Below are 72,089 nucleotides of genomic sequence, written 5' to 3' on the forward strand. Positions count from 1 at the left end.
TACCTCTTCCTCTGGATCTCTGCCCCTGCTGCTGGTCTGTGAAGTCTTACTTACCAGCTACTTTTTCAATAAGCGGCTATTATTGTTATTAGTTCAATGTTCATAAAAATAACCATAATCCTTGTCTCACGTTGCCCTCTGCTATTACAACAACTACACAATAACATTTTGTCCTAACAACGCTTGTAAATGTAAGTACACTGACTTTGTTGTTGTGGTTGCCATATCAGTTCATACGATTGAATATGCAATTTGTTGAGTGGTGATGCTCTGGCAGTTTTGCGGTGCTCCGCACTTTGGTTTCAACTGAATAGAAGCTTATAAAAAGTACGCACAGAAATCGGGTGCTTTTTTAAGAGCTGCGGAAGTCAAAAACCGAAATATTGTTGGAATGATTTGTGTATTATAATCTGGTAGATAATTTAAGGGCATTTATTTTTTGAATATGATTTCCGGCATATGTCCGCTGCGGCTAAAAGTTACATAGCCCATTCAATCAATCCAATTCTTGACTACTTTATCCAATAAATCTGACCCCATGACGTCAATAGTGGCTTCAATATTGTAATTAATCGATTGTTAAGCGCACAGTGTTGCAAGTTGCGCCTCTTGTTGGAACCAAACGCCGTCGATGTTCAGCTGATTTACTTCTGAAAACAGAAAATTCAGACAGCATGGCTCGATAGCACTCGCCATTCATCGTAACGGCAGATTCTTCCTCATTTCGAAAGAAATAAGAGCCAATGAGGCCACCAGTGCTCTATGAATTTGGGGCACAGATTTATTTCTTCACAATAAATTTTCACAATTTGGAAACGTTGTTCTGACGCTAAACGATTCATAATGACTTACTACCAAACCTTATAGCCTAGACAAGTGGTGGTGTTAATCGGAACTAACGACTTCATTCGGAATTAAGTGCAACTAATGCGGATTGACAACTAACTTAATTCTTATATCTTAAGGGGGGAGCCTGGTTTATAAGGTAAAAAAAATCATTTTTTTTCATTTTAAGCGATTCCTAATATATTTCAGAATATTCCCACAAAGTTACAGAGCCTAATTCTCAATATTTCCGTAGATACAAAGCCAAAGGTAGGCGAGCGTTCGGTAGTTACGATGTGACCGGACAGCTATAGTACAAACTTTATCTTCTTTTCTCGACTTTTCATTTTTATGATTTCTTTGAATTGGCGTACATGAATGAAAAAAACTAATGAACCTTTTGAAATGAATCGTAGCTTGTTCCCTTCAGTATTAAATTCTCTTCTATTTGAACTAACAAAATAGATAAAAAAACATTTTTCAAGATTTTTATACCAAGTTGCAGGGGATTTTTTTTTATAGAAAGGCATTTTTTTCTTTAAAACCTCCAAAAATTTGAAATTTTTCAATTTCTCTCAGTTCTCTTAGTTCATCTAGAATAAAAAATCATGATAATTAGAAATCCATTTGAATTTTTTGCTTTAGATAATAATTACGAGCTGTATCTTGTACGCCAGTTGGAAACTCCAGCGTTGCAGCGCTCTACTAATTCCTATGTTAAACATTTTTTTTAACTTATTTTAACAAGTACAACAATTTTTTATACTTTTTAAATGTTCATTAAAAGATAGAAAAAACTTAGCAGTGCTAAATTAATTTTTTCCCTTAAAAAAAACCGCAAAGAGATGCAATTTTTAGACCTCATAAACCAGGCTCCCCCTTAAGCGAATTAGGGGAATTTTCAATGGCAGCATTGCCGAAAAATTACAGTTAATACCTATGTATTGTGAATAAAAAATAATTAAAATTCTTGGAGAGAAGAACAAGAAAGGCTGAGTGCAATGCACGTTAATTGGTTTAAGGTGGAACGCCACTGTAGAGGGTAAAAAAATTGTCGATTTTTGGGAATTTTTTTTGTAAGTAGGAATGAATATTATATTCGAGGATCGGACAGAAGGCAGCTTATTATATATGTATTAAACTATGTTGTTGTAAATTTTTATTAAAAAATATTGAAAATTGACAAATTTTTGTTAATAAATAAAAAAAAATGACGTCATCTGGTTGCACCGATACAGCATTGACTAATCATCTGAAATCAAAAAACCAAATATTTTATTAAACTACACAATAGTGGCTATCGTTGTACGTAACCGTTTTTTGTTTTTTTTTTTTACAAAATGGTGGTGATTAGAATTTTGATGTGTGTTTTTCTCCATTTTTCTGATTTTCAACAGGCCCAAAAGAATAGTTACTTTCAAAATTTTGAAAATCGACTACGTACAACGATAGCCAATGTGATAACAAAAATTTTGAAAAACAGAAAACTAAAATCGGTTCATTAATCTTCGAGAAATCGTTGCCACCGTATCAAAAAAAAATCCTTTCGAGAAAAACCCGTTTGAAATAAAGCATCGTATCGAAAACGGGGCCGAACCGATGGGCGCCCACTTAAGTGCACATAGAATCGGGAATAAAGCGAATTTCGCTTTAAAATTTTTACCACATTTTCTTGAGTAGTTATAGTAACAATTTATGCAAAAACAAAGAAAATTGATTTTTTGGAATTTTCACAGTGGCGTTCCCCTTAAGAAATTGCAATTTAGTTTTTTTTTAATTCATAATTACTTTTTAATATCAGTGCAGTTAAAATTCATATTTGTTGCCTGTGTTTAATCTTTTACTGGGAAAACTATCAAATAAACAAATCAACTGTTCACTAGTCCGCGTAATAACCGTCAGTCACTCTACAATTTTAATCCCAATTGACTACGCCGGTAATCTCGATTAATGCCGCCGCCTGTAGAGGCTATTACCGAATATTTGAATACAGTTCGCCATTCTCAGCTGTCAAACCATAGTTATCGATATCGATACTCCTCATGAAGCTAAAACAAAACACCCGATACATACACTGCGTTCAAAAGCTATAGCACAGGGACTTAGACACAATTTTTTATAATTGTTTTGTTTCTCCTTAAATCTTAATAATTTTGTTTATAAAAATAAAGCGATTTCTTATCAAAACCATATAAATTCAAGTTTCAAACCTTTTGCAAACTATAAATAAAAAAAAAATAAATAAATAATTGGCGCGTACACTTCTGTTAGGTGTTTGGCCGAGCTCCTCCTCCTATTTGTGGTGTGCGTCTTGATGTTGCTCTACAAATGAAGGGACATACAGTTTCAAGCCGACTCCGAAGGGCAGATATTTTTATGAGGAGCTTTTTCATGGCAGAAAAACTTTCGGAGGTTTGCCATTGCCTGCCGAGGGGCGACCGCTATTAGAAAAATGTTTTTATTAATTTTGCTTTCACCGAGATTCGAACCGATGACCTCTCTGTGAATTCCGAATGGTAATCACGCACAAACCCATTCGGCTATGGCGGCAAACTATAAGTAGAGCAAATTCTATACATTTTCATCAAAAACCATAAAAATCGAAGTGTGAAATCTTTGTACATAAAAAAAAAAAATACAGAAATTTCGTTCAAAATTTCACTCTTTTTCATGGGAAAAATTTCGGATATGCAGTTTTATGAACAATTTAATTTTTGGCATAACCAAGGACAAGTTTGAAGGGCATGAAAGTTTGTATCCAACTTTCAATTTTAATTCGTTTTGCAATTTAAAAAAAATCACAAATCATCATGAAAAGTTATAAAAATCCATGTTTAAAATTTTTGCAAATTAATTTTAAAATTTTTTTTATAAATTTGTTTGCTGTCTGCATTTGCTTCGTGCAACGAATGCTCGAAATACTTGCTATATGAAGAAAACACCCAACACCATCAGATTGATCAAAACTCAACGCGATTTTGGAGCTACTTCAAGGTCATTGTTTCAATCGTAAGAACACGAAACAAATAAATTGCATAAACCAGTTGCTCTAGTTATTTAACGCACTGTACCTATATACATACATATCCATATATATGCGCGTATCTGTATGCTCTTCGCCTCGATATCATGTTTATTTCCCTTGCTTTTCAAATAAATTGCATAAACCAGTTGCTCTAGTTATTTAACGCACTGTACCTATATACATACATATCCATATATATGCGCGTATCTGTATGCTCTTCGCCTCGATATCATGTTTATTTCCCTTGCTTTTCATGCTGCCGCTTGTTATTTTTACCGCACTCACAACACCGCTACCCATCAGTGCCTCTTGTTGTTATTGTTGCTTGCCAAGTGTTGTCTATAACATAATCATAACGTTAACGGCTGCAACAGCCACTCAACAGCAATCGCATAGCAACAACAACTACCCATCAACATGGACTAACTAACGCAAGGCAGCATTGTTGTCAAAAATGAGGGTCAAAGTGTCATCTGCTGCTCATCTTTGACATTTTGTGTGTACATATGTATGTGTGCACTCCTCAACAAACACTTATGTACAACAACAGCATAAACATTAATGACCAAGATTATCTGCAATGTTTTTTGTGCGAGACTTGGCAGCTTCGTATTATTCTCAGGGCATAGTTCGTTTTGCTTTGCTGCTCGGCCGGTTGTTGGTGGTTTGCTAGCTCTTGTAAAAAGTGCTCGTGGACATACACTCGTACTTGGAGAACTTTTCTGGCACGAGTTTTTGCAAACAGTCTGGGAAATTTAAAGCAAATGTGAATTTTAAAATGAAGAGAGGAGTCATGGGTACTCCATTGGTATGGTGTCGATTTACAAAATATGCGGAGAGCCGTTAATAGGGGGGAATCTGTTAATTTTTCATTGACTAAAAGTTGAAGAGTACAGCTTTGAAAATTCCAATATATTTACTTATAAATTGGCGAGCATAATTGTATGCTTGGCGTTGACGACGGCAGTGTGACGCGCAGTTAGAACCTTTTTCCGATGCTCGATTTCGTAACCCATAAATGAACACGTCAAGTAACATTATATAGCGTTAATATTGTGATTTGTGTGATTAAAACTAAATAAACGAATGCAAGCAAAGTGCCGCGTTTTAAATTGTTAACGCACAAATAAGTTTAAAGCCTCCAAATGCAGTTTGTTTGCGTTTTTATGGGGAAGACACCGTTGCAAGAAAGTGTGTGTATTTGCGTATAATTTCTTCTGTTTGGTTGTTTCTATTGCTTGCGACTACTTTTTCTCTTCACAAACAAGTATTCCTTCGCCTTCCTTTTGTTTATTTTTTGATGTACTCTTACGACACGGCGAATTCGGATGGCGCAATCTTCTTCTCTATCATTCTTGGAAAATAAGTAAATTTACTTCTATTTGGCAGGTGTTGATTGGCGAATGAGAGAGAAACAGAGAGCAGAGCAAATGCGAAATGGGTTGCCAAAGCGACCTTTCGCAACGCATGGTGATCGTTTTTGAAATATCTACAATGCTTTTTTCGGTAATAAATCCTCAAGCTTTATACAAAATTGAAAAAATTCAACAAATTTGTATCTATGTTTTAAACTTTTTAATCAGAGTGTTGGGAAGTTTCTGGGTTTATGGGGAGAGATTAATTGTCGCGTAATGATGAACGTTTTTTCCCCTTGTTCAGTCCTCTCGGGAGCATAGGTCCACGATAAGCCACTTCCATCGTATATGGTTCTGTGCTATTGTTTTTGCACCGTCCCATGAGATGTCGGCATCTGCTGGTTCGGGCAGCATCGACCTTCTCTAAGTGTTTTTTGGTCGACCGCGACCTGTGGTCCCGTTTGATTTGTCTAAGATTGGGTTCCTCGTTCATTAATCTTCACAGTGCGTCGTTTGTGAAGGTGTTTGGCCAGAATATTCTGCAGATGATGCGGAGGCCTTTGCTGATGAAGTATTGTATCCTCTGTGTGATGATGTTAGAGACCAGCCATGTTTCGCTTCCGTACAACAATACGAACTTCACGCATGAGCCGAATATTCTTAGTTTAGTGCGCCTGGGGGTTTGTGAACTCCCCCATACCTTCAGCTGACATCTTCATCTGCTCCACCATCTGCCGTGATGATGCAGCCGAGGTAGGAGAAGCTTTAGACGAATTCCACCGGGCATCCGTCAACCAATACCAACCTTGCCTTACGCCTGCTTTAGTAGTGAATGGATCGCTCATATCACCTTTGTGAAGCACTGCCAGTTCGGAGTTTTCGTAGAGGGCTTTGATGAGACAGATTATTTTGGCGTGAACTCCCTTTGTACTCCGTAATGAAAGTACTAATGTCATTTCAATAAGGCTTTGTTATGTAGGCACTGCCTTATTGAACGTAACTCAGTTTTTTCAAGACACAAAATACAGATCGCAACACAATCAGCAAACTCTTTGCTTTTAATTCCACGGGGGCCTGGTATCCACATCAATTTAATTTATTTGCTTGCTGGTTATTGATGAGATTTCGTACGGCATCGATGGTAGATTGACTGTTGGTACAAATGCAAAATTTATCTTTCCTTTGCAAGCTATTAGAGCGGCTTAATATAAACCAAAGATTTCACTACATACATTTTTTCAGCACATGTGGACCCTCAGATATAACCGCGAAAGAGGTTGAAAAGTTAGTTTTTGGGTCATTGGTAAATATGAATTTGAACGATTGTAGATTTAACACATGGGCTTAAAAGTCCTTGGTCCACCAAAGAAAACACGTTTGTTTCATTTTTTTTGTTCAACATTAGCTTTATTCACTAAAGTGATTTCCATCACGAACGCAATCATTCCACCACCGCTCTAAAATTTTAATTCTACATTTGTAGAAGATTCAACTTTTGCCTCAAAATAAGCCTCATTTTCAGCGACCAGCCACGGGTTCCACTGAGAACCTGTGGTGGATGTGGGATCAATTCGAAGTTCAATTCTGCTGTAATCACTGAGTATATCTTTAAATAATCAGCAAACAAAAGAAAATTTGTCCTGTTAAATCAACTGGAAATGTTATTAACAAAAATTATAAAAAGCAGAGGTCCCAGCTCCAGATAATTGGAGGCTAGTTAAGATCATCTTCATACCAATAGTAGGTAGGAGGGAACATAAAAAACTTTTTAAAAACTTTTGAAAGGCTTTTGGCTATACACTTCAGAAGCTCATTGGAGAGTTCTGATACATCAACTGCTCAGCATGCGTACCTTAAAGACAGATCTACGAAGACAGCCCTTCACGAGGTAATTCGAAGAATAGAGGGCTCTTTAGAAAATAAATAGGAGCATTCTTGGATATAAAAAGCGCCTTTAAAATCTTAGTGCTGATGACATCCAAAGGGCGTTGATATGATATTGAGGGATGGAAAACTGCATAAGTAGTTGGGTCATCTCTATGCTAATTTGCTAAACTTAATGGAGGTGGGGTAAAAATGGTGGAATGACAGTGAAATTTCTTTGTTACTAATAAAATAAATAAAAAAACAAGTGGACCCAGCTGTACAATATGTCTAAAACCACTTGAGAAATCATTTTACGAAGTATGGGGCTATTAGTTAAGCTCATTGCAACCATTACAGATCAAAAGTTATACGTGTGTGTTGTTGGAGGCCAACAGCACGCGGTATTGTATTCTCAAGCGGTCCCCCATCTAAGTACTAACCACGCCTGATGCTGCTTAATGTCGATGATCGGACGAGAGCCGCTGTTTGGTATGTGATGCAGAGCGATTGTCAGCTGTCAATCCTTCTCTTTCAAATTCGTTGATTCTGTAAAGAAATCACTTTTTGGTTTTGTATGTATTAAGTATAAAAATACAGTTTTGTTATATTTTTTGAAAGATGTTGAAGCAGAACTTAAGTCCCACAAAATTGAAAATGTTCCTGGTAGAATTCTAAAAAGAATAGCAAAAGATCGAGGGAAAATGACCTCACCTTGAGTTCTTGAATAATTTTGGCTTTCGCATTATAAATGATGCAAAACATGTGAGTGCTTGGGTACTTTTCTCTGCTTCTAATATAGGTGTGCGTTTTTATGTTATGCAGATAGTGGAGGGAGTGTCCGATGAGAGTTCAGAGCGAAAAAATAAACAAAGTTTCCTAACAAATTTTTTGGTTTAGCAAGCAACGTGTACAAGGTGGGGCAAAATTGATCAGCCTATCCGAAGACTTATAACTTTGGCAAAAGGCGTCGTATATCTAGACAGCTGTAGTATACAAGCAGACAAACAATAGAGTGCGTTAAAGTCAAACTAAATATTTCTATCAATTGAAATACTGATGGCGGTAATGGTGTCGGGACTGTGTCCCAATACGATCATTAGGACCATTCAAAGAGTGCTAGGCGAGCTCAACTCTTGGGCTACAGGCTGTGGCTGGCTTAAGTTTGAATCCACCTAAACCAGAACTCTTGCTTTTTACCAATCGAAGCAAGGTATCCAATTTTTCCTTATCATTTATTAATGGATAAACTCTTTCAATTTTACCCAGCGCAAAACACTTAGGGGTAATCTTGGACTCCAAACTTTTCCACCTAAGCATTGAAGAATGGGTAAGGAAAGTAGAAATTTCTCTATATTCCTGAAAACGTGAACTTGGAACAAGGATTCTTCCACGAAATTTCTTTCTCAAACGCTCCAACGACGCCTCATCGGATGTGGTCATCGTCCAAGCTTCTGCTTCCCCACCCTCCCTACAGCCCAGACCTGTCCCCTCCGGACTTCTTCTTGTTCCCGCGCCTGAAAAGAAAGCTGAATGGGAGGCGTTTCGATTTCATTTCCTGCAGTGGAAGGACCGCTACCAGCGGTGTATTAACGCTGAAGGGTCCTATTTTGAAGAATATTAGTTGTATAAGCCAAAAGATTTAATCAAACTGCTTAAAAAAATAAGGCTCATTACTTTTCAATCAAACCCTGTAAATAAACGACTTTGTGATTAACCATTATTTTATTATTATTATTGTTAAAAGCGCAAATCAGATGGGGTTCCATTTCTTCGTGTGCTATTTCGAAATCTCTTTGGTTCCATTACAATAGGCCCAGAAAGTTCTGGGGACTCAACGCCATTCAATTTCCGAATTCGTGGCTGTGTTTACCGGCCATTGGACGATCAGCACATGCGCAAAAAAAGCTAGGTTTACCATTTAATTCCCATTGCAGAAGCCGTTGCGGCAATTCAGAGAACTATTGAGTAGACTGTTGAACGCTTTCCCTATAAATGTCCGGACTTAGTAGTTAGACGATTAATCCTTTCGTCGACGGCATGAGGCTCTGGTTGGCTGTAGTCATCTGCCCATTGGAGGTATCAAAACGGCGCTTTAGTTCCACTTGGGGGGTGCTAGAGTGGTAATCCAATCACTTACCTAGGTGGGTAGGGTAAGTGATTGGATTGAAGATCAAAATTTGAAATTGAAATTGAAATAAAGATCAAAATATAGCACCATTTTATTCTGATTTTATACTAAAAGAGTGATTTTCCGTTGAATTCAAGCTTCATTGCGTCTATTTATGGCGGCGGTCTCTCTTCCCGCTATCCTTGTGCCTGTTCCACATGAAAACCGCAAATTTATTAATTTACGCTATTCCTGTTGCCGGCAACAAATCGAAATGTTGCAACCAATTTGTTGCATGCCTCATGTAGTTTAATAGTAATATTTACTTCCGCTTCGAGTACGACACGAAGTAGCAGCACCCCAAGGCGCCTACCATTACTATAAACTACGCTCATAGAGCTGCACACATACATACACACACCTAGGGCAGTCATCCACTGTGCAAGGCTATTTCTTAAATAAACAATAAGCAACTCACTTAAAGTGGCAGTTCCTAGGAGCGTTTCTGATATAGTTGCTTGTGGAAGAAACATGCGGTTGTGGTTTTTGTCACACTTCATTTTTCATATTTTTAACCTTTCACATCCGAACAGTCGCACGCCCATTGCACCACGCCGCTCGTACTCTATTTAACATTATGTCATTTGCTTCTTGTTTGTTGCACGCTGCTTAGGGGCATTTCATGCCAACCAATGCTACACAAACCGAAACTGTCAACGTCTCTACCAGTTTGCAAGTGCCTGCTGGTTTATCATTGCACTTGTTGTTGCAGTTGCCATTCATTTTAAAAGCGAGCATCTAAGTATTGTATAACGCTTCTCATTTGCAGTTTCGATGTGGCTATGGCTTGCCAAAGCCGCCGGCCGCACACTCTTGGCTGGCCTGCCAGCAGCAACCAACCTAAGTGCTAATTGCTTTCACTACACCAAAATGTTCTTACCGCAGCCAGACCCCAGCAACATAGACCTTTGCTGGCCGAATAGCAGTAGATTGGCGTGCCAGCAAATGCAACGCGCCTTTATGAGCAAGTGAGCGAGTGACTGCTTAGCATTTGTGGGCATCTCAGGACATAGCACGGAATTGTGGTATTTCTGCGTTGGCAGCCTGCCACACCAACTTCGCAATGGACAAACGTTTGCTTGTGTCATAGCCACACAAACTACAAACCATTGTTCAATGCGAGGAATAGAGTGGCGAGGACATCGTCAGTTACTCCTCTCTACTACTTGCGTTGCTGAGTAGCTCACTGTTATGATGTCCTTTCAGTTTTCGGTTGTGCCACTTCAAAGCCAACTTGGCGTCATTAAATATTTTGTTTCGTTCAATGTCAAGCTGGCTAAAGATATGCGAAGTACATACAGTGGCAATTGAGAGTACGGGTGTGAATACCAGTGTACAAAAACAAAAGTGAATGCCAAGCATTGCCAACTCTGCTATGATGTTTTGATGCTAAAGCTTATCATTTTACACGCCGACAAGCTGTGGCCGATTAGTGCAAGCATTGTGGCAGATAAGATGACTTACATTTATGAATAAGATGACTAAATTGCTTTCGAGAGTATTTCGGGCTGTAAAACTGCTTGCAATAATAGTATATTGTATTGCTACTCGCATACTCGCGGTCAGCCAACTAGAAAGGTGACATTTTGACCAGTTTGGACTACTCCTTTTTTATTTTCAATCATCTTTTATAAGAACACAGTTCATTTTACAACAAAGAAGCAAGACATATTCTATAAAATATCATAAAAATTTCAAACTTTTTAATCAGAGTTTTTAAGCAAATATTTGGGTACGCAGTTTTATAGCTCATTAAATTTTACAATAGTACAATAAGTTTCAAGTTTGAGGTCCGTCACAGAACGCGTTGATTTTGTATAATTTTTCCCCCCTACGATGGTTTGAGTATGGACAAAATGCACAACTTCCTTCAAATTGCTTATCCTTGATTGACCCTGCGGTGACCTGTTAACTCAATTTAGCAATAAGTTTCCGAAGTTCACAGCCTCAACATCAGCAATAGAGGAAAAATGGTTTTAAGTACCAAATTATAGATATCGATATTAGACGGCCGGCTTAGCAGAATGACTTAGTGCGCGAGAATCATTCGTGAGTGCGTAGGTTCGAGTATTCGTGCATGAAACAGCAAAATTATAGAATGCGTTTTTTTAATGGCGCTCGGTCCTCGGCAGGCAGGTTCAAACCTCGAGTGCATTTCTCTCCTCAAAAAACTCGTCCCCAAATCTGTAGAGCAGCATCAAGACGCACACCACAAATAAGAGGAGAAGTTCGGCCAAACACCTAACATAAGTGCACGCGCCAATTATTTTTTTATTTATTTATTTTATATTATCAGACACAAAAGACCTTATAGGTCGAATTGACGGCCATTGGGCGCACTACAGATATAGAATTATTAATATCGGTATAGTACTGATCTACATTTACACCCATTTTTATGAGCAACAAACCTAAGCACTCAAGCATTGCCTAACTCTTAAGCTAAGGTGGTTAGGTTGCAATGGTTGCCCAGAAAGTGGGCCCATTTTTTGCGAAAGAAGTTTGGCTCATCTTTTATGATACCAACCCATTCGGCTACGGCGGCCGCTACCATTGCAAGGGGGAAAAAGAGGTGAAGGAAAACGACGAAGGATGAAAAGGAGAGGGCTGGGGGGTTGAGTATTTATGGACTATGAACGGTGACTAATTTGCGGTTGTGTTAGCCGATTTATGCTGCTGATGAAGTTCATCAGATTTTGATATCAAGACCTGCTATGTCAGCAGGCGCAGAAAAGAAGTGAGAACCAAGATGCAGCTAAGGATCAGGTGCTGAGATGATTCCACCTCATCCTCCATACAGCTCACGCAAAAAGTACTCGAAGTAGTTCCGAGTCTTACGGCATGTATACCTCGCGGTTAGTGCCCCGTAAGAATGCCCACAAAATTTGAGAGCTGAGATTTTGTCATCCTCAGAATATTCCTCGAGAGATTTAGTGATAAGCTAAAGGAGAGACCTCAACCATTAGTTTAGTAAAATCGTGCTCACTTCCTGGCCAAGTGAAGTATTCCAGATAGTGGCCAAGAACGAGCCTGAGCCTGGACGACTGCTGATAGAATAGACTTCAGATTAGATTAGGTTAGGTTGACATGGCTGACTCAAAGCCATCACATAGACCTATTGGTCCTTATTGGTACCAGATGGAGCTTGACCCTTACGTTTCCTTGTAGTAGCCTTCTTGTAATACGTCTGCGTTTTTTGCGAATCTAACTAAGCTCTGAAGCTCTAACATCGAGAGGCATTCCAAACACTCTTATCGTAGGGCTTCTAAGCATTTCAGTCGGATTCTAGCTAATGCAGGACAGGAGCATAGAAGATGTCCTAGAGTTTCCCTCTCTTCTAGTTCATTGTAAAATCTGCAGCTGTGATTGTTTGTAATTCCCATCTTGTATGCGTGTGCCCCCTAACAAATTGTGGCCTGTCAGTATGCCTACATCAGTTCTGCTTTCCTTTTTGAACAGGGCTAGTACGAATTTGGCGTACTAATCTGTACTCTACAGAGTGCAAGTGGCTGGATTATTTGAACTGCTGTCTATCCGTGTTTTCATGTCCGCAGCGATGTCATTGGCGTTTTCTTGTTCGAATTGTATGTAAACAGCGCTTTTGGCAATTTCATCTACAATTTCGTTTCCTGCAATCTCCTCATGTCCGTGTATCCAATAGATGTGTAACCGTCTGTCCGCGGCTAGTCTCTCTATGGCTTCCCTGATCCTAAAAACGTTTGTAGATGAAATTTCGTATGAGTTTATTGCCTTAGTGCTATTTCTGCAGCCTTTCCTAACCCAAAGGCTACTGCATTGGTCAGGGAGCTTAATTGGCCGCCTGATGTCCCGCTCTGCGCAATAAATCCCTGTACCTACTCCATCCATCAGTTTCGAGTCGTCAGTAGATATATGAAGAGTATTGGGGCTAAATTTCATACCTCTTTTCCACCCCTCTTCTTCTATTGTTGTTCGGAAGCTCTTCACACAATTGACTCCAAAGTCATAAAATCCGTATTGGTCCACCAACTCATACCTATTGAGCTATATTCGACTGTTTTACAGGTAAATTCACCCGTTGGTTAAGTCTTGCAGCAGATCTAGCTGATAGACCTTCTGTCACAATGTCAATCAGTGGTAGGTTGAATATTCTTTCAAGTGCTGCCGTAGGCATAGTTTTTATTGCCCCCGTAGTGCAGAGTGCACCAAGACGTTGAATACTATCCTTAGGTGTTTGGTGTGCCATTTTTCTCAAGGCAGTCCACCACACTAGAGCACCATAGAGTAATACTGGCTTTACTACTGCTGAGTAGCTCTAATACACTGTTGAAAGAGATAGACCCCATGTAATATAACTCCCAGCTTTCTTTTACATGCATATGGTGCGTAACTGGTTTTTTCTTCCTCTCCAATATATTGCGCTTCCATGATAATTTGCTTTCCAAAATTACTCCAAGGTAATTTGCGGGTTCTTTAAGAGTCAGTTTCTAGAAAAAAACCTGTCTGAGTTGCCATTGATGCACTCTTGCGAGTGTAGCTATCCTACACAAATACAAGAAAGAACTCGATAATTAATACATACGTAGACAGTCAAGCAGCAATAAAAGCAATAAGCTCATATTGTATTATGTCCAAAAATGTTATACGGAGCAGGGAGGTCATGGAAAAGCTAGCCACAAACAGTAGGCTACATATCTATTGGGTAACTGGTCACAAAGGCATTATGGGGAACGAAATAGTAGATGAGATAGCAAAAAGTGCTGCTAGACTACCATTTGAACAAGAGAACGACATACCAAAACCGCTAAATACTATAGGTATACAACGAAATGAACCAGTACATGAAAAAGCGAGTGGAAGCCATGGCTCATGCAAAACAGCAAAAGTTATGTGTACAACTAACGACAAAAAACTGACTCAATTCGTACTTACGCTCTCACGAAAGGACTGCAGAGCTATTATAGGTATGCTAACAGGTCATAATACATATATTGGCCCCACATGCTCACAAAATAGGGATTGATAACTCGGACAAATGCAGAGAAGATATTGAGGAAACTTTAGAACACTCTCTGTTCGTCTGTCCGGCATTCTTAATAACGCGTTTAAAATGCCTGGGAGCCCCATTATTTGACGGTCTGGAGGACGTCTCAAAAGCGGATCTCCCAGCTCTGCTTAGATTGCCAAAATGTTGATATCCTACATGATGTCTACTTTCAGTATTCATAGTGCTCGGCCTCCATCTGGAATGTTCAAAAATGGGCGGTGTCATGCACACTTTGGGGAAATGCATGTATTTCGATAACGATTGCATAAAACTCGTACAAGCTGGGTACACATTTTGCTTCACACCTCATTTAGATCCGACATACAAAGTGTGTCAGAAAAAAGGAACCGCGGTTATTCATGAAGTATGAAAGATGTATATTTAAATATTTTTTAACAAAACTACGAGTCGCAATTACTCAATAAGCCTTTAAGTATCCATCATTGTCGAGTATAGCCTGACATCTTTTTCATGCTAAGAACCAGCTTTTCTGTGTAGCTCGACGACAAGCAGGGCCAGATTTTGCGACTTTGACGCTTGAGTTGCTTTGAATCATGGCCTGACCTTCCGGCAAGATGCGTTTTCATAGTTCCCCACACATTTTCAATGGGGTTGGCGTCTGGGGACTGGGAAAGCCAGTCCAATACTGTGACGCCATTTTCTTGTTTTGTTGTTTGTGTGTTTCTGAGAGCAGTGGTTTTGATGATGTGGGACGGAAGGATATGTTCGCCTCCTTCAGTCGACATTCGATGGTGTTCATACTCACATCTATTCCCTTTTTAGCAAGAATTGTGCCTGCTTGGCGTAGTAGCAAAGAAGGGTCCCACATAAAATGTTGGACGATCACTTTGTCCTGCTTTTTTGTCGTCACTCGCTTCAAGTCGCGCTCGGAAAAGTCATTCACATTTTTGTACACCTTAGACCTCTGATTTGAGAGCACAACAAACTTTTTTGATTTTTTAATCGCTTTTGCAGCCGCGGCGTAGGAAAATTTCGGCCCTTTCGAATGCGTGCATACAAATACCGCCTAGAAACACTTCGCGTACTTCTCACTCATTTTTGTTTGGTTGAGTTTACGGGAAAGTTTCGAATAACACTAACCTGAGTTAGCAGTGGCATCGTAGCCCTTGAATGGGAATATTCTTCTTCTTAATTGGCGCGATAAACGCTTACGCGATTTTGGCCGAGTTCAACAAAGCGCGCCAGTCGTTTCTTTCTTGTGCTAACCGGCGCAAATTGGACACACCTGATCTTTTCAACGCAGAGGAGGCCTTCCTCTTCCTCTGCTTCCACCAACTGGTACCGCATCGAATACTTTCAAAGCCGGAGCGTTTGTATCCATTCAGACGACATGACACAGCCAACGTAGCCGCTGGATCTTTATTCGCTGCGCTATGTCTATGTCGTCGTAAAGCTTATACAGCTCATCGTTCCATCGCCTGCGATATTCGCCGTGGCCAACGTGCAAAGGTCCAAAAATTTTCCGCAGAATCTTTATCTCTAACACTCCAAGTGTCGCTTCATCGGATGTTGTCATCGTCCACGCTTCTGCGCCATACATTACGCGGGCATGATGTGAGCCTTGTAGAGTGTTAGGTTTGTTCGTCGAGAGAGGACTTTACTACTCATTTACCTACTTAGTCCAAAGTAGCACTTATTGGCAAGAGAGATTCTACGTTGGATTTCAAGGCTGACATTGTTATCGGTGTTAATGTTGGTTCCTAAGTATACGAAGTCCTTTACAACCTCGAAATCATAACTGTCAACAGTGACCTGGGAGCCGATAGGCGATGGCGCCGACTGTTTGTTTTAAGACAGGAGGGACTTCGTTTTGTCCTCGTTCACAACCAGACCCATTCGCTTTGCCTCTTCATCCAGCTTGGAGAAGGTAGAACTATATAGAACAATATCATCGGCATACGCCAACAATTGTACGCTCTCATGGGGCTATTACGCAACAAAAAGCAGAACGAAATAAATCTTGAAGTTATGAGAAAAAACAGGTTCTTTTCTTCCGACACAGACGTAATTAGTTTTGAGACCGAATAAAACCCACGACCCCTTTTTTTCTTATTAAGACTAAATTTCACGCTTAAACTTCAAGTTTTTTCGGTAGTATCGACTTACTTATCGATTTACTTCTGAGGCTTACCTCTGGGAGCTGCCTCTGATTACTTCTGAGATTTATAAAAAATATTTTGTTTGTTACTGATACCTTAAATTTAGTGTCTGGTTCTCTGGTTGCGCTAATTTAATACTTTAAAATTAAATTTATTCTTAAAGCAATTTATTTAAATTTAAAATACTCAAGCGCTCATTAATCATGAATTCAATCCTTTGAGTGCATTAAAATTAAATTACGTCAATTTCTTGCGACAAACAATTCAATACAGCTTAATTTATGATTATTATATAGCAGCATACAAACAAAGCCGTTGCACACACACACACGCACACAAACATTTACTTTGCAATTAGAAGTACACTTCAATACAGAGAAAATCCATCAACACGCCACTCTATCGCAACGCCAATTACCTGGAGGGCGATTTTCAAATGTAATTCCCATGAAATCTGATATGTTTGTGGCGTAAATGTAATTGTCCATAACTTGAGCTGTGAACAATTACAGCTGAGGCGACATTAGCACTGGTGATGATTACGGCGCGCGTAAACGCCTACAGGATATGTTGTGTGGTGCCAGGCGAATCAATGCGCTTCATGTTTAAATTCATTATTGGGCGCTTTAATTTTATTGAAAAAAAAACGAAGCTGAAAACTAAAAAATACCTGTACAAAAAACAAACAGTTTAACTTTAAAAACAAAAGCACTTACCACTGAAAGTTAGGTTGTTGAATGAAGCGAAATTGTTTTGAAATATGATGTGCGACAATTACGTTATACTTGCAACATGCTAATTTGTGCCACAGAACGCAAACGCGCACTCACGGACACACGTAAACAGACAAAAACTGCCACCAAGTCTATAATCTGTTCAACTGCAAATAAATTGTAGCATACAGGTAGGCGCATGGTCTGGCTCACATGCCATTGCATGCAGTAAATGTTGCGGTAAGTTCATTTCACTCAAAAATTCCGCGAATTTTTCTATGTCATTTCAGTGAGTGGCATGTTGAGGACGATCGGCAGTGCTGTGGGACGGTCGGTCGGTCGGTTGGTCGAGCGTCCTATCCTTCAGTTCATTGTCGTATGGGGAAGAATGCGCGCGACAGCACCTCCCAAAGGTGGCAATGTGCACACAAACAGAAACATACACACACATGCATGCACGCACACAGAGCCATAAAAGTAAGTCGTACTGTAAATTGAAATGCACTGGCGCCTTCAGTAGAAATTTTTTCACTTCATTTTTGTTTTTTACACGCGGCTGAAGTAACTTATTAACGTGTTGCAACCTTACGAAACCACATACATTCACCTACATGCGTGCACCGTTACACAACTCAGTGCATCGTTGCTCTGCAACTGAAATACGAACAGATATAAAAGGAGTAGCAACAAAAAAGCTGCGACACTTAATGCCAAGCAACGTTATTGTGTGTTGCTGGTTGCCTGTTGTTGGCAGCAGCGCCGGAAACGGAAGCATCCGAATTGCAACCGTAAATGGCATTCGCACGACATGCCATTTGGTCATTGATACTCGTACACGGCAGATACTTACGCGATTCCTCATGCACTTTTTTTCAGCCTCACACAGACACATTCGTGTAACCGTACAGTTACAGTCATAAATATACTCGCAGGCATAATTTATTTCTTCCTCCAGCTCGCCAGTTTGGCTACTGTCTTCTGGCCGTAATTTTTTGTGACTAAAAACAGTAGGCCTTTTCAAGCATTTCAAGGAGGAAAAATAAAACGCAATATTGTCCTTGTTGTTATTAGGCTACTGCCTATTAACTGAAAGGGATCTGTTGTGTAAAGCCAGCTGAGACACCCTATATTTAAGTTTTCTTTTTAATTTTAGCGCATTCTGGGGCTTATTGTTCCATAATTTATATGAATGCACGGCAATACCACCACGCTGGTGTAGCCTTTTTTTGCCTAGTGCAGGAGATCCACAAAGAATGTGTTCTGAATTTTCAGTGTCCATTTCACAAAGTCAACAGGTTACGGGCTCAGGGAGTCCAATTTTGTGCAAGTGATATCTCAGGCTACAGTGGCCTGTAAAGTAGTCGGCTCAAAGTCTGAAGCCTACTCGGCTGAGCGAAAGTAGCTTATTCGAAATTCCTATGTCCGGCGTTAGGAGTTGTTTCGCTTGTCGCTGAACGATAGAATTTCGTCAGTATTGAAAGATTTTTTTCTTCTCCCACTTTCGGAGAAAATCATTAATGTGGCCTTTTGTAAGTCCACAGAAAGGTTCAAAACTAATTAGAGGCATGTTTACTCCTCCTACAGCTAGATGGTCAGCCATTTCATTTCCCTCATATCCCTCAAGTGCAAGAATCTAGCCTAATAATACTATGTGAAAGTTTCCTAACATGTTAAGGAGACAGTCATTTACTATTCTTGAGGTAAATGCAGTTGATAGAGGGCCTTTCAATGTAAATGTGGGTTCCTCTCCTTTTCCTACGGAAATATCCCTCACACGTACCTCAATGTCTTGTACTTATATTTCAGCTGGAAGAATGTTGGGTAAAAACTCATTGGAATATATTTTAATTTTATTTAATTTAATTTAGACTCATTAGCTTCCGCCCCTGTTCTGCCATCTTCTATTCGACCCATCAGTAAACCACATCTGGAAGCCAGGTTTCAAGGTGATAGAAAGTCTAAAGTCTTCTATATATACACAAGTATATATACAGGGCCCGCCATATAACTTTACGGAATTAAAAATGCTATTGTATAAAAAAGAAACTACTCAATATTTTTCCAAACTGTTTTTTTTTTATTTTGAAGTACAATCCTTCCGGTTAATGATGGAACACAACTTCATTCATATGGCTGCCTCGGCTAGGCATGTACCATCCCATACGATGGTCTAATTTTTCAACACATTTTCGATTGTATGCGTTGAGAACGACGGTGAACTGATGTTACTGGTGATTCACGAACACTCTCGGTGACACACGAACACTCACAACCCAGTTTCTCTTACTTTTTTCGCAAAGTAACGCACATACGCTTCATTCGGTGCTTTTCTTCTTCCCATTGCCGTACGTAATTTTCGTAGACATTCTGCAACATGACCATGATTTTCAAAGTAATGTCGCAATATTTCAAAGCGTTCTTTGAGCGTATACACAACCATTTTCGTTCAGCGGAAGAATAAAACTAATTTTCTGTCAAATCCTTCTCCTTTTTGTAGCGTGCATCTTGATGTTGTTCCACAAATAGAGGGATCTACAGTTTCAAGCCGACTCCAAACGGCAGATAACTTTCTCATAGCAGAAATACACTCGGAGGTTTGCCATTGGCTGTCGACGGGCGACCGCTATTAGAAAAAACTGTTTCTTAATTTTGGTCTTTCACCGAGATTTTAACCTAAGTTCTTCGGCTACGGCGGCCGCTACTAAGATCTTTAAATTTCCCTTGCCATCCCCACTTTTTAATATCCCGATATGTCAATAATGGCACAAAGTGCGAGACAAGAGAGATCCTCAATTGAACGATAATTATTCCATGAAGGAAACTTGTTTCGACCTCCGGCCTCTATATCATCCTCTTGAGCCAGCTATTGTCTGCTATCGAGAATTTTAGGTCATATATTACTAATAGTGCACTTCCTTATAGTTTGATAGGCTGTAAATCATCATCACCATCATCATCATCATCGTCTTCGTTTGGCACTACACCTTTTTCTGAGCTTTGGCCTGTTGAAGAGTAGGAATCCATGTTGCTCACTTCGGGTTTCTCCTTCCAATTTTTCAGCTTAAGTTGCCAAAATCTTTTTGCATAGATGAAATGGTCGATCTTCGTCTTCCTCTTGCTTCCTCTTGCATGCCTTCGCTTCTAGTACTTTTCCTTGGGCTCTTGAGCTTTACATTCCCCTAACTAGATGTCCGCCCTGGATTACTTCCTACAGTTCATCATTCCATAGTATGCATGATTCACCTTGCCAAATGTTTTCCTAAGAATTTTTCTTTCTAAAGTTTTAGTTATTTCCTGTCTTTTTCACTCAATGTCCATGTTTCAGTTCCGTAACACAAAACAAGCATCGAATTGCTGCCCTATCAGTACATCCCTTTCTAAGACGGTTGAGGAACTTTGATACGAAGAGTTTGATAAGTGACGCGTACCACATATTTTATAAGCTGCTGGAATTCGTTCGTCTATTGTGAGGTTCGTGGTGGTAAGAAAAAAAGTCTATAGAAAATTTACTTACTTGTATTCCATCAGATGATCTTATCATCTCATCTTATCATTTCGCGGGGCCAAGTAGAACACACCACTGGTCATAGCTCTAAACCTGTCTCTATTGACGGTAATAATTTATTTTTGCTTCCGGAAAGTATGACCTCATTGTGCCACCGACTTTCAGTTGATTGCCAGCAAATTCGATATTATACAAAGTAGACAATTGAGGAACAAAGTTCTCTCTTAACGAATAAAATCACACCACATATGGTATGTCCCTCGCTGTGCTCTTCCTATGATAAGACGCAAAAGCATTGACACTGACAGCGTCCGATCAGGCAGTACTTGGAGTAATCGCGAGAAAAACGTTGGGCAAGATGTATTAATCTGCACGCATTTTCGACGACGAATTTTGTAAATGTTGGAAAAAGAGCTGTTTGAGCTTTGCAGAGACATAGAAATAGTACAGCAAATAAAAATCTAGCGGGATATTAATTAGATCATTAAAGGTATATGCATCTAAGTATTCTTCTTCGATTTTTTAAAGTAAATTTATAAAGTAATTTTAATTAAGGAAGTCCACTAGCGCAAAAATCCCATCCGTACCCATTAAGTTGGAAGAAATAATATAAAACTCGGCCTAAGTGAGATGGGTTCATATGCACCTCTCTATTATTATTATTATGATCAGACAGTAGTGTACAAAGAAAAACAATTTTCACTTAATTTATACTTTTAAACGAGGAACATCCTTTTTCTGCTCTGAAAGCAACAGTGCACGCCTTCTACTCTCACACCGTTGCCTCACTCCCCCCTAATGCAGCGCACTATCTCGCGCACATAATCGTTCGTTTGTTCGACTGTTTGTTTGTATGTCTGTGCATCGGTTTCGTGTCTGACGGTAGCATGAATTTTCTTGGAAATTTTTAAAGAGATTACACCGCCCTTAACGGCGCCACTAGGACCATGCCGAATGCCGCACGTTATAAATGTGCAACACAAATGCCACAAAAGTGGCATAATTTTTTCGGTGAAATGCAGCGTAGATTTTTGCAAACAAAGACAAATAACCAAAAAGAAATAATTGAAATAAATAACAAATATGAGCATCAGCAGCACGAAAATTTCCATTTTCCCTTCAATTGTAAATAAAACTCAAATTTTGTGTTTTTTCGAGATTATCGGACATGATTTGGTTGCGATTGTAAGAAAACCACACAATAATTTTAAATCTTCATTTCGTAATACATATTATATTTTCTTAGAAATCCTTTACAAAAATGTAACTGAATAACAAATTTAAGTTTCACAGCATTTTCTTCGTATTCTTTATCCAATACCTTGCGGTGACATTTCGCGATGAGGTGGTGATTTGGTCTATGCGTCCTGTGAAATGAAATTAATATGAAGGGAAATGCAATGCTATGATATGAAATTCAAGTGGAATGAAAGGGAATCAAACTCAGTGAAACGAAATGGAGTGGTGGAGCAAATGGTGAATGATATGAAATGAACTGAAATGAGATAATTTGGATTGAGATGATACTAAATGAAGGGAAAAATGAAATGAAATGAAAAATGAAATGAAAAATGAAATGAAAAATGAAATGAAATGAAATGAAATGAAATGAAATGAAAAATGGAATATGAAATGAAATGAAAAATCAAATGAAATAAAATGAGACATGAAAAATGAAATGAAATGAAAAATGAAATTAAATGAGATATGAAAAGAAATGAAAAATGAAATTTGAAATGAAGTGAAATACAAAATAAAGCAAAACGAAAGAAAGTAATGTAAGGATTTCTATCTTCTTTAGGTTTTGTGGCAGTCGGTTTTATAAATATCCAACGGACCTTGTAGGTCCCTTGGGGTCCCACTGTGTAACATAAAAAACGGCAATAAGTATTAATCATGGAACCATTTAGATGCTCTTATGAAGCATAGGATAGGTTTTATCCCAAAACCGGATAGTTTCGCAGGAGAATCAAAAGAGTATTTTCCTAATAGGCCTTTACCTTACTAATATTGAAAGTGATTAATGAAGTGATATATATTAAAAAAGAATGAAATAAAGTGAAGTGAACCTAAAATCAATGAACTTCAAAGTTGTAGGTGAACGGAAATGGAATTTAACAAAATGAATTAAAGGGCTGGGCTGAAAATAAATGATACCAAATGAAATGAATTGAAATAGGGTGTGGAAGGTGAACGAAAATAATGAATAATGAATGATGTAAAATAAGATGAAGCTGGAGTGAAATGAAATGAAATTAAACGAAATGAAATGAAATGAAATGAAATGAAATGAAATGGAATGAAATAAAATGAAATGAAATGAAATGAAATAAGCTGAACTGGAGTGAAATGAAATAAAATTACTCGAAATGAAATAAACGAACCGAAATAAAAAAGGATGAAATGCGACGAAACATAAACGTTCCCTAAAAACTATCAACCATCTTGAAGGCGTTTGCGTCAGTTTACGTTTTGGTGTGACGGAAAGTTGTGGCCTATGTGCAATAAAGAAGATAGTAAGAGATATCTAGATAAATAACATATGAATAGCCATGCTCTATGATGATGAATAATATATGACCAATGATGAATGGTAAATGAAAATTGGTGATGAATCTTGTATGATTAACCATGAATGACGAAAGAAGAATGATGAAGGCTGAATGAAAAATAATAATTTATGATTAATGATGCATAATTATGAACGACAAAAGATGAGTGATGAGTTATGTATGACGAATGATGAATGATGAGTGATGAATAATGAATAATGAATGCAGAATGGTGAATGGTGATTGATGAATGATGAATGATAAATAATGAATGATGAGTGATGAATAATGAATGATGAATGATGAATGATGAACGATGAACGATGAATAATGAATGATGAATGATAAATGACAAATGATAAATGATAAATGATAAATGATATTTAAATGATAAATGATAAATAAAAAATAAAAAATGATAAATGATAAATTATAAATGATAAATGATAAATAAAAAATGATAAATGATAAATTATAAATTATAAATGATAATTGGCCATGAATGCTGTATGAATAATCAAATCAATTAATACCAAAAGAAAGACAAGTCATGTAGTATGAATATCTAATGACGAATGATCAATGATAATTCGTAATGAATGATGTATGATATACGGCAAGTAAAAAATCTTCCATGATGGGTGCTGTGTGATGAATTATAAATAATTTGTGATGAACGACAAATACTAAAATGTAAGTGAAAAACTTGAAAGATGATTGGTAAAATATTAGTGATAAATGATACATAATAAATTTGAGGTGATATTGGGCGATTGATGATTGTTAAGAAATGTAATCAATAATGATGAATGATGAATAATTATTGACGAATAATTAATAACAAGTGATATATGAAGAGTTATGAATATCGAATGATGAATTATGCACGTCAAATCATGAATGATAAATAATGAGTGATGAATGATGGATGATGAGTGATAAATGATGGCTGATGAACGATACATGAAAAGGGAGAAATGTTAAAGTAGGAATGATGAATAACGAATGATATGATATCAATTTCGGGTATCGAATGGAGCATGATAAAGTGGGAAATGTTGGGTGATGAATTCTGTGGGATGATTAATAAATGATTAGTGATGAAAGATAAAGCATAAAGTGTAAGTGAAAAATGTAAAATTTGAATCGTAAATTGTGAACGGTAAATGATGGGCAATGACTTCAAATCCGTAGTTGTAAATGATAAAGCATTTTTGAGAATGGTGAACGATATGTGATGAACAAATGATGACTGATGCAGATAATGACGAGTGAACGATGAATATCGAATGATGAACGATGAATGATGAACGATGAACGATGAATGATGAATGATGAATGATGAATGATGAATGATGAATGATGAATGATGAATGATGAATTATGAATGATGAATGATAAATGATAAAGTGATGAAAGATAAATCGTAAAGTGTAAGTGAGAAATGTAAAAAATGTAGGTATCGTAAATTGTAAACGGCAAATGATGGGCAATGAATTCATATCCGTAGTGGTAAATGATAAAGGATTTTTGAGAATGGTTAACGATATATGATGCACAAATGTTGACTGATGCATGCAAAATGATAAGTAATAGGTAATGAAGAGTGAACGATGAATGTCGCGATGTTGAAGGATGAAAGGCGAAAGATGATGTATGGATGATGATTGATGGGTGATGAATGTTGAGTGATAAAAGAGGGGTGATGTATAATGGATACTTGTTATAGTAAATGATAAATAATGCAAGAAAAATGGAAAGTGGGCAAAAATTAAATAAAGGTGATGAGGGATGAAAATGGTCGTTGATGAATTATGAATGCTGCATGGAAAAGAAAAAATGAAAAACATTAAAAAATAACTCGTAAATGATAAATTAGAAATAAAAAAATGAAAAACTTAAGTTCTAACTGTTTCGTGATTAGTGGAGAGGATGTAATGATGAATGATTTATGTTCAGGCAATAATAATATTGTAAAAGAAATGTCATTTCAATGGTAAATGCAAGAATTGCTAAATGACTTACTACTGATGAAATAAACCCGATGGATTATGATTGAGTGCTAATTCTGATGAAGCTTACTTACCGCACTATAATTTGTTACAATGGAAACTCATAATAGCAAAAGTGTAATAAATGATTTTATTGTAAAGTGACAAGATGGAAACACTTTCATTATAATGATAACAAAAATTTGTTATTCAAATGGCGATTTAATAGTGAGCTATGAATGCATGCATTTCAATGGTGAGGTAAATGTTGAGAAAGATCTGTCTTATAATGGAATAATGGTGTGTGGATGTGTATGTGCGTGTGTGTGTGTGTGTGTGTGTGTGTGTGTGTGTGCATCTGCGCTTGTAGTGGTTTAATGATTTCTGATGAAACAAGTTTGATGTATTAGTCACCATCACCACACAAGAATTAAGCTAAATAGTAAAAAAACAATGTAACTAAAATTAAAACAAATAATTACACTGCACCAACAACTCACCCCGCCAACAGTTGAAGATAGGGAAATTATTTCAAAAACAGCGTACTTTAATATATATACATATATACATTGGCGAGCGTGAATAGACCTTTTAGTCATCACATTCATTGAACACCCATTTGCATCAACGCATTGGCCGCAGCTGCACCCATTTCATACTCATTCGATCCCAACGGCTCCAATTGCAGAATATCTCGACTCTCTTGCAAACATTTGATAACTTCCTTAATATTGCGCTTGAAAGCCGCCTCACTTATTTCATTAGCGACCATCAGACGCTGTGAACGCATCATTATGGCACCATGCAGCTCATACAAAATGAGACCTTAAAGAGGATGAGTAGTAGCAATTTTTTGTTTGTTTATTAAGTGCGAATGCTTGAGTGTTTCTTCTTGGCATATATCAATACTTACCCCTCAATCGTGTTAGTCCCGGTTCTAAAATGTCGATTATACGCAAAAAATCGCGACAATAATTTTCCTTTTTCTCCAAATCTTTCAGTGGCATTATGTTCAGCAGATAGCCTTCGGTACGGCCATAGATTTGGCAGAGTGAATACTTGGCGGAGAGGAGTAAATAGTGATTGGGTCCAAGCACACGCTCGTACCTAAAGCAGAGTAGTGGTGAAAGGGTTGGGTATAATGGATTTCCATGATTTTAATTAATATTAATAAAATATATTTAATAATTGTGCTTCGAGCCAGATGTAAGTTATATTTGAGTGGGCGCAAATGAATGATTGTGGCACTTACTTCTTCAGGAAAGCTTCCAATCCGGGTATGTTATGGGCATCTATAGACTCCAAATTCATATTAATTACATCTAGTAATTTCACGATTTCCTTAGCCTGTAACTTATAGTCACACTGATCGCATCTAGAGTTAAAAAAAAAGTAATTAAATAATATTTCAACTCACATTAGGGGTGTCCTTTTTAAATTCAGGCATACTTTAGTTAGTTGATTACTATTTTTAATTATTACTTGAGACATATTTTAGTTAGCTTGGGAGAAAGTCTCATTAATTTAATAATATTTTTTTTTCATTACATCCCACTGTTGAGAGAATAGAGATGTACTTTTTTAAGTTCAGATATATTTCAGTTAGTTGATTACTATTTTTTATTTAGTACTTTTGACATATTTTAGCTGGCCTGTAATAAATTTTTTTAATTTAGTCAGCATTTTTTGAATTTTTATTTTTTTCATCACATCGCACAATGGAACATAAGGGATGTCCTTTTTAAGTTTGGACATATTTTAGTTAGTTGATTAAAATTTTCTAATTATTACTTGAGACATATTTTAGTTAGCCTGGGAGAAATTTTATTAATTGATTAAAATTTTTTTTCTGTTGTTTTCATCATATCACACAATTGTACAATAGGGATGTCCTGTTTAAGTTGAAACATATTTTATTAAGTTGTTTACTATTTTTGAATTCTTACCTTCTTTAATCATTACTTAAAAACCTTTTTAAAAAAAATTTTTTTTTGCAATAATATTTTTTTTTAATAATAATTTTTTTCAAAAAAAAATTTTTTTAATAATAATATTTTTTCTTCTTGGGATATATTTTAGTTAGCCTGTTTTTTTCTGTTTTTTTTCATCACATCACACAATTGTACAATAGGGATGTCCTTTTTAAGTTCAAATATATTTTATTTAGTTGTTTACTATTTTTGAATTCTTACCTTTTTTATTCATTACTTAAAAATCTTTTTTCACATATTAATTTTTTGGAAAAAAATTTTTTTTAAATAATTTTTTTTGAAAAAAAAAATTTTTTTTAATAATAGTTGTTTTCTTCCATTATTTAACAGTTCACCCTACTGTATGAATATTTTGACTTGAGATAGAATTTTCTACTAAGTGAAGTTCAACACCTAAAATTACTAATATTTTTTAATTCTTACTGACTTTAATCATTACTTAAAAACCCTTTTTTACACAATAATTTTTTGGAAACTATTTTTTTTAAATAATTTTTTTTATTAAAAAAAAAAGATTAATTAATAGTTTTTTCATCCATTATTTAATAGTTCACCCTACTGTATGAATATTTTGATTAGAGATAGAATTTTCTACTAAGTATTGTAAAGTTCAACACCTCAAATTCCTTATATTTTTGAATTCTTACCTGTTTTAATCATCACTTAAAAACCTTTTTTTACATAATAACTTTTTGGAAATTTTTTTTAATAATAATTTTTTTTGAAAAAAAAATTTTTTTTTAATAATAATTTTTTTGAAATAATAATTTTTAGTAATTAATAACAATTTTTTTTTTAATAATAATTTTTATTGAAAAAAACAACAGATTAATTAATAGTTTTTTTCATCCATTATTTAACAGTTCACCCTACTGTATGAATATTTTGATTAGAGATAGAATTTTCTACTAAGTAAAGTTCAACACCTCAAATTCCTTATATTTTTGAATTCTTGCCTGCTTTAATCATAACTTAAAAACCTTTTTTTAAATAATAACTTTTTGGATTTTTTTTTTTTGAATTATAATTAAAAAAAAAAACAATTTATAATAACAGTGTTTTTGAAAAAAAAAAATTTTTTTAACAATAGTTTTTTTCTTCCATTATTTAACAGTTCACCCTACTGTATGAATATTTTGACTAGAGATAAAGTTTTCTACTAAATGAAGTCGAACACCTCAAATTCCTTATATTTTTGAATTCTTGCCTGTTTTAATCATTACTTAAAAACCTTTTTTTAAATAATAATTTTTTTAATAATAACTTTTTTTCAAAAAAAAAAAATTTTTCTTTAATTAATTAATTAATTTTGAGAAAAAAAAATTTTTTAATAATAATTTTTTTTGAAAAAAAAAATTTTTTTTAATAATAGTTTTTTTCTTCCATTATTTAACAGTTCACCCTACTGTAGAAATATTTTGACTAGAGATAGAATTTTCTACTTGGTGAAGCTCAACACCTCAAATTCATTATATTTTTCATATATGTATGTGAACTATTATTACTGATGTTTTACATATGTATAGGTGGCATTTTGTTGTTTTTTTTTCTTTATTTCACTTAATTGTAAGCTACGTAGATATAAAAAAATAAAAAATTTAATATTTATAAAATCTAACTTTTAAGAAGGTATAAAAAAGAATGTACTTTACGCTAATTTATAACTAAGCGCTAGGCGACAAAAAAGTCTAAGTTATTTATATATCTTCTACCCTAAGTTTTTGTGAAATAATACTGGACTATTTGCACTTCTCTATTTTTTCGCACCTTTTATAGAAATTTTTTGGCAAAAAAATTAATTCGCGTCGTTCCCACGGAAAACCTTACACATATATTATATATTTTTTCATTTCTCATTTTCTCATTTTTCCTATTAATATATTTTTAATGTTTTACCTATATAATTATTTTTTAATTTTTTTATAAACTTTTCCATGTTTTCTCAAATATTGCTATAGCCAAATACTGAACTCAGTGCGAACCTCATCATTAGCTATTCGATTTCAAAGCACCTCTTCTCGAGTCCAAACGAAGTATCTATACTCATTACGTATAAAAAATATTTCCGAACTCATAAGGACACCCCTAACTGCATCACCTTAACTAGATACTTACTTCCATTCAGCTGCCTCATTCAGTGGTTCAACTGATCGCACTGATCCGCTTTTGCAATCCGGGCATACCAATGCACTGCAATCCGTGCCCAACTCCTTGGGGTCGGTGCAACGTTGACAGCAACACCAAAATAATTTCCCTGCATGCATGAACTCGCGCCGCTTTAAGGTACCCTGCGCAGAAAATCATAGTTAGATTATCATAAATTAATAAAGAAAAACCTTTTTAATTTATAATAAAAAGCAATTTCGCGCGGTGTCACCCCCTCACCTGCAGCGTGTACGCATAGCTCAATGTAATGCCTTCATCCTTTCGTATGGGCCGTGATGTACGCAAAATTATCGCATACGTTTGCGGATCGTCGGTATGTGCGGTGTTGGGGCAACAATCGTGCGCCAGCAAAAATGCGCTCTTGTACAGACTGCGCGCCTTTGCCGAATTCTGTCCGATTTCGAAACAATTCACATCCAAAATACCACAAATGGTATGTATATCAGCGGCGCTCACTGCGCTCATGCCCCAGTCGCGTTGCAACCGCTGCACCACATTTTCCTCATAGTGTTGCCACAATTCGCTATTACCTTTGCGTAGCTCGGTGTGAGATTCCATTTGTAATATGTCGGCATATTTGTCCGGTGCCGTTTGCTTGTAGAGCAAAATGCGCGCAATTAGTATGAGCTCATAGTAGTTCTTCACCATATCGACTTGGCCATAGGCGGCGCTAAGTGCTGTACCGATATTGTGTTTGCATAGTAACTCGCATTCCTGGACTGTATGGCCGGTGGGTTGATGTAGGCCACGGCATTGCGGTCCGCACATGGGCCATTTGCAACCCGCGCAACTAGTGAAAAGAAAAATCGGAAATTATTGGCATATTCCGTTGCTTTAAATGTCCACGGGCACATTTTCCAAAAGTTTCTGGTATTTTGAAATGCATTAAAAAATATAGAAACTAAAACAATGTAATTAATTTCAAATTTATTCCGATTGGCCCGCACTCTACGGTGTACACAAGGAGACTGCCGCTTGTTGTTTCGTAGCAGCCTTTTTAATGGCTTCTGGTGTGATTTCAAAATATGATTACTCATCCTCGCATAAAACTGTACTAATGTTCATAGATATCGTAAAATAGGCGTTTAAAAATAGCCCCGGTTTCCGAACTACGTGACAAACTGCAGCGCACTATTAATTTTGAGTCAATTTGTTTTAAAAATATTCGTCTTAAACTTACAACTGGCTGCTCAAAGGGAAATTCAATGCACAACTGAATGTTTTTGTACCAACAGATACTTTTAAAAATAAATGTAAATGTAATAAGCATCACGCCACAAATTGGAGAAGCAGTAGGGGCGATTTCTAATAGAGAATTTATGTGTCAATCATGTGGATATTTGTAAATATTTATACACTGCGTCAAGTAAATATAGAATTTTGGTTTTTTTGGGGATTTTTACGTTTTTATTTGTTTCTCTTTGAATTTTAGTAACTTTTTTATGAAAATATAGTTCTTTGTGCTATGAATACCACTCAAATGCAAACTTCCCACTTTGTGAAAATTAAAAAAAACATGAAGAATTTTTCATCATAATACATGTATATGTATATATAGTACATATGTAATACTTTATATAACTTCCTTTAACTCCAATTGTAGCGTAGGGCCAGAAAATCGAAATCTTACACCTTTGAGTCGAAATTATTAGAAAAATTTTCAGAGGTACAGTTTTGTAGCTGATTAAATTTTTTTATATAATAGGTAAAGTGCAATTTCCAAATGGCTCAAAAATTCCCTAGATTTTTTACTACTGACGATGTTGAGTACTTTCTTCCAGATATAAAAATATCAAGCATTCGTTGTATGGAGAAAATGCACAAGAAAGCCAGCAACAAAAATTTAAAAACTCAAAGGGATTTCTGAGACAAGTGAAATTTATTCTTTATTGTGTCAAAATTTAATGGGCTAGAAAACTACATACGGCAACTTTTGCTAAGGATTTTTATTAAAAAGTGTGAAATTATATAGGAATTTGTTTTTTTTTTTTTTTTTTTTAATTTGCTCAACTTTCAAGGATCTATAGGGTTTTGAAAAATTAGGGAGAATGAAAAATATTTTCACATATAAATTATTAAAATAATTCCCTACCCTCTACAGAAGAGTGGGAACGGGACGTGGTAAGACAGGGCGAATCCATCCATGTATACGCAGATGGCTCAAAGCTCGACGGCAGGGTAGGCAGATGTACCTATATATTCCGAACATCTGGGGATCTCCCTCAGTTTTCGACTTCCCGACTACTGTAGTGCCTTTCAGGCTGAACTGATGGCAATAATGAAAGCCGTAACACTGGTTCAGTGTGATACGATACCTGGAGATGAAATCTACATTATCACTGATAGCCAGGCGGCGATAAAATCCCTCACAAAACAGTCTTAACGAGATGGCTGAGTAATTTCACCTAATCATAGCATGAATTCCTGGCCATTGCGACATGGAGGGGAACTGCAGAGCCGATGAACTAGCGAAAATCGATACCACATTGACTGATGAGTACATAGACAATGATATATGTAGGTATACCCTTGCAAACATGTAAACTACGTATCCTTGAAGAAATTGTAAGAGTAGCGAATGAAATATGGCGTAATGAAGCCACTTGCAAAATCGCCCGACAGCTCTGGCCGACTCTCAATGCTAAACGCACGGAACTTCTATTAAGAAGAGATAAGCCCAGTCTTAACACACTGATTTTAGTTATTACGGGGCACTGCCTAATCGGTAGACAGGCCCAGAGAATGGGTGTGCAAACACATGACTTCTGGAGAAGTTGTCTAGACGAGGAAGGGGAAGAGACGATTACGCACCTTCTGTGTCACTGTCCTGCTCTATCCAGACGTCTTTTGGGCGGACATTTTTTCAACGAATTAGAAGACCTCGGCTCTGTCGAAATTAAGGATCTTGCACACATTGCTTTCAGGAGGGATATGACCTAGTTTCCCACGCGGCATGGACCATGAGCCTGAGTGTGTCCAACAATGGACAACCGCTTCAACCTAATCTAACCTAACCCAGTATATATGTATATTATTTAGTACTTATATATGTATAGAGTATATTTTTAAAGACTCAATCACCATCATCATCATGCATACCAATACAGCTCGGTGTGAGCCTCAGCTTCCTTCAAAATTTTTCTCCACACATCGTTAACGACTCAATATGTCATATAGATATAATGGTTGATCAATTTGGAAGTATAGAGGTATTTTTGTGTAGAACCATTGATGACATTTATTTTTTAAAGATTTTTTTTCCTTGTTCACTCCACTCGGGAGCATAAGGCCTCGACAAGTCTTAGTCTTGAGTTGGTTTCGTTAATCTATTTTGCTTTCGGGTAGGGTAGGTGATTAGCCTGCCGCTACCAGTCCTAAATAGTGGGAATACCCACTTGTCATTGCTTAGGTGCAACGCCTGCAAACTGTTTAGAGCGCCAACTGTGTTTCACATATTTCTGGCAGAAGGATCCCTCAGATGGTTGTGGACTTCGATAAATTTCGTGTGTCTGCGCGACTACCGTGATAGCCCGCTTTCTCTTGCTGGCGCCCCTGATGCAATGTGTAACTGTACCTTTTTCTTTGTTTTTGCTTGTTTTAGCAGCCACAATGCAAGTAATGCACTGACTTTTGTGCAGGAGTAAGGTTGAGGGTTGAGGAGCAATTTTTTTTTTGTTTTTAGAAACTAAGAAAGTAGGTAAGTTTGGAAAAGTGCCTCTATTCAAGTGAACCAATAAATTAAGCGCAATATTAAAACTAATGAGATATTTGTTGCATGTTTATTTTCTTCACTTGAATTATCAGAAAATCTTGGATTAATAAAAAATAGTTAGCGCGATGTTTTGCCGAGCTCCTCCTCCTATTTGTGGAGTGCGTCTTGATATTGTTCCACAAATGGAGGGGCCTACAGTTTCAAGCCGACTCCGAACAACAGATATTTTTAATGAGGAACTTTCTCGTAGTAGAAATAGAGGTTTACTATCGCTTACGGAGGGGCGGACGCTATTAGAAACAACTTCTTTCTTCATTTTGGTGTTTTATGTACGGCGATTCGAACCTGCGTACTCCGATTGGTAGTCACATGCCAACTCATTCTATTAATTTTAATTTTTCATTAATGAACAAGTAAATTTTCGCGAACAATTTATTTGAATAATTGAGTTTTTGATTAGTCATACTTTTGAATGAAAAAATTAATCGCTGTATTTACATATAGAAGGGGCATTGTAGGTTGAGCTATCATTTTTCTACCCTGGGAATATACTCCAATGAAACTTTGCAGCTTATGTAGGGTGGATAAATAAGCGAGACAAAGACCTGGGAAAATCTATTTTTCCAAAGGAGGAAAAGCCCAAATAAAATAAGCAAAATACTTTAGTGAGGAAGTTGTGCTCAGAGAATTATTCTGGGTCCATGAAGTAGGTACAATAGATATTTCAAGACACAGTGACACGTCCACACATAATAATAATAATAATTTACATATATCCTATTTCACCGTCAACTCTTCGTCCATTCCCGCACGGCCACCACATCAAATTTGTATTTCTGATTTTATAATTTTTGAGTCTTTCCTGATTTCTGCTTTATGAATAACCATTTTTAAAATTATTTAATTAATGCTCGCTTTGAGTAATAAAAATGTTGCTAAATAGAATAATCGAATGGATTCTCAATCCTAATATATTTATGTATGTATGTATGTGTATTTACACATATAGAAAAATATGAATTTGAAAACAAAATAACAAAATAAATACCGCAGCAATTCAAAATAGCGTTTCTATTTTTGAAAACGCCAAAGCAAATAAATATTTCTCTTTCCATTTGTTTAACCTTCACTGATGTCACCTCTTGGCCTATTATTTTGTTGTTTTGCTTTTTTATTCTAAACAACTTTTTAGCCGAAAATAAGCGATTTTTGAAAGTAAATATTGTGGCACTATTTTAGAATTCATGAACTGACCACACCCAACATTTTCCCTTTCAAAAATAAGTTCCCTTCGCTGAAGGCTAAATTATTCTCATAAAATATTTAAAAAAAAATTAAGAGAAAATAAAACTCAACTTGCTTTTTAGGCGCAATACTAGAGTATAATTTTTTTCATCATAGCGTCATGGTATTTTGTAAAAGGGCCAGCTGTTGACCTCGATCTCATGCTGTTATTTTGTAACTATTATTACTCCCACGCCTCTCTCCCTCCATACCGCGCGAGACGGGGTCCATTTTCACGGGGCACATCGGCAGTTTCGGACTGCAAGTCGTGTCGGCACGTTATAACATATTTATTTGTTAGTTTTGGTGTAAAAATTTTCGAGTTATCCGTGTCAATTGCGTGATTATCGCTCTTTGAATTGTATGGTGGATGTTTTGTTTTAGTTCTATTGTTTTTATGTGGCTTGCGAATGTTGTTGCGGTTAAGCCAGTTGCAGATATTATTATTGGTACTATATTAACTTTTCGTTACTTCCATAATTATTTTATTTCAATTGCGTTCGGATTTTATTTAGAAATGTTTTCTAGTTTTTTGTACTAGATTGTTTTCATTAGGGACTGCAACATCAATCAGATATGTTTGTTTTTGTTTTTTGTTCATAAGTGTGATGTCTGGTCTATTACTTGCAACTGTTATATCTGTAAGGATCTCTCTGTCCCAGTAAAGCTTTACTTTTTCGTTTTCCATTACGTTTTGTGGTATGTATTTCTAGTAAGATTCATTGGTGTTGTTTGTTCACTTATATTTATGGTCAGTTGTTGGTGTATTATTTGAGCTGCTATATTGTGTCTCTCAGTGTAATCGGTTCCTGCAAGTATTGAGCATCCACTTGTTGTATGTATGAGGCAATACTATGTAGAGGTTAGGTTAGATAGTGATGGTTGCCCAGAAAGTGGGCCCACTTGGACGAAATAAGTTTGGTTCATCCTTTGTGGTACCATTGCAAAAGGGGGAAAAAGATGAGGGAAAAAAGGACGAAAGGGAAAGGGATGGGGAGGGTTGAGTGTTTGTGGACTATGAACGGTGACTAGTCCGCGGTTGTGTTAACCTCTTTATGTTGCTGATGAAGTTCATCAGAATTTTGTTATCAAGACCTGCGCAGAAAAGAAGTGAGAACCAAGATGCTTGAATCTTAGTCCCGCGAGAGCTGGGCAGCTGAGTAGCAGGTACTGAGATGATTCCACCTCATCCTCCATACAGCTGACGCAAAAAGGACTCGAAGTAATTCCTAGTCTCACGACATGTATACCCCGCGGACAGTGCCCCGTGAGGATGCCCACGAAATTTGAGAAATGAGATTTTGTCATCCTCAGACTATCCCTCGAACGCCTCTTATCCAAACGTGGCAAGAAGGACTTCGCGACCTTACCCATTCGTGTACTTGCCCAGCGCTCGCTGAGTTGGTACAAAGCTCATCCTTCCAGGAGTAGAGCGCAGGATGTCAAGGGGATCCCGATCCTCTCCTTTCGCGGGCACACTACTTCACAGGTCCCTTGTCTGGCCAGCTCGTCGGCTTCGCAGTATCCAGTAATGACACTATGACCAGGTACCCAAATTATATTTATATAGAAGAATTTTGAAGCAATCGAGAGAGAGCCCAGGCATGCCCTGACCAGTTTCGAGTGCACCATAATAGAGCCTAGGGCCCTAATTGCCGCTTGGCTATCAAAGTAAATATTTACCTTCTTAAAAGTTATTTTGCAAGTAAGTAGCCACTCAGCTGCTTCTTTGATCGCGGCCACCTCTGCTTGGAACACACTACAGTGACCCGGTAACCTGAATTTGAGTTTGATGGGGAGCTCTTTGCAGAATACTCCTCCTCCAACCCTACCGTCCAACTTCGAGCCATCCGTAAACAGGTTAACCAGACCCTGTCTCCAAGGGTTGCCCTCGGTCCACTCCTCCCTTGGTTGAATATGGGTGGAGAAAGTTTCGCTTGGACTAAGCGAGGGCACACACTGATCCGTCGACAAGGGGATGAACTCAAAGTTTCTGAAGATGCTTGAGTGCCCAAATGTGAGATTGAGCTTATAGCCCAATCCGCTCAGCCTGATTGCGGTACGTGCAGCAGCAATTCTGCCTGCGATGTCTATAGGTAGCACATTTAACATTACATTAAGCGCCAGAGTAGGAGTAGTTCGAAGCGCCCCACTGATTCCAATGAGTGCAGACCTTTGAACTCTTTCTAGCTTTTTAACTGATGTCGTCCTCTCCAGTGAGTTCCACCAGACAACAACTTCATATAACAAGATTGGCTTTGTTATGGTATTATTGAGCCAAAATACAACTCTAGGCGAGAGGCCCCATTGTCTTTTGCCAATTGTGCCCATCCATGCAAGGCGATTATTGCCTTCCTTACTCTCTCCTCAATATTGGACTTTCACGTTAGCTTACTGTCAAGGATTAGACCTAGGTACTTCACCTTGGCAGAAAACACCAACGGAGCGCCCCCCATCGCGGGGAGTTGAGCTCTGGGTATTTTATATTTCTTCGTGAAAAGGACGAGCTCCGTCTTAAGAGGATTCACCGATAAGCCGCAGTCTGCTGCCCATCTAACAACTACGTTCAGATATCCCTGCATTAAATCGTACAGGGTATCTATAAACTTTCCTCTAACAATTAATGTCACTTCATCCGCGTTGGCAATAACCCTACAGCCCCTTCTCACCAGCTCCTCCAGCAAGCCAGAGAAATGGTGAGAGAACACCGCCTTGCGGCGTGCCCCTGCTCACTGCCGGCGGAGAGAGGCAATACTCTTTGCTGATGACACTTTCTGCAAAGATTGTAGTCTAAGATCTCTCAGGATATTTTCTGTATTTCTTCGTTGCAATTATCCCGTCTTGAATTGCTAGTAAAAAGCCTTCAGTTTCTGGAAACGGGCGGCCTTGCGCCACATTGTATATCAATAAACCGATACATAATGAATTCTCGGTAAAATCTGCCGGTATTACTATTGGAGTGTCCCCTCAATAGAAATTCCACATACCTAAATATTGAACAACATTCATACAGCATTTACACCCTACGACAGAATGCTATCAGCGCTTTTCTATTTGGACTATCTTTTAGCGCGTTCGGACTATCTTTCTTTTGTTTAATGATCATTACTTTTATACAAATATGTTAAATAGTTCATTGCTAAACAAAACCCATATAATAAACCCCATTTTTAAATTTTATACAAAAGCTGAAAAATTTCCAAAAACTTTTCATCCCAAGTCCGCGGTTTTGAATTAGAATTTGGTATAAAATTTTATAGTCTATTAAATTTGAATGCAATAAAGTGCAAGTTTTCCACATATAACAAAAATATGAACTTTTGCACAATTTTGGAAAAATACCCAATACCGTCTGGAAAAAACATGGAAAATATCAACTGCAAGTAGCAGCTTCAAAATTGCATACCCACTTTTTTATTGTGATTAAAAAGCTTGGAATTTTGAGGATAATTTTTACAATTCTTCCCATTTTTACACAAGTTTTGAAATTTGCATTTATATGTTTTTTTCTTAGACTAGCTCTCTGGTGTAGCTCAAATCATAAACATTAAAGTGAACCAAAGCAAAAATCATTTAAGCTGGGTGAATCGTTGATGCGCTATCGTTTGTCGTGAGCTGCACGTAAGTGCCTGCTGCCCATCTTAACCCTCTTAATAGACTCACCGGTATTGGGATGATTGCAGCTCCACGGGCATATAGCAACCCAAGCACACTGCATCGGCTGAAACACAAGGACCTATTGCCAAAGGCGCCTCTGTAATGAGCAATTCACCGGCATTTAAGTCGCGATTCGCCACCAAGTAGCGACCCAATATCGATGATTTTTCAATTCTATAAGGAATCTGCTTGGTTGGCAAATCGCGGCACTCAAATTGGTTATCCACAATTGCTGGAGAATCTGCAACGCTGGATTGTTCTTTTGGTTTCTGTTGTTGTTGTTGTTGCTGCTGATGATTATGTTTCTTTTTGTTTTTCTGAAAGATAAAAAAATATTCTCTTGAAAAAATAGCGAAAATTGATTAAAAACAAGAGGCAAAGCAATTCACCTTGAGTGGCCGTAAATCTTAATTCATTCATAAATTACCAAGTGAGGCTATTTATTCGGCTAAGTGTGCCAAAATAAACAGGTGTTCGATTAGGCGGCAACCGGTAAATGCCACTAAATTGTTTGCTCATAATTTTGGCCATCATCAGATTTATTTCATGAGATGTAAACAACATTTTTGGCACGCGTATTACGGTAAGAACGGGAAGCCAAGGCAAAACAAACAAAATGTACCACAACTTAGTGTGCAAGAGAGCAGCATTATATTATAGCGAGAGCCACTTGCTCTCCTAAATGAAATACTTCGAAATTTAAAAGACAGGCGCCGATTTGAGTTCGCAAAAGGCAATGCTAGAGCTGAAGAAATTGGGAAGACTGTTGGAGCGGTGTCAGTGTAATATTCCAGCTACAAATTTAACTTAAGTATTGAAGCTTGGTGAAGAGATAGTGAGATGCAAGGAAAATGAAAGCAAAATTATTATTTTGTATTCACAAAAATAGCAGCACAAAAAATGGCAAGGTTTTGACTATTCATTTATTTTTTATTTAATAGGACTATGAATAAGTTCGTGCGGTTTTACAACAGATGGCGTAACTTGATTATTATTCCATCGATCCACATTTCCAAACATTCATTGGAGAGCTACTGTCGTAAGGCACAAACGTCAGTATAAGTTTTTTATTTGAAGCGTAAACAACAATATTTTTACCACACTTGAAAATGTCGAATTTCGTGCCAAATAATGTGTTTTTGCGGGGAATTCTTCTTCATTATTTTAATATGAAGAAAAAAGCAGCCGAAAGTCATCGTATCTTGGTGGAAGTTTATGGTGAGCATGCTCTATCTGAGCGAACGTGCCAGAAGTGGTTTGCACGCTTTAAAAGTGGTGATTTTGGCTTGGAAGACGAAGAACGCGAGGGTGCGCCGCCAAAGTTCATGGATACCGAATTGGAGGAATTGCTCGATCAAGATCCGGCTCAAACGCAAGAAGAGGTTGCAAAAACTTTGGGAGTTGATCAATCAACCATTTCCAAACGTTTAAAAGCCATGGGAATGATCCGAAAGGTAGGCCATTGGGTGCCGTATGAATTGAAGTAAAGAGACGTTGAACGCCGTTTTATGGCATGCGAACAACTGCTTCAACGGCACAAAAGAAAGGGTTTTTTGCATCGAATTGTGACTGGCGATGAAAAGTGGGTCCATTACGACAATCCAAAACGTCGGGCAACGTATGGATACCCTGGCCATGCTTCAACATCGACGTCGGCGCAGAATATTCATGGCCTGAAGGTTATGCTGTGTATCTGGTGGGACCAGCTGGGTGTTGTGTATTATGAGCTACTGAAACCGAATGAAACGATTACGGGGGATGTCTACCGACGACAATTGATGCGTTTGAGCCGAGCACTGCGAGAAAAATGGCCGCAATACGCCGATAGACACGACAAAGTTATTTTGCAACATGACAATGCTCGGCCACATGTTGCACAAGTGGTCAAAACATACTTAGAAACGCTCAAATGGGATGTCCTACCCCACCCGCCGTATAGTCCAGACCTTGCGCCATCCGATTACTATCTCTTCCGATCGATGCAACATGGCCTGGCTGACCAGCACTTCCGTAATTACGATGAAGTCAAAAAATGGATCGATTCGTGGATTGCGGCAAAACCGACCGAATTTTTCACAAAGGGAATCCGTGAATTGCCAGAAAGATGGGAAAAAGTAGTAGTAAGCGATGGACAATATTTTGAATATTAAATTTGTAACCATTTTACGTCAATAAAGTTTCAAATTTCGAAAAAAACCGCACGAACTTATTCATAGTCCATTAATATTTAAAATTTTTTTTATAGAAATATTATTTATACTGCCACAAAAACCATACAATTTAAAGCTTCAAACTTTGTACAAAAGAAAAAAATACTAAAAAAATTTTAATCAAAATTTGGAGGAAACTTTAGAACACCTTCTGTGCATTTGTCAGGCATTATTAAAAACGTGACTAAAATGCCTGGGAGTCCCACTGTTTGAGGGTCTGGAAGACGTCTCAAAAGCGGAGCTCCCAGCGCTGTTTAGATTCGCCAAAAGCGCTGACATCCCACATGATACTTTTGGTATTCATAGAGGTCGGTCTCCATCTGGTATCGCTAGGGACCAAAAGGTCTATGCGTGGCTTATTGCCAACCAGGCTAACCTAACCTAACCTAATCAAAATTTTTACAATCTTTGGGAAAACTTCAAGTATGCAGCCTTATAGTCCAATGAATAAATAAAAAAATCGAACGTTTGAAGCGGACAAAAAATCGTTTTTTTTTTTTAATTCCTTTTTTCCTCTGGGCTCAGGCATCTTCTCCATACATATATGTGAACAAAATCTCGAGCATTCATTATATGGACAAAAATACATCAATAAAAAAATTAACAAAAATCAACGATAGCTTGGAACGACTTTAAACTTACACTTAAACAAAATTATATTAAATGTGCCACAGAACGGCATACCCACAATTTTTGAAAAAACATGACTAAAATTTTTAAATTTTAATGAGCATTTCTTTATTTTTCTTTGTGTTTTTTTTTGTAATTTTTTACACAGTTTTTAAGTTTTGTTGAAAATTTTTTAATTTTTTACAACGTTTGAAACTTGAATTTGTATGGTTTTGTTTGTATGAAATAAAAATAAAAAAATTTTTACACAGTTTTAAGTGTAAATGGGCCACGGAACGGCATACCCAGAAACTTCAAAAAGTATGACTCAAATTTTTAAATTTGACGAACATTTTTTTATTTTTCTTTTGCTTTTTCGTAATTTTTTACACATCTTTTAAGTTGTGTTGAAATTTTTTTAATTTTTTACAAATTTTCATACTTTTATTTATGCAGTTTTTATTGCACTACGAAATATATTTTTATAAAAAAATTAACAAAAATACAAAAAAAAAAACAAATTCTCAAAACTTTGCAATGTGACTCGCTGCTACTATTCTAAATACAGATGTGCATATACGTCTCTTGACTCCCATACAATTGTACGCCATACAACAAAAACCTATCAGCGCCGGCGATTAGCGATTTGTCAAACATTGCACCACCTCATCTCAGCAATGCCAACGAAAATGTGAGCATAACTTGTTGCTTGTTTTTTCTCATTTATTTTTAGCGTCAAATGAAAAATCACTGCTCTTGTTTTTACTGTCGTTTTTGTTCGCTACTGAGTGATACGCGGCTGCCATATGTTTCGTATGTCCACTCACTCTCGTGGCGTTGCTAAAGCAAAGCACTTGTTTATGCGTTTGTGCGCCTCTAGCTGGATACGAGAGCCACCGCTGCGTATACGTAATAGCTATTAGTGGAAATGCATAAATTTCGTTATTTGATTTTTGAATAATTACGAGATGAAAGTATTTATTAGATTTTATCGATTTTGTGCGCATATAGAAGATACAAAAGATGCATTAATTGGGTGTATTGAAAAGCATCAATGGCTATCTTTATATATATTTCATGTACTCAATCATTGACCTGCATATGGAATACTTAGAAATGGCAACTTTAGGTTTAGGTGCTTGTTCGAGTTACTCTTTTAATTTGATTGTGAATGTGTCTTGAGCTACAAATGGAGATACCAATACCAATTTTAAGTGACCTCCAAGAGACGGATGGGTTTTAAAAATTTGTGCATAGCAGTCTAAATGTGATCGATATAGGAGAAACGTTTGTCCATGTATTTCTATTCCAGATATTAGGTAGGGTGCGATTTAACGATCGAATAATGGCAAACAGCAGTCAATTCAGTGTTATCAACAGAAAAGTAAACAACAACAATGATTTTGGTAAATATCACCATTCTCGAAAATACTCAGTTTCCTTGCTTTAAAATACAGCCCACGAAAATGTCATAAAATTGGTTGCTTTATATAGCTAAGTAGGTAGGTAGGGTGGCTGTCGCGATGACACACTTAGACCTTTCGCAGGTACATTGTGATACCAGTGGAACTTATCTTTACGCTATGGGTTACTTTTGAAAACATCCGGTAGCTTTAATAAACGAGCAGAGCTACGTTCGTTTTAGATGCGCTATGCCCGCTACATCAGTTTAAAACGCCATGTCAAGAGTGCGGAGCCTCCTTGTCGCTAAGCTTTCAGACTCACATAAAAGGTGTTTGACTATTTCCTCTTCTTCTGTATTAAGACAGCTTCTACAGAAATCGAAGTACGGGAATCCTAACCTTCTAGCGTGGCTGCCTATTAAACAATGACCAGTTAATACACCTATCATTTTTCTTATAGCTTCTCTGTTAAATCTTGGCAAGATCTTCGATCGACCGCTGTTCCAGTTCGGACATGCCTGTCAGCTTAGTTCGCATGTTGAGAGGTTTTGCCAACTTGCTTTATATATGAAATAAATAAAAGTGTTTATAATACAATTTTCTTGAATTTGTCTCTCCATTACTTATAAAAATTACAGCCCATATTTTTTGAAACTATCCTTCTGTATATACAATAACAAATATGTCCTCTGTTTATACTATGAAAAATTTTAAGATTATAGCATACAGGGTAAATGCTTGTGTTTCAATGCTTCATGCGTGACATAAATGTCGACATCTAAACACTTTAATGACATAAATAATGGTACTATATAATTTCTTCAGCGATATTAATGATGGCGGATGATTTCATCCATATCATTAATGATGGCCTATGGTTCCTTCAGCGCTATATTTTAGTCTTGATGATTATTTCCGTGATCTATAACTCCTTCTGGGTTAGGAATAATGGTGTACCTTTATTTGCATGACATTAGTGATGGTAAATGATTTATTCTATATTATATTTGGCGACCTATACTATCTTGAATTAGATTTGTTACGTTTTCATATTTTGTCTAACGCACAGAACTGGTGTAAAATATGACGCATTATTGCTTTTATGGCATTCATGAAAGTTCATGATTGCTTCAGCGACGCTAATGAAGGTGAATGTTGATAAATGCTGGTGTATTTTTTCTTACAAGACATAAATTGTGGTATTTTCTTTGTGTTTTGACATAAATATAGTGTATAATTGCTTTCATTACATTAATGATGGCATATAATTTCTTGGTCTATCATATCTTGCATGGTATTTATTGAGTTATAATATTTTTCCTATGACACAAAAATGGTGCTTAATGATACATATGACATTGATGATAATATATGTTGATAAATAATGATGTAGAGTTTCTTAAAAGGCATAAGTTATGATAGTTGATTTAGTTTATGGCATAAAATATGGTATAATTTCTTTCAAGACATAAATAATGGCCTGTCATTCACATTAATTGTGTTATACCATCATCAATAACATAATATGGAGACATATAATTTTTCTATTGGCACTAATTGCGGTAAATGGTATATGATATCTGTCATAACATAAACGATAGCCTGCCATTGACATTAATTGTGGTATACCATTTCTTTAATAATATAAATGGTAGCATATGATTTCTCTACTGGAAGTAATTGCGGTAAATGGTATATGATTTCTGTGAAGACATGAACGATAGCCTGTCATTGATATTAATTGTGGTATACCATTTCTTTCATAATATAAATGGTAGCATATAATTTCTCCATTGGCACTAATTGCAGTAAATGGTATATAATTTATGTCATAACATTATCGATAGCCTGTCATTGACATTAGTTATGGTATACCATTTCTTTTATAACATAAATGCTCGCGTATGATTTCTCCATTGGCACTAATTGTGGTAAATGGTATAAGATTTCTGCTATAACATGAACATTGTCATTATTTATGGTATACCATTTATTTTATAATATAAATGGTAGCACATGAATTCTCTATTGGCACTTATTGCGGTAAATCGTATATGATTTCTGCCATAACATGGATGATGGCCTGTCATTAACATTAATTGTGATATACCATTTCTTTCATAATATTAGGATATTATTTCTTCCTTGACACTAATCGCGGTAGATGATTTCTGCCATAACATAGACAATGGCCTATCATTGACATTAATTGTGGTATTGTAAAAATTGTGCATAATGTAAATAGTAGCATATGATTTCTCCATTGGCACTATTGGCACTAATTGCAGTAAATGTTATATTATTTCTGTCATAACATGATTGATGGCCTGTCAATGACATTAATTGTGTTATACCATTTCTTTCAGGACATAAATGGCTTCATATGATTTATACTGATATTTATGACAATCGATGATTTTTTCCATGGCCTATTATGTCTTTTAGGACGTGAATGGTGATGGGTCATTATTTTCATGACATTCATTCACGATTCATTTCTTAGCATTTGTTCATTTATTTTGTTATAATATGTCACAAAATATGGTGTACGATACCACTATAATACTATTTTAAAACTTTTTTTTTTTCCTTGTTCACTCCTCTCGTGAGCATAGTGCTTCGACACGACTCGTCTTGCGCTGGTTTTGCTAACCCACCCGTGATAAAGAGTGGCAATGCCCTTGCTTAGGAACAACGCCATCTTACTGCTTGGAGCGCCATCTGTGTTTCACATTTTTCTGCCAGAAGTATCGCACAGATAGTTGACGACTTCGCTAAATGTGGTATGTCTGCGTTTAAAACTATCATTCCATTATTGGTAACCAGCTAACTCGCTGATCACAATTGAGATATACTGAATATCAAAGAACTATTGATTTCAGGCATTTTTTTCAGGGCAACCAATTTCAATAGGACTGTGACAATACCTTCTAAAATGCAAACCTTAATAATGTACCCACATTTTATAAAGCAGAAATGTATGATATTTAATTCTTTGAAGTTTTGTTGGAATTAAACTACAATGCAATAGGAAGTCTCTACGTGTATTTTTGCTATGAAAAATGGTGCTCATCTGAATAATTTGCCTTTCAAAGGCGGCATAAAATTATATTTAGTCTTTTGAAAAAAAACAACAAGACGCGCGCCACAATTGATAGAGAATAGCAAATACATATTTATTTAAATATATTTAAGAAAATATGTGTGTATACCCTATGATCAGAAAGTACTGAGAATGCTTAAATAAAACAAAACATAGTTAAATTTCAGGCAAATTTATTTTATCTCCTTCAAAATATGAATCGTCTGACGCAACACACATGTGCTAACGTTTAACCCAGTCATCCATGCACCCCTGGTAGGCCGACGAAGGGATGGCCTTCAGCTCCTTCATCGCATTGTCTTTGATCTCCTCTATCGACTGAAATCCGCTTCCACGAATCGGTAACTTCAAGTTGAGAAACAAAGAGAAGTCGCACGGGGCCGTATCAGGTGAATGCGGTGCTTGCACGATGATATTTACTAGGTGTTTGGTCAAATAATCCAGCACAATTAGGGCTCGGTGCGATGGCGCTTTATCATCATGTAAAATCTAAGAATTGTTTGCCCACATTTCCGGCCGGCCGGGCAGACACTAATGTTCCGATGGCGCTAAGTGATAGATGTGTATCTTACAATCTTACCAACATAAGAAAAAAATATGGACCGGTTCCCACGCGGTTCGTTTAAATTAAACATTCCCGGTACTTTTTGATCATAGGGTATAGCGGTATATTCAGTTTCTTTTCAGATTGTTGTTAAGTTCTTGCCCCAGCCCTGTATTGGACGTTGAAATAAATGAATTTATTATTAGTTGTAGCTGTTTCATGATGCCTTGATTTTGAGTCAGTGAAATTATTTCATTAAAATTAAGAATAATTATTTGATATATGTAATAGGATTGCTTGCTTTTGACTCGATATTTTTGTGCTACACTCATTTTTTCCGCAAAAAACAAAATAAAAAATATCGAATTGACGCGTACTCTTTTGTGAGGTTTTTGGACGAGCTCCTCCTCCTATTTGTGGAGGGACCTCCTGCTTGTCAGCTAGTAGTAAGTAGTATTACATATTATTCCCTACTTCTTGGTGAATTCAGTGCGTTTAAGAAAAGGTGTTTTTAATGAAAAAATTTAATTTTTTTCCCAGCGGCATTTTCCCTTCGTCTTATATATATTTACAGTTTTTAGTGTTGCTTTATTTCGGTATATTTTATTTGCATTAGAAGAAATGTATTCGACATGTATTAGATGCTATTAATGATATACGAGCAATACTATATGATCCATAATTCACACTTTCGCTTTTTATATGCATAAATAAATGCATTTTTTACAAATATATTATCCAAATATACTTATATACATATAATCTTTTCATATATCATTCAAAACTTTGTTTCTTTTTTTCATTCAAACAGTTCCTAAGCACATTTCGGAGATTTTATATTATTTTTCACTACTTCACACGTACTTGCTTTCTTGCCGGCATTTTGCACTTGAAAATTCCTAAAATTCCTCAAATTCGAATTGAAATTTCACTTCGATTACGGCCACAACGTTTCACTCTTAAAATCGCACAAATCTCATTTCGTAGACAAATGCCATGTCTCGCACAGCCTTTCCGCATGCAACTGGTCACCGCATATTTCGTGATTGTCCCCAACAGCCACCCGATTTCAACGCAACTCAAACGAATTATTCATTTTCGTCATTTTTCTTCATTTTCACAAATTTCCACTTTGCTTTGTACAATTTCGCCTTTAAACATACTCAACGCATATGTGTGGGAATGCCATAGATTTTGATTTTCCGCCATTTCAGTCGGTGTCAAAAACAGAAAACAAATCATCTTACTTTGCCAGCCGCCGCCGTGCAACTGAGCATTTTCAAAGACGGTTCACTTTTTTTTTCAATAACAGCAATCTCAGCTGCCAACGCGCGTTGTTTTTTTTCTATTTCGGCATAGACCTACATACATACATACGCGTTCGTGGGAATTCATGTGTGCAGACGAGTATATTTCTAAAATTAGCTTCAAATTAGAATTTTATCGGCTCGCCGCCTTCTGCATAGCGCGACAGTTGATTTGGAAAATTCGATTTTCGTAGACGCTTTCATTTTTTTAGCTGCCAATTGTCTGTTTGAAAAAGTCCTAAGTTGAGATAAGTGGAAAAATACAGAAGCGACTTTCGTTTGCAAGCCAAAGGCCTTTTTGGGTGACTCGTTTTTAATTTGGCTGAAATGCAGATATCCTGTGGCTTAAGGGGGGAGCCTGGTTTATAAGGTAAAAAAAATCAATTTTTTTTCGTTTTAAGCGATTCCTAATAGATATATTTCAGAATATTCACACAAATTTACAGAGCCTAATTCTTAATATTTCCGTAGATACAAAGCCAAAGGTAGGCGAGCGTTCGGTAGTTACGATGTAACCGGACAGCTATAGTACAAACTTTATCTTCTTTTCTCGACTTTTCATTTTTATGATTTCTTTGAATTGGCGTACATGAATGAAAAAAAAATAATGAACCTTTTGAAATGAATCATAGCTTGTTCCCTTCAGTATTAATATAAATTCTCTTCTATTTGAACTAACAAAATAGATAAAAAAACATTTTTCAAGATTTTTATACCAAGTTGGAGGGGATTTTTTTTTTATAGAAAGGCATTTTTTTCTTTAAAACCTCCAAAAATTTGAAATTTTTCAATTTCTCTCAGTTCTCTTAGTTCATCTAGAATAAAAAATCATGATAATTAGAAATCCATTTGAATTTTTTGCTTTAGATAATAATTACGAGCTGTTTCTTGTACGCCAGTTGGAGACTCCAGCGTTGCAGCGCTCTACTAATTTCTATGTTAAACATTTTTTTCAACTTATTTTAACCAGTACAAAAATTTTTTATACTTTTTAAATGTTCATTCAAAGATAGAAAAAACTTTACAGTGCTAAATCAATTTTTTCCTTAAAAAAAAAATCGCAAAGAGATGCAATTTTTAGACCTCATAAACCAGGCTCCCCCCTTAATGCCACGTGCCGCGCTAGTTTTATTACTAGTTTTTGTAGAGTGTTTTGAAGCGTACATCTCTGTTAGGTGTTCGGCTGAGCCCCTCCTCCTATTTGTGGCGTGCATCTTGATGTTGTTCCGCAAATGTCTCCATTGATTACATTTGATAAGCGGACTTAAAGTCGTTACGAAGAAGAGCAATTGATCCGAAAATTTCATTGTCATTTCACAATGCGCGCCAACACTGTGAGAGTGCAAAATTTGAACCAAGGCTTCGGTAGATTATCCTACTTAATTAAGACCTTGTTAATTTAATGACGTCCTCTGTTTTGTCAGATTCGCTGCCAAATTCAAGATAATGGTCGCTGAGTGCGCAACAACAGGAACAGCCTTAAAACATAATTTTTGAAATACAAAACTAAAAGGTTTTCCAATAAGAGGTATTATTTTGATAAAAGATCAATGGTTTCGTTGCTTGTGTGTCACGTAGCACTATCTTGTTGAAAATGAACGTTGTCCAGATCAACACTATCCAATTTCGGCCATAAAAAATCGTTATTCATCTCTCGATAGCGGAATTCATTCACCGAAACTGTTGCTCCACCTTCATTTTCGAAAAGGTAAGGTCCAATGACTCCGCCGTACCATAAACCGCACCAAACAGTCACATCTTGAGGATATAAAGGCTTTTCAACAATAATTCTTAGATTTTCTGAGCCCCAGATCCGACAATTTTGCTTGTTGACGAAGCCATCGAGGTGGAAATGGGTCTCATCACTCAAGATGATTTTTCGATGGAATTCTGGATCATATTTATGCATTTTAACGACCTAATCAGCAAAGATACGACATTGTTGATGATCGGCCGGCTTGGGTTCTTGTGTTGACTGGACTTTATAAGCTTTAAGACCCAAATTTTATGCAAAGTACGCTGAAATGACGTTTGTGGAATGCCTAATTCCAAAGAACGGCGAGGAATGGACAAACCTGGGTTTTCTTCAACAATTTCGGCTACAACAGCAATATTTTCGGCTGTTCTTGAGCGACGTGCACGGGTTTTATTCTTCACATCACTAACTTGTCCCATCAGCTCGAATTTTTTCACCGATTTCCATAATGCGGTCTGACAAGGTGCTTCACAATGACCCAAAAATGCTCGAGTTTTACGAACCGTTTCTGCCAAATTTTTACCATTTTTGTAGTGAATTTTAATCATTTCAATGCGTTATTTAAGCGTGTATGGTTCTATTTTCATTAATGGCGTAGTTTATACTTGTCAAACATCAAAAAATTACAGGTTCAAAAGTTGCATCTATCGAAATAGCGGGCTATTCAAAATAAAACCTGTTATTGGCAAACCCTTTATTTATTAAAATAATTTAGACTAAAACTATTATTTTTAACAAATTTTTTAGCTTCACAATTTCACAAACTGCAAATTCAGAAAAATATTGTTTTCAAGTTCAATATGACTAGAGCTGTGATATTTTTTAAATGGGCCTCTAAGCCAAAGACTATGAAATTCTCCAAATTTATGCCAAATAGTTTGCTTTATAAGCCTCGGAATAGAAAGATGCCTATTTTTTTGTATAGAGTCCGTTAAATTACAACCAATGGATGAATATTTTAGGCAACTTGTGCCCGAAAACGTCTGATTTTCTTGACTTGTGTTCAAAATAGAAGACCAGATATCCGGGTATCAAGCAGTGCGAATAGTTCGATACTCGTTCATTGCTCAATTCAAGGCAAATCCATTAAAGGTAGTATCCAACGATGCTAGAGTACACGGTTACGCCTTCCTAATTCGCTGTGTCGTCAGAGCACATGAATAAACAAACAAAAGAAAGGCGAATTACTTGTTGAAGAAGAAGAGTAGAAAAAAGCAATGGAAACAACCAAATACAAGAAATTATACGCACACGCACACACTTTCTTGTCACATTGTCTTCCGCATAAAAACGAAAAAAAAACTGCATTTAGAGGCTTCATATTAGTTGACATTTTCACAATTTAACACGAGGCACCTCGTTTTGATTAGTTTGTTTAGTTCAACTGTCACAAATTACAACATTATCAAGCCATTCACTGTTTGTTTTGCATTGGAAAGATAACTGACGTCAGACTTGTCAAAATCGCGAAAAATATTGATTCATTCTTTGTTTTCTACTTTACCAATACTTTGCCATGACAATCATAGGTACATACAAAACATTGCTGTTGGCCTAGTGTCAACACCTTTAGTGAATACACCTTGGCTCAACTGCGCAAATATTTGCTTGAAATTATCGAGCTTTAGGACAATTCATTCGAGCAGCTAAGAAAAAATTTTCAATTTGGTTTATCGACAATTCTTTTGTTTTTGAACGATTTTCGCACTGACATTTAACTAATTTGCAAAACTTAGAAAAAAGAGTTAAAAAAAACCAAATTTTCAAACATTTTTAATAAGTAGAGCAGCTGATTTTTTTTTTCTTCTTCTTCCGCTGCGCACATTCGGACCCCAGCTCAAAATGAAATGACGAAAAGCCGTTCCATTCGCACTATCGTCGTATGCTTCTAGCTTTAAATGCATGTCAGCTGTTCAATGCAGTTCGTCCTTGTGTTTCTTTTCTGTTTTCTCCTGTAACGATATTTCGATGCACAAAATGTTTTGTTGGTATTGTGCCATCGCTTTTAATGAATGCTCCTTAAAAATATTGCTCGAATTATTCAAAAAGCGCCGTATTCTCGGTAAAATTTTCGAGGGGCACGAAACAGTTGTGCGAGTACTAGTTGCTCATTGGTCCGGGCTGTTCGAAAATTTTGGAACAAAATTCAGAGGTCTTAATCCAACTGGATATGAAAACACCTTTTTTTTAATTTCATTCATTCCTTCATTTAAAGCAAAATTTCATTCAGCAAATCATCTTTTTTTAATTTTTTTATTTAAAGCAAAATTTCGCTCGGCAAACCGTTGAGTTCTTATTAATAAAGTTAAAAATGTAAATTAAATATTTCGACTTAACACATTTTTCCAGCACAACAAAACTATGCAACACCTACACATTAAAGTGCCACTCACAAAATGCCACACCCCCACTAAAAAAAAACAAAATTCAAACAAACAAAAGAGGACAGCTTTGATAATTAAAAATTAAAATTGTTTAGAGAAACAACTGCTTATTTGTAAACAAAAACATAAATTCCGAAAATCCTAAAAATAGTTTTTATTATTGAAATTTAAAAGTTTGAAATTCGTCAATAAGCCAAACATAAATTTTTCAGCGATATTTATTTATTATATTCAAAGTAATTTCCATGGCAACAAATCCATACATTCGTAACCTTTTTCTAATTTACAAAATGGCAAAGGGGGATTTTCTTGGTTTTTCTATCGGTGGTCTCGTTTGTAAGTCATGCAGGCAGCAAGATGAGTTCATTGTTCACAGACGAGTTTGTATGTCCCGCTCTTAAGAGAGAAGAAATACTAAGACGTATTTCAGCTGGGACTCCCAATAATGTATACTGGGCAATTTTTGGCAAACTATAATGTCTGTATTAATGAAACTTGGTGGAGATGTTAAGGAGGTGTTAAGGAACAATCTTTATAATTCCAAATTATTCGGGAAATAATAATTTCGTAGTTATTTGCCTTCAAAGTGCCGTCGGGAACTTCACTATAGTTTGCCACATTACACTATACAGTTTTTAACACACGCAATGTGTGTTCTACGCAAAAATACTGTGGATTGCGTACCCGGAGTTGGACTGATGAGGGTTATTTTTTTCAAAGGAAACCAGTTGTTTAATAAAGACAACTAAAAAAAAAATAAATAATTGGCGCGTACACTTCTGTTAGGTGTTTGGCCGAGCTCCTCCTCCTATATGTGGTGTGCGTCTTGATGTTGTTCCACAAATGGAACAACTACAACCACCTTATTTGTTTTGCAGACATAATAATCGAATTTTTGTGGAGAAAATCTGTTGAGAAAAAGCATGAGGACCCGTTTGTAAAACTGATCGAAGCAATACAATACATTTATAAACCGTAATTTTTGGCTTTCAGTTACTTTATTATTTTTTGTGATACGCTTAATATCATTGTTTTTAAGTTTCTAATTTCTTAATTTTAAATTACAGCAAAAAATACTGCAGTTTCACAATCAACCCTCCACTGAACATCTCTGCATACGAACTTCGTTTTTATTTCAGGTGTATGGCAACACCAACTTTTCGCTAAATTACAGAACTTTAACATTAAATTACTTAAGAACTATAAGCCTCCGGAGGGTGCGGTTTTCAGTTTTAAGAAGGGGATACACCCCTCTACCCCCATCTTTTAACCTTTTTTTTCAAATCAATAGACATTATACTAAATATTTCCCCGAAATTCATTAGCCCGCTGAATGGTACAACCACCTGCGCTGAGCTAACGAATAAGTAATACAGGCCGAGTAGGAGAAGTTTTCAAATTTGCGAAATATTCCTGGTCAAAAGTGCAAAAAATACGAAAATTTGGAATATTTTTAAAAGTCTTCGTTGTGAATTTCTAATCTGTCTTACAATTCGCACTGAATGCACTCAATTCACTTGAGCATATTTCACTTAACTTTAGTTGAATAATACTAAAAAATATTAAATTTGCAATTGTAATAAAGCAAAGAACTAAAATAAAACAAACGTACTAAAACATAAATTTTAAAAATAAAAAATAAATTAAAATAAGCCTAATCTCTCTTAAAATTCGAAATATTCGACCCAATATTTTGGATAGATGAAGCAAAAATGCTCTGAATTTACTTCAGCAAATTCTACTTAATTTTCCATTATAATAAAACAAAGACTAAAAATAAAATAAAAAAAACTAAATAAAAAATTTTAAAAATTAAAAAAGTGCGTGTAGCGTAAAACACAAAACAGAAGTGAAACTTTCAAGGCAGACAAAGAAAGAGGGAGACCCGAGAGAGACTGAGAGAGAGAGTGAGAGAGAGAAAGAATATATATTTAAATAAATTCACAACATTTGTAGAGAATACGAATAGACAAAATTTACAAAAAACGGAGAAGGGTCGAGCGGTGTAGGTAAACGCCGGACACAAGCCATGGCAACAACGCCCACTACTCCGAGCGTTTATCACCCGCACAAACGCAGCGTTTCTAGGAACGTAGCAACGGCACAAATAACCGCAAGGCAATATCAATAAATCCGACGCCGGAATGGATAACACTTTAAAGTACGCACAAACACTGGCCAGGAAACGGAAATAAGCACCAAAAAGTTGGCACCAAAAAAATTGGGACCAAAAAAAGCCCCAAAAAGTAGGCACCAAGGAAATATAACACCAAAAAGTAGGCACCAAAAATATATCTCCTACAAGCTTGCACCAACAAACAAGCGCCAAAAAGTAGGCAGTTTTATTTCTCACTAGAAATTAGCAACCTCAAGGAAAAACTCAGAAAAAATAGCCTAAAGTGTATCTAAGATATATATAAGGTATAGTTCTCTCTTTTTTTCCTCTACGTGATATCTTTTTTCTCTCTCGCGGAACGAAAATGCCGAAAACGTTGCATGGCTTGACATTTCACTCTCCATTCTCGCTCGTCCATCGACGCCTAAGAAGTTTCACTTCAAAAACAATTTTCAATAAGCCAGCAGCACTACGTCCTCTTTTCGTTACTCTTGGTCTACTTGAGTACTTCGAAAGACAACTAAGTTGGGTGCCTGGGTCACTTATCAACCAAACCTAGAAATTTGAAAAACTTTCAAAAAATGTCCCATGTAGGACATAAAGCAGTATGAAAGAGCCACAAACAATCATAGTAATAATTCTCAACCGATTTCGGCGAAGTCCACTTTAATGGAACAGCCATTTTGAATTTCTGGATTTCCAAATTGTAAACAGCGACAACGAAAATCGATATGTATGCTAGTTATTTAGATATATGTAATTATATTACTTTCTATTGAATGGGCCTCATCTGATTCCACTGAGTTTCCGATTTCGTCAAACACTGTAAATTCAACCATCGATACCCTTGGGGCAAATAAAATGTTTTATAGTAAAAAATGTTAAAAAGACGAATAATTGGACTTTGAGATAATATTTCTATATTCTGCAATAAAATGTTAAGCTCTCTCGAGAAAAGTATCGGGGCCTTCAAAGTAGGATCTTAAATATCGGTTCCTGCCACTGACTAGAGCCGGGCATGTGCAAAAAAGGTGTTGAATTGTTTCGAACTCCTCCTCATTTCTGCAGCTATGACAGAAATCATGCGTGTAAACGCCTTATCTCCTTACATGATTTCCTATGAGACAATGCCCTGTGAGGGGCCTACTAAGGTCCTAATTTGAAACCTACTCAATTTTATAATACTCTTGGATAGACGTAGAATTAGCCTTGGTCATGCTTGTTTAGCAATTTCACAGGTATTGAGGCTAATACATCTATGATTTACAGAACTGATTAGTGCATTCTTAATAAGAAGCGTACAAGTTGCGAGAGGTACCCCCATAAAATTACTTATGTTTGGCACACAGGTACCTTCTCTTGCAATAAATAAATAGTACAAATTTTACATTGCTTTCTGTAAGTTAGGCTATCGAATATGCAAATTATATAAATATAATTTTATTCAGAAATAAAAGTTGCTGCAAATTTGCATTCCTCCGTTAAATAAAACTGTATTGTTTTTTTTTTTTTTTTGTAATTTTGAATTATTGCCTTATTTCAATTTATTTGTCACACTAAGTATGTTAAGTGCACATTACAGCAATTTCCTCTTAATTTCCTCACGAGCATTAAAATAATTAGCGGAAGTCTGAACTACTTTTCTCTTTGCCTCAACCTTTAATATGCGATTTGTCTACCTTTTCAACACGAAAAAGATGGCAGGCATGAGCAAAACAAAGTCGGATGCCACAAATATACCGCAAGACTAATGAGTTTAATTGCCAGATATTGTACTACAAATTCTTGCCTGCAAATGCAATGCAGCAAAATACGAAAAAAGGCAAAAAGCGGGGAGAACAAATAGAATGCCACACGCAACTGCAGTTGTTCTCATTGCTAACGATTTCTTGGAACTCCATGCCCTGCAGGTAGGCCTACAATTACACAGAAGTAACAATTCGCGCAGTTATTTTTTTTTTGTATTTTTTTTTTTTTTGTATTTTTGTATTTTTGGTGTGTGCAATTCGTCTGCATTTCCGTTTGTATGCACTGCATTTGCGTGCAACTTTGTATCGCATGCGAGCGCAATTATAGAAAAATTACAAAAATGCAATGGCAAACAACTCAACTCTGTCCAAATTCTATTCGAATAGGACTGGACTCGTTTCTGGTGGCGCTTCAGGGCAATTTTCTGTTTTTTTGTTTTCTCTACGTGTATATAGATTTTTTTTTTGTATGAGCGCCGTGTGCTCGAACTCGTTCATGAGTTTAACGTCAAATGAAATAATTGCGCCACGTGGCAGCGTCAATGAAGCCTTCAATTATCGGCATGAATTTGTCAGCCGACTGACCAGGAGTGCCGTGTACATTTCGTTAGCTGCGTTGACCAATCCACCAAACCCTTTATAGGCACCATTAGCATGAATACAATTTTTATTAGCCCTGTGATTGCACGAAAAAAAAGTTTACCTTGTACTTTAGCGTTATTCCTAATACTCGCATTGCCATCGAGCATTCACGCTGACATTTGCCAGTTCCATGGCTCATTTTTTATTTCAAATTCACAGTTGGCTTTTGTGTTGATATTATTTTTCACCTTTCGATTCGCTTGCATTCGGCCAATTTTATTATATTTCTTTATTAAATACTTTATTTTTGTTATTATTTTGCATTCACTTTACCCGAATTGGGTTTTTTTATCTTTTTTAGGTTTTATTTGATTTTATTTTTGCTGCTGCTTATTCGTAAAAGTTATTGCCTGTAATCATTTCGATTTCGCCAATTCTCCCCCACGAAAGCAACCACCGTACACTTCGAAACGGTGAATGTCCTTTTGTATGAAGCGTGAAATTGGTGCTTGTTTAGTTTCGATTAGCTGGCAAATAAATAGTAAATGACGACTTTATTTTCACTCTTAAAATACTCGGGCAATGCGATAAGCAAAATGCATATCCATAAAATAAATGGCATTATTACTGCACCGCTTGCATGTTTGGAATGGAACGATATGGGTAGTTTGGATAAAAATTAACTGCCCAAACATACGAACACACCTTGAGTGGCGTTTCATGCTCGGGGTACTATTGTGTCTGTATATTTTCTAAATTTTTTAAATATTTTGATTGGCAGCCCATTGCGTATGAGTAACATTTGAATTGAGAAGCATTACGGAGACTGCGGGAGAGAGAATAACTTTGTGTTTTTCATTATTCATCGAAAGAAATTTTTCTAAATATTTATGAAACTATTTTGTCAATGTTTTGGGCCTTTGTTTGCAAAACGTCACTTGCTAATTTGCGCCCACGACCCGACGGAAGAGAAGGACGATGCGACCAAAGATTCCTTCTCTGAGGGCTGCCCCCGCGACGACATAAAACTCGTGCTTGGCGACTTCAACGCCAGGGTGGGCAAGGAGGGAATTTTTGGTCCTACAGTCGGAAAATTCAGCCTGCACAATGAAAGATCTGGTAACGGACAGAGGCTGATCGACTTCGCCGGGGCCCGAAACATGCAGCACCAGATTCCAGCATAAAAAAATCCACCAAGCTACCTGGCTGTCTCCTGATCGAAAAACGCGAAACCAGATCGATCATGTTGTGATAGTGTTTACATGAACATACGATCCGAGGACCCAACATCGACTCAGATCATTGCCTTGTTGCAGCCAAACTGCGCACACGCCTCTGTGCAGCGAAAAACGTACATCTACCAACGCAAAGAATGTTCAACATCAAAAAGCTGCAATCGCAGCCTGCTCTCAGAGAGTGCTGCCGAACAAACCGGCATGCACAAGCAATGGAGCAACATTTCTCGTTCCTTACGTACCGCCGCCAAAGAAGAAATCGGTGTCCGGCGAGCCCGAAACAGTTGCTGCCGCAGAGCCACGCTGCGATCGGGCGCAACGCGAGCCATGTGGGATCGCTACCGAGAGCTAAAAAAGGAAGGGAGACGTATTATTCGAAAGAAGAAGCAAGAGGCCGAAATACGTGAGTGCGAGGAACTTGAGATGCTGGCCAACAGGAACTACGCCCGAAAATTCTACCAGAAAGTTCGGCGGCTTACAGAAGGTTTTAAGATCGGGGCGTTTTCCCGTAAGAACAAAGACAGCCAACTGGTGACTGACATCCAGAGCAATCTTAGATTATGGACGGAACACTTCTCGAACCTGTTAAACACTCTACAACGCTCTCATCATGCCCATCCATGCCATACGTTAGGCGCACAAGCGTGGACGATGACAACATCCGATGAAGCGACGCTTGGAGTGCTTGAGAGAAAGATTCTGCGCAAGATTTTTGGACCTTTGCATGTTGGCGACGGCGGGTATCGTAGACGATAGAACAAAGAGTTGTATGAGCTTTACGACGACACAGATAAAGCGCAGCGAATAAAGATCCAGTGGTTTCGTTGGCTGGGTCATGGTTTCACGTGCATATGAAATTTTTTCAGTATAAATAAAAGTTTATTTCTGTCCCACGGTGTTAAACTACCTATGAAATGAGACTTTTTTTCAATTTCAAATGTTTATCAAAAAAAAAATGGTTACAAATTGAATCTTCAAAATAATAGCCATCGCTAGCGACACATTTTCCCCATCTCTCAGGCAATTTGTGGATGCCGCCCCAAAACAATTCGCCGTCTTTGGCCGCAAGCAAATCATCAAGCCATTTTTTTTGACTTCTTCGTGAGAATTGAAGCGCTGCTCGGAAAGTGCGTGTCCCATCGATGCAAACAAATGCTAATCGGAAGGCGCCAAGTCTGGTGAGTAAGCCGCATGCACCAGCGGTTCCCAATCGTACGTCTCCACTAATTCCCGTGTCGCTCTTGTTCGATGTGGCGGTGCATTGTCATCAAGAAAAATGACTTTGTGACGCCGATTGGCATATTCTGGGCGTTTTCGGTGCACAGCGCTGTTCTAATTGGCCAATTGTCGTTGGTAGCGTGCACCGTCAACTGTTTCAACTGGTTTTAATAGTTCGTACTAAATCATACCACGCTAATCCCAAAAAACACACAGCATTGCCTTGCGGCCGAAGCGATTTGGTTTGGCCGTTGTTTGTGGCTTGTGGCTGGGGTGACCATACGATCGTTTACGCTTGGGATTGGAGAAATACACCCATTTTTCATCACTCGTAACGATTCGATGCAAAAAATACTTCCTTTTGAACCGAGAGAGCAGCATTTCACAAGTGGTTTTCCGGTTCTCTTGCTGCCTTTCAGTCAGTTCATGCGGCACCCATCTTCCCACCTTTAAAATCTTTCAAACGTTTGGAAATGGTTTTTTGGGTCACTCCCAACTGCTCTGCCATCATTTCTTGCGTTTGATCATCATCTTCATACAACAATGCTTGCAATTCGAGACATCACGTTGTCTGATGTATGCAGATGACCTGAAAATTTACAGTCGGGTAGAGAAAGTAACTGACTGCATAAGACTTCAGGAAGACTTAGCCAGATTGGAAGCTTGGTGTGATAATAACTCCTTACCTCTTAATGCTGGTAAATGCCAGCACATGTCATTCAGTAGACGAAAAGTTACGATTGATTTCGATTACAAGTTGGGCACTACCACCCTCACAAAAATTTACGAAAAGAAAGACTTGGGGGTCATATTTACATCAAAAATGTCATTTTCCAAACATATAGACTTTATGATTGCCAAGTCTAGATCTATGCTTGGATTTGTAATAAGGAATTCGAGGGAGTTCCAGGATATCTCTACGCTGAAAAATTTGTATTTTTCTCTTGTGAGATCAAACCTCGAATATTGCAGCATCATTTGGGATCCATTCTATATGGGTTCATCTTTAAGAATTGAGAAGGTTCAAAAACGTTTCACTCGATTTGCTATTCATTCACTTCGTTGGCCTTGCAGTTTGCCTGCATATAAAAGTAGATGTCTTTTGTTAGCACTGCCAACTTTAGAAATGCGGAGAAAAACTTCATCGGTAATGTTTATAAGAGACATAGTTACGAATCATATCAAATGTCACTTCTTGCTGGAGCTAATACTCTTTAATTGTCCCACTCGTAACCTAAGACTCAGCAATATGTTCCATTTACCTTATCACAAGACCAATTTTAGTCGAAATGAACCGCTCACACGTTGTATAAGACAGTCTAACCAATTATGCAAACATTTGGATATATTCTCTAACTCACGAGAGACTTTCAAATCAAGACTTAATCTGGAGATACACTTTTTGAATTGTGACTAATGTATCTCACAGTATTGTTTACCATAAATTATATTTAAGCTTTAATATTAGTAATCTATTTAAGTTATACTTTAATTGATGAATAAATAAATAAATAAATAAATAAAAAAATAAATAAATAAATTCGGAGACCGGCCACCCTCCTCGTTCTCCAGGCTAAAATCACCCCTTCGGAATTTTTCAACCCACCTGAAGCACTGTGCTCTACTCAGAGCATGTCCACCATAAGCTTCTATAAGCATTTGATGAGCTTGAAAGGCGTTTTTCTTCAATTGATAACAGAAAATCAACGATGTCCGCAAATCGTAGTATGAAGCCATCAAATTCGACATTTTTAAGAGCGACAGAAATGCATTGTTGTATGAAACGTAAGAAACAATGAACTGAATATTGTTGACAGATGGCAGACGAAACAAGACATTTGGGAAGGTTTAAAATACTCCTGGCGACATCTATGTTCTAAATATATAATTTTTATCATAAATAAATACTTTCTAGAAAAGTAAACTTGCTGGTGAAAGTAACTCTCCAGTTTGTTTTGCTTTCCAGTCTCCGTAGCCGGACTATGAAAGATTAAATTTCAATTTGCTGTCCGAAAAGCAGAAAGCAATACTCTCCAACTACCATGCAAGGTTAAGTAAACATTTTGGAGAGTTAAATGAGTTGGAAAATGTACTTTCCTCGCCGTGTCTGACTTCGGTTTTACATCTACGGCTGTTATTTTAAAGCGTCACAGATACATTCGAACGCTTTACTGCGAGTACTTTTATATTTTACATCCCCATTTGCTTGTTAATTCCACATACTTTTCATCGATAAATTATTAATAATGGCACAACAGCTAAAATTTTTCAAAAACCACACACTGAGTGGCGTTGCGGTTAAATGTTGACGCGTCACCACTTGCCAGTGCTTCTTCTCCATTACGCGCACTGTCCAATCACTCATTCGCTTGTCGTCACTCCTTTGCTGTTGTTTCGCATGGCAGTTGTGTTCGTTGTTTTTTTGTTTTTTTAATGTTCTCAATATCGTGTACGTAATTGGATAATGTGCACAGCTTAAATACAAGTACATACAGACATAAATTTGTCTGTGTGTGTGTTTGCAGCAGAACATCATACAGATATGGATATTTGAAAGCACGATATTGCAGCATATGTATGGATGTGTGTTTTTGTATACCCTATGAAGTTATGTATACACTCCAATTCAGTGAAATAGTTGAAGCAAACACACACATACACATACCCACTCACATGTGTACATACTGCATATTAAAAATGTATGTGTGCGCTTCTACAAATACTTGTAGATGCAATGACAAGTCAAACAAAGGATATCAATTTCATGACTCCTTTATAGCGGTACATAAAAGTGCAGTTACATGTTAACGTCGCCATGAAAATTCACTTGAAAATTGCCCGCAAAGTAATCGCGGCAAAATATCGACAATGTCATTTCGTCACTCCGCATAGAGAAAATCGCTGCCATGACGGACAAGCAACTGCAAATGTAGACCGGTGTGGGGAGAGGCGTAAATTGTGGGTAGATGATATGAGTAATTTTAGGTGAAAGAACTTGGCAGCGCAAAATAGTTCCCACTACCATTTCTGCGCACCCGAATGGTACGGTTGAGTGGTTCATATTTAATAATCGAAGAGTTTTGTCAAATGCGTTGAGTGCCATTTTGAAAAGTGGAAAAATAATACACTTTCAAATAATCACCGTCTAAGCGCCAGCAGCAAGGTAAAAAAATCGCTAAATTTAATAAGTACCTTAACGATTCCGCCGAATGACAGCGGGCAATAGCGTCAAAACAGCATTGAAGTTGCTGTAAGTAATAGCACTTACTGACTTTTGTTGTTGTTATTTCTTTATTTGCACATTTTCTTTGTTTTTTTTGTTTTTTATTTTTTATTTTACCTCTGGGTGGACATCCTGCTGGGACAGTTGCTTACAACGCCTGTCAGCTCTTCGTAAATAATAAATCAACAAGCCGTCTAGCTCTTCACGCAGCCAGCTCACCGCAGTCCCCTCACCTTTCAAACGGTACTCAGTCTGTGGCAAAAGTTGCCTGATATTTGCTCACATATACATATGCACTTCATTTTATCGTAACCATATATTTACTTACTGTCGTTCAGCGAGGAGCTTAGATATTATCGACAAGTGCTGCATTATGCGCTAATGACGCCTGTTGGTATGCAATACTTTTCCTCGCATACTTAGCACATTTTATAGCTGCTCAACTGCTTGTGCATTTCTTAGTAGCCTCAGCTATACTCACTTGCCCTGCGTTTGCTTGTCACCCTTTTAAATTGCTGGTTAAATTAGGAATTCATAAAAAAATAATGGCAATTTTTCTTTAAAGTTTTCCTGCCCTTTTCTGTTTTTTGCGTTCATTTATTTGCTTAAGTGAATATTGGCGGTTAAGGACAACACGTCGTAATAGCGTTTATTAACTGTTATTTGTGAAAGAATCTGAAGGGTATGCAAGCCAATTTGCTGCCACTTCTAGACGTAATTTCAGTTTGTTGCCGGTCAGTCAGCAAGAGGTTGTTAAAGCGATTAAAAAAACAAAACAAAAAAAAATGTTACTACTGTACTATGAATTCTGCGCTACTATTTCAACAAATCTTAACAAGTATCAATAAGCATTATTTGTTTAAAAAATTTAAAATCGTATAATGCTTCATTTTTTCGAAAAATAAAAATGCATCCTCATTATTTGACGGCAATCCGAAAATATTGCGCATTTCATATGAGAGCAATACAAGGAAAATTCATGGATTCCAAAAGAAATTTAATGTTATAAATACAAAATACATTCTGTCAAAAAAGTACCGAGAATTGTTCGATAAAACGCAAAAGAATTGTTTAATCATCAAAATTTTTTATGTCGCTTTCAAAATAGGCTCCATTCGAAACAGTACACATATGCCAACGATAAGTCCAGTCATCAAAGTACCTTTTAAATGCGTTTGGAGAGATCTTCTTCAGCTCCTTCAGCGAATTCCCCTCTATCCACTCAAAGCGGCGACCGCGGAAATTGGGAAAAAGAAAAAGTCACAGGGAGCTAAATCCGGTGGTTGTTCGATGATATTTGTCGAGTGTTTGGTCAAAAAAGTGTTCACAATATGCACCCTTTAAGACGGTGGGTTATCATGGTGCAAGATCCATGAGTTTTCCTTCCACAAGTTGGGCCGTTTCCTACGCACATTCTCTCTCAAACGTCGCATAACTTCCATAACTTCTTTATTTACCCTGGAACCATTTGTAATGAGTTCCGAGCGCCCAACAACATGATAATCAAAGAAAACGAGTAGCATAACTTTCACTTTTGACCCACTTTGACGTTGGGTTTGAGCTCATGTGGATAGCGCCACTCGGCCGCCTGTTGACTGGTTGGCGGCTTTGCATGTGAAACTCATATACCCACATCTCATCAGCTCTTATGATGTGCTGGATAAACGTTGAGTCCGAATTTACTTGCTAAATTATGTCTTCAGCCACCTTCTTTCGAAGGAATTTTTTGAAAGAAATTCAACTCTTTTAAAACAAGTCGAGCAGCCACGCGTCTCATACCCAATTGATGGTGTAAAATGTAGCAAATTGATTCGTGAGACACGCTCCGGTCACAAGCTGACTCCCTCAAATTTAAATGATGGTTTTCCAGCACCATTCCCTTGACTTTGTCGACGTTTTCATCCTTTGAAGACGTAGATGGGCGACCAGATCGGTAGAAATCTTCCATGACTTCTCGGCCTTCTCCAAAAGCCTTATACCACACATAGTCCCGTGTTTTTCATAAAGCACACTTGCTATAGGTTTTCTGTAAAATTTTTACCGACACGGTACACGAAATCCTATTCAAAACACAAAATGTAAGACAAATTCTTTGTTCTATATATTTGTATCCATAGCGAAAATCGCGGAGCACACCTACGGTTGATTGATGTAATTAAATGCCAAAAGCAAGCTAATTGACAATTCCCAATATTTTTTTGAAATGGAGTGATTTCCTCTCTCTTGAAAACATGAAAATTTAGGCTTCCATTCTGCTTTTCTTGCTTGTTGGTTAGCTTAGGTAAGCCAGGTTGCTTATCTTAGGGGCCACTCTGATACCTGCATTTGATTTCCCTCCCCCAACTAAGTTGCTTAGACCACTTAAATCTATTTACGCAGGTACTAGCCCCTCCAGTCAGAACTTTTGCACATTTCCCATGTCTTGAAAACAACAATCGCCAAGATTTTTTTTTTTTTTTTGTCGGGACAGACTAGTAAGTGCAGCACTCAGATCAATTAAATGCATTGTACTGCACTCGAATTCCCTTTTTAATTTTCTTTAAATCTACTCGACCTCCATAGAAATCTGAGTAGATCTCGTGGTGCCAAGGAGCCAAAATGGTCGCTTCATAACACATCAGTGCCAAAGACCTGAAGCCTGATTCGAGCGAAGGCGGGGCAGACGCACAGGAAGTGGTCCGCCGTCTCATCCTCCTCACCCCATTGTAGGCAGAGTGCAGTGTCTGATGCCTACCTTTTTCATGTGCTTCGTCCATGGAAAGTGGCCCGTCATCAGTCCAACCAGCTTCTGCGTAGTGACAGGAGGAACTGCAACAGTCGGTCGGACATGACAGGTAACATCAGTTTTGTCCAACTGCAACCTCTCTCAGCCTGCCCAACTCGCTTCTGGGTTAGAGTATACATATGTATTATTAGCTTTTTTACACTTTTCCCTACGCAGACAAATTCTTCAGTCCCTTAAGTGCCCGCTTAGAAGAAAGTGCAACGATGTATATTTTTTAAGAAAGCTTAAGCTTTATAAGGTAGGCAGTTTTAGGTCTATAAAATATGGGATCCTCTTGCTTTGGAGGATAGTGCATACGTCCGGTAGGACGAAGTTATTCGCAACACGTCAACGCACCCAAATGTGTCTGAGTGTGCACTCCGGACTTTGGCTTGAATCGAAATCCCTTCTCGATTTTAATGCCATAGAAAATTAATTCTACTTACTTCTTCTACTCAGTTACGCCATTATCTTTAACACAAATCCGTTTGGTCAGTTACCTTTGCCACCAGCACCTATTTCTCTCTTCTCCCCAACTCTTCCGCTCTGCTACTTGACTAACATTGTTAACAGCGAGAAAAAATATTCGTATTTTCCACGCCACAGCAATAAAATGTGGCCACTTAAAAATCGATTAACGCCAAACAACATGAACGCTGCAAAATTAGTTTAAACTGCTGAATAATTGCATTTAAATTGAATGCCGCCACACGAATGGACCACGCTCGCCAACAACAAATACAATGAAGTAACAATGCGATGCCGCAAAACAATACCGCATACATCCACAAAAAAATTACGTTACGGTAAGGTCGGCGGAGGCTAACAATAGTAACAATAGTGGAGGCAGGCGCAGGCGCAAGCGCAGGCGGAGCCTCAGGAGTTGGAGGTAGCGACGGCAGAAAATGCAACAAAGCGCAAACCTGATCATTTGGTTGAGGCGTTAACCTAATTAAGGTGGCTGCAGTGCGGAATGTAGAGCACAACCGCAGCAATACAGGCAACAACAATGGCAACACCGTCAATAACAATACCAATACAATACCAATAACAATACCAATAACAATGTCAATAACAATGCAAACAACAGTAAAAATAAACGCATTACAGTGTATTTTGCATTTTATAGAAAGCCCGGGCAGGCGCGAGGCTGTTAGTAGATGGAAATGTATACCTTAGCACTTGGCTTACTGCAAGTGTTGCACGTTGCATGGCTGCCATGCTCCTGTGTGGCAAGCAAATGTGGCATATTTATTCAAATAACAGTAAACGCGGCTGATATTGGAGCCAAAGCTATAAACTAAAAGAACAAAACAAAAATACAGCCAAAATTTTGACCTTAAATTCGAGTAGCTGCTCAAAATGGTCACTGATAATTATGAAGGGCCCAAGCCATTACAACCCCACAAGCAAACAAACAAAAACGCGTTAGATATTCACCTAAATTTCACGGAAATTGCATTGTTCATGGCAGCCACTGCCACAGCATGCATATTAACAACAACAAAGACAATAATAATAATAATAATATTAATACAATAGACCAACAGGCCACACGAATAGTGTCAACATTAGTGGGCAATTTTGTAAATTCCATGTGATTAGTTTTTGGCCGCTCCTCGTTGCGTCCCCAGGCCACAGCACAACAGCGCCATTGGCAGGCGAAAATCAAAACCAATTGCAGTCAAAAATATGTGCCTCATGTGGAAAGCCACAAAAACAAATACAAAGTTTCAAAGTGCACAAAAATTGGTTAAAAGCCGCAACAAAAACTCATTAAGCGCCACATAACCGCAACATGTTTTATTCTGTTATGACTGCGGCTTTCATCTGCTCGCTCCTGCCGCACAACACTTGGGACGGATGGGTCGTATGAGCATAAAAGCATATCAAACTTTCACTTTTCTAATCGATTAGTGAAGGGTTGTGGAAATGTAGGGGACTACGTTTTTTGGCGAATAAAACTATACTCTGAAGCCTTACAATAACTAAGTTGAAGGGGTAGAGCAAATATAGGGTGGTTGATTAAAAGTGCTGCAAAACACAAAAATCCAACAACTTTCCTGTTGCGTAAGTGATTTAGGTTAGGTTAGGTTGAGGCGGTTGTCCTGTGGGACACACTCAGGCTCATAGCCCATTGTGATGCCGCGTGAGAAGCTTTCCGTATTTCTCCTAAAACCAGTGTGTGCTTTTCAAAAATTTTAGAATACCACCTATTTCTACGGAACTGAGATCTTCCAATTCGTTAAAAAATTGTCTGCCTAGAATAGCAAATCTCCGTCTGGATAGAGCAGGACAATGGCACAGAAGGTGTAAGATTGTCTCTTCCTCTTCCTCATCAAGACAACTTCTACAGAAGTCATATGCTTGCACACCCATCCTTTAGGCGTGTCTACCTATTAGGCAATGTCCCGTTATGACTGAAATCAGTGTGCTAAGACTATGCTTATTTTAGCTTAGCAAAGATTCTGTGCGTTTAGCACTGAGAGTCGGCCACAGTTGATGGGCGATTTTGCAGGTGGCCTCCTTACGATTTCTTCAAAGATAAGTAGCTTACATGTTTGTAAGGGTATGCTTATGTCATTGTCTATGTACTCATCGGTCAACTTGGTGCCGAGTATCGCTAGTTCATCGGCTCTATAGTTACCCTCAATGTCGCGATGGCCAGGAACCCATGTTACCTTTAGGTAAAATGACTCAGCCATCTCGGTAATAGATGCACGGCATTTCATGAATACCTTGTAGGTTGTCGAATGTTTTGTGAGAGATTTTATCGCCACCTGGCTGTCAGTGAAAACGTAGATGTCATTTCCAGATATCGCACCATAGGTACTGTACCAGTGTCGCGGCGTTCGTTATTGCCATCAGTTCGACCTGAAAGACACTACAGTAGTCGGGGAGCCGAAAACTGAAGGAGATCCCCAGATGCTCGGAGTATACATCTCCGCCCACCCTGCCCTCGAGCTTTGAATTATCTGTGCATACATGGATAGACTTGCATTGTCTTACATCGTCTCGTTCCCACTCTTCCCTTGAGGGTCGTGAACGTTGTGGAAGTGTGGGCGGGAGTGCATAGTCCACCAATCCCGGAATCTCCGAAGTGCCAGCCAGGATTTTGCCGTGACCGTAGCTCTTATTTGACCACTTACTTAGAGTGTTCAGCCTTATTGCCGTGCCATATTTTGCCTGCAGATCTACCGGCAGGAAGTTTAATGTCGCATATAATGGTTTCGCAATAATGGTTGACATCGCGCCAGTTATGAGAACAGATGCTAGTATCTGAACCTTGTCAAGTTTTTTGATGTTCACTCCCTTCTCAAGGGCATTCCCTCATATTACAATACGATAGTAGAGAATAGGCCTAACCACTGCTGTGCACAGCCAGTGTATCATTCCAATTAGCCTTCCACAGGAGTACAACACCATTATGGATTTGCGTAAGTGATTTGCTCAACTATATTTTTATATTATGCATAGATTCTTATACAAATTTCACGAAAATGGAGGATTGGAACAGTGAAATTTGAATTCGGATTGTGCGTCGCTTTCACGCTTTGAAGTCCGTAGTTTCCGTCTAAGGAGAATATAGACGCACGTTTGGCAGAACTTCTTTTAGCAAGTGAGCTCGGGCATAATTTTGGCGTGCGCGGAACAATCGCCAGAAAGCCTTAGGGATCTCGATATCCCCCCCTTCGAAAGCAGAAAGTTATCGCTGCAGCTGCTCCGGTACAAGCAAGTTTTAGAATTTCGTCAAGGAGCTTATCTGCACGAATCGGTATAATAAACAGTCACTGCAGGCAATTCTGTATAAAGTTTTAAACTTATTTTCATACGAAATTCAGTTAACAAGCATACCGAATGCAGTGGGATTGCCAATTAGCTTGGGATCTCGCCAGAATTTCATTCAAAGCTCATTCGTGGATTTGGGGAGGAGGACGAAAACGTGTTGAACTGCAATTTTATGTCTAACGAGGCCTCTTTTGATCTAAACGGCAATGCTATCAAACAAAGTATTTGAATATGGCGCGACTCTAATACGCAGGTACTCCATGAGTGAGAACTGCATCCACTCCGCCGCACAGTGGGTGTACTACCTCATCAAGATGTATTGCCGGGCACTACCTTTTTAAAAAAGATTTTGAGAGTTGAGTTGAGATTTTTTTTTATCCGAAACTACGCTGAAAAAGCATTCATTTTAGCTCTGTGTGCTTTCAGCAAAATGCTGCAACTTGTCACATAACACGGCCTCTTAGGAAAGGAATGTAGCGCAAATTTTCCAATTAACTGCGCCTCAAGAAACTCCACATTTCATTTGGCCCCCAAAGTATTCATAGGCTGCCCATGTGTGGGGGCCCATTTGGACACATAATCAAAATTCGTACATTGTGATAACCTACAGGAAGGGTTAAAAACAAAAGGAAAAGAACCAAACAGTTAGAAAAAGGAATAGTGGGTTTTCGATTAGAGGATGACGACCAATAGTGGATAATTGCTTTCATATTAATCGCTTCAAGCTATGACTGAATTTCACCAGGTGTGTGATATTTATACCCTCAACATCCGCAAGTGTAGCAAAACAAGTGAGAGCCCAGATACCTAAATATTTGCCCAACGGGAGCAGGGCAGCTGAGAAGAAGATGCTGAGCTGATTCCTTCTCATCCTCCAGAAAACTTCAGCAGATAGAACTTGACGCAATACCAAGTCTCATGGAATGGATACCAAACAGATAATGTCCGGCAAGAATACCTGTCCAGCCAGCTCAGCAGTTTTCATCTATGCCGCTGTAACCGGGAACCCAGATGAGTCAAACAAGGTGTTCTGATGTAATCAAGAGAGAAGTCAGGCATTCCGTGACTAATCTCGAATGCACAAACAACGAGCCCACGGCCCTAATTGCCGCTTGACTGTCGGAGTAGACCTTTACGTCCTTTACAGTAAGCACACAAGTGAGCAACTAATCCACTGCTTTCTTAATTGCGGCTACCTCCGCTTGATCCGGAAGGAAGAATTTGAGTTTCGAAGTGAGCTCTTCGCAGAATACTCCTCCACCAACTCTTCCGTTCAACTTCGTTGTCAAATAGCGGTGAGCCAGCCCAAAAAATCGCTTAGCCTGGATTAACGGCGAATATGTTTTTCTGCGTATTTGATGGGATTGTAAGAACGAGAAGGAACGAAATTCCAAGTAAGGATAATAAACACTGTAAAATCTGGAGACAAAAAAAACATTTTTTTACGTATGGAAATTGATTTAAAAGGAAAAGAGCTGTACTTTGAGATACTGTTAAGCCTTTGAGATACAGTCACAAACATAGCTCGAGAAGCTATCAGCGGGGGAAGCACCTCCATGAATTATTGCGCAATCATCACATTGAATGTAGAAAATGCTTTCAATTCGGCAAAATGATCCAGCATACAGCTAACACTTGAAGATGCCATGTTACCTCTCACGCATCATCAAAAGCTATTTCAGTAATCGTATCCTAAAGTACGATGCCCATAACGGGCTAAAAAAGTATGAATACACTGGTGGGGCCAACATTTTGGAAGGTCAAGTACGGCAGGGTCCTAAAACTAAAACTTCCCGATAAGGCAGAGATCCTAGGATGGCATTGCGCTGGTAGTTGTAGACAAGCGGGTAGAGTAGGTGGAGGCAAAATGTAACGATGCAGCAGCGAGATTACAATGAAGTCTCGGTAATGCGTGCTGTAAACGAAGCTGGCAGACCAGAAAACGGAGGTGGTGCTAGTAGGTGCACAAAAACAAAATATGGTTAGGAGGATTACAGTTGGTGGGCACAAAATATTTTCACTCCAGACAATTAAGTATTTCGTAGTCATGCTCGACACAAGGCTAAGCTTAAGGCATCATCCGGCAGCAGTTGATTGTAAAGCAGCGGCGCACTCGCAAGAATTCTGCCTAGCATAGTTGGCCCGCAAGGAGACAATTTATTTAAACTGTGGCGGACTCTGTCGTGTTATACGCAGCACCGATATCAGCGGACGCTAAAGATAGCCATATGCGTGAGGTGGTGCATACCCACAGACGCTGTATCAGACGACGCAAAGTGCGTTGTTGCTAGAATGATACCAGGAGACATCCAGGCGATGGAGCTGTATCGCCTATATTGAGAGAAAGGAGGGAAACCGACGACAGCTGAAAAAACTGCAGAAAGAACGTGAATGAAGGCCGAATGGCAAAGAAGATGGGATGAGTCAACCAGAGACCGCTGGAAATACAAACTTATACCAAATCTGAAAAGGTAGATGAGTAGGAAACATAATCATATAGACTACTACCTAACACAGATACTCACCGGACACACCTGTTTCATGGAAAACCTACAACGTTTCCAGCTGACTGGCAGCACTTTTTGCCCAAGTTGGGACTGAGAGCGCCTGCAAATGTTTCAGTGAAGACCGACCAGTGCTGGAGAAGGCATTCGAACATTCGCTATCTCACACAAGATTTGTCCGAGATATGTGCTCGCCCTTCGCTAAATGGGACGTCGTAAAAACGCTAGCGGCTACAGTCGTGATGAGGGTCAAGCACATTGAGTGGTTGCAACTACACGACAGCAGCAGTTGCAACTATACCAGCAACAACAACGGCAGCAGTAGTAGAAGCAGAAAGATATTTGCATTAAGTATTTAATACTGACGGCCGCCGTAGCCGAATGGGTTGGTGCGTGACTACCATTCAGAATTCACAGAGAGAAGGTAGGTTCGAATCTCTATGAAAGACCAAAATTAAGAAAAGCATTTTTCTAATAGCCGTCGCCCCTTCGCAAGGCAATGGACAACCTCCGAGTGTATATCTGCCATGAAAAAGCTCCTCATAAAAATATCTGCCGTTCGGAGTCGGCTTGAAACTGTAGGTTCCTCCATTTGTGGAACAACATCAAGACACACACCACAAATAGGTTGAGGAGCTCGGCCAAACACCCAAAAAGGGTGTACGCGCCAATTATATATATATACATATTTAATACTAAAATAATAATAAAAAAAGTATTAAATAGAAGTGGCTTTTTACACATTACATCATATCTTCAACATTTACAGTCGGATCTTCAAGTATGATTCTTATTTTTTGCTTGTTCACTCATCTCGGGGGCATAGGGCCTCGACAAGACTCAGTCTTGCATTGGATTCGTTAATCCATTTTGATTTCTGGCAGGGTAGGTGATTAGCCTGCCGGTACCAATCCTAAGTGGGGGAAATGCCAATCTGTCATTGATTAGGAACAACGCCTTCTTACTGCTAGGAGCGCCATCTGTGTTTCACATTTTTCTGGCAGAAGGATCACACAGATAGTTGAAGACTTCGCTAAAGTGGTGTGCCTGCACTTTTACCGCGGCTGCCCGCTTCCTCTTGCTGGCGCCACTCATGCAATATTTAAGAGTGCGTTTTTCTTTGTTTTCGCTGTCACAATGCAAATAATGCGCTGACTATTGTGCGGGAGTAAGGGTTGGAAAGGATGTAAAGGATAACTTTTTGGTTTTGAGGAATAATTGTGTTTTTTAGAAACACGGAAAGTAAGTAAGTTTGGTAAAGTACGAGTACCGTGCTTTACTTAGCATACGAACCCACAGGGAACCCTATGGGAAGGCAGGCTAGTGCACTTACGCTAGACTACCGAGGCGGTGTGATATGATATGATTAATCGATGTTCTTTTCTCACGAGAAAAAAAATTTTTTTCAACAGCTCATTGGCTTCAAGCACCTTGTTCTAGCACCCATTAGATCCCAATTCCTACCATTCTAACGTACCACCCTATTGTGATTCACCTAAAGCTTGCCAAAAATCATTAAGCTTTTGCTAATATCAAACAAACAAGAAAAATATTTCAAAATTGTAATGCAAAAATATTTTAGACTTACAGCGAACTTCTTTTTCGGTACGATCTACTGCACACATACACATATGTACAC

The 72,089-nt window shown here is 37.6% G+C and overlaps 1 protein-coding gene across 2 annotated transcripts; it reads right to left on the bottom strand.

Annotated features, from left to right (window-relative positions):
• Positions 1-21,807: 21,807 nt before the first annotated feature.
• Positions 21,808-47,069, bottom strand: LOC128866197 (SET domain-containing protein SmydA-8). Of its 2 annotated transcripts, none has more exons than XM_054106734.1 (8): positions 46,689-47,069; positions 37,962-38,272; positions 29,522-30,092; positions 29,252-29,424; positions 26,398-26,520; positions 26,059-26,252; positions 25,646-25,970; positions 21,808-24,975 (listed from the first exon to the last, which is right to left on the bottom strand). In XM_054106734.1, exons 1-7 carry the CDS (start codon positions 46,704-46,706, stop codon positions 25,750-25,752), a joined length of 1,611 nt encoding a protein of 536 aa, XP_053962709.1. In that variant the 5' UTR covers positions 46,707-47,069; the 3' UTR covers positions 21,808-24,975; positions 25,646-25,749. The 2 variants fall into 2 exon arrangements, with proteins under 2 accessions (XP_053962709.1, XP_053962707.1); XM_054106732.1 differs by having other exon boundaries at positions 21,808-25,580.
• Positions 47,070-72,089: the final 25,020 nt, after the last annotated feature.

This window comes from Anastrepha ludens, chromosome 6 (genome assembly GCF_028408465.1).
Source record: "Anastrepha ludens isolate Willacy chromosome 6, idAnaLude1.1, whole genome shotgun sequence".
Taxonomy (NCBI): Eukaryota; Metazoa; Arthropoda; class Insecta; order Diptera; family Tephritidae; genus Anastrepha; species Anastrepha ludens.

Coding starts and splice junctions, on each gene's coding strand:
- LOC128866197 (XM_054106734.1), bottom strand. Junction 26,521..29,251: donor AATGAGGCAGCTGAATGGAA/GTAAGTATCTAG, acceptor TTTTAACTCTAG/ATGCGATCAGTGTGACTATA. Junction 26,253..26,397: donor TTGGAAGCTTTCCTGAAGAA/GTAAGTGCCACA, acceptor ACTCTGCTTTAG/GTACGAGCGTGTGCTTGGAC.